This window comes from Castanea sativa, chromosome 12, assembly GCF_040712315.1.
Source record: "Castanea sativa cultivar Marrone di Chiusa Pesio chromosome 12, ASM4071231v1".
Lineage (NCBI taxonomy): Eukaryota > Viridiplantae > Streptophyta > Magnoliopsida > Fagales > Fagaceae > Castanea > Castanea sativa.
The window spans coordinates 38,903,974-38,975,093 of record NC_134024.1 but is presented as its reverse complement, the minus strand read 5'-3'; the positions used below and the strand labels follow the sequence as shown (position 1 = coordinate 38,975,093).

General features: G+C 35.1%; 4 protein-coding genes across 14 annotated transcripts in view; 3 read left to right on the top strand and 1 right to left on the bottom strand.

Annotated features, from left to right (window-relative positions):
* Window positions 1-6,373, top strand: part of LOC142618864 (uncharacterized) — a 9,600-nt gene extending 3,227 nt beyond the window's left edge. The window contains exons 4-8 of one of the 4 annotated variants that reach the window (XR_012841363.1): window positions 2,237-2,360; window positions 2,563-2,639; window positions 5,453-5,479; window positions 5,585-5,610; window positions 6,129-6,373. Coding sequence is in view for 3 of the 4 variants with exons in the window: in XM_075791899.1 (XP_075648014.1) it covers window positions 2,237-2,360; window positions 2,563-2,634 (196 nt within the window). In the remaining variant the exon portion in view is untranslated. Of the gene's footprint in view, window positions 1-2,236; window positions 2,361-2,562; window positions 2,640-5,452; window positions 5,480-5,513; window positions 5,525-5,584; window positions 5,611-6,128 lie in introns of those variants that run through there. The other 3 variants (XM_075791899.1, XM_075791898.1, XM_075791901.1) reach the window with 3 other exon arrangements.
* A 7,091-nt stretch (window positions 6,374-13,464) lies between these two features.
* Window positions 13,465-19,673, top strand: LOC142619280 (calcium-transporting ATPase 12, plasma membrane-type-like). 2 transcript variants are annotated; one of them, XM_075792338.1, is made up of 2 exons: window positions 13,465-13,600; window positions 16,605-19,673. In XM_075792338.1, the coding sequence occupies exon 2, from the start codon at window positions 16,647-16,649 to the stop codon at window positions 19,671-19,673; it is 3,027 nt and encodes a 1,008-aa protein (XP_075648453.1). In that variant the 5' UTR covers window positions 13,465-13,600; window positions 16,605-16,646. The 2 variants fall into 2 exon arrangements, with proteins under 2 accessions (XP_075648453.1, XP_075648454.1); XM_075792339.1 differs by lacking the exon at window positions 13,465-13,600 and having other exon boundaries at window positions 16,382-18,078; window positions 18,157-19,673.
* On the bottom strand, window positions 19,519-42,150 carry LOC142619281 (uncharacterized). Of its 7 annotated transcripts, none has more exons than XM_075792343.1 (5): window positions 41,969-42,150; window positions 40,364-40,427; window positions 38,843-38,988; window positions 25,538-26,859; window positions 19,519-19,779 (listed from the first exon to the last, which is right to left on the bottom strand). In XM_075792343.1, the coding sequence occupies exons 4-5, from the start codon at window positions 26,647-26,649 to the stop codon at window positions 19,773-19,775; spliced, it is 1,119 nt and encodes a 372-aa protein (XP_075648458.1). In that variant the 5' UTR covers window positions 26,650-26,859; window positions 38,843-38,988; window positions 40,364-40,427; window positions 41,969-42,150; the 3' UTR covers window positions 19,519-19,772. The 7 variants fall into 7 exon arrangements, 3 of the variants coding, with proteins under 3 accessions (XP_075648458.1, XP_075648455.1, XP_075648457.1); XM_075792340.1 differs by lacking the exon at window positions 19,519-19,779 and adding an exon at window positions 20,082-21,297; XM_075792342.1 differs by lacking the exon at window positions 19,519-19,779 and adding an exon at window positions 20,082-20,312.
* A 16,152-nt stretch (window positions 42,151-58,302) lies between these two features.
* LOC142620646 (paired amphipathic helix protein Sin3-like 3) lies at window positions 58,303-59,604 on the top strand. The gene has a single exon (XM_075793983.1). It carries the CDS (start codon window positions 58,303-58,305, stop codon window positions 59,602-59,604), a length of 1,302 nt encoding a protein of 433 aa, XP_075650098.1.
* Window positions 59,605-71,120: the final 11,516 nt, after the last annotated feature.

Below are 71,120 nucleotides of genomic sequence, written 5' to 3'. Positions count from 1 at the left end.
AAAAGATATATATAATATATAGAATTAAGAAGAAATCACTACTAAGTTATGTTTAGTTTACTTCTTGTTGGTGTTATGAAAATAATGTAATCAATATAGCATTCTCCCATCCGGATACCCTTTTGAAGCCACTAGTTAACCTGATTAGGAATTTTGCTAACTTCAAAGATTTGATGAAGCTAAAATCCTAAACTTTGTCCGGAAGCCTTTATGTCATATTCTTGTTCATTCAATTATTGAAACTTTTGTTTGGGAAGGGGCTCTACATTATCATCAGGTAATTTTCATCTGACATCAATCTAAACTTCATGTGAGGACACCATCAAAATGTAACTTCAAGGTTGGAATGTTTATGGTGTATTCTTGTTAAGTAAATGTCCAAACTTACTTGAACTCTAGTCGAATTAAGGAATTTTAGTTTCTTAACAGGTCTAGGTAAAGTCATAGGCTATTTATCTTAGTAACTGAAGATGGTTCTTTCAGACTGGGTATTTTAGAGACTTTACCTATTTTGTTGCTTTACTTGAGTAATTGTGTTTGTCTTTTGCATAAATTTTGCAAAATTTGGAAACATTATTTAATAAGAGGTTCACTAATATTATTGATTATCTGATAAACAATCTTCTTTTTTTTTTTTTTGGGGTTGCATTTAGAGCAGCGTCAGATTTCCATTTACAGTTGCAATTCCTGACTCTAAGCATAAATATTGTAGTTTATATATGACTAAATGGACCTTATGCATTATATTAGTGGTTAGGAATCTCAATCTTCCTAGTGAGATCTAGCCTTGATGAGCGAAGACATACTTCTTCTTTTCCTGACTTGTCATGCATTTGCATATTCAGTTTCTTGTTGAATATGCATAACAGTATATGAAGTAGAAGGAGAGAGAGTATTGCCTTCAACAAGTAGCTCTTGTACAGCATTTCCAACTTCTGTACTTTCATGTTGCCAAACTTCCACCAAATGAACTTTAGTAAAAAGGAAATGTTTGATAACATATATCTTAAACTAAAAAGAAAAGAAGACAATAAATTAATTCATGATAATAAGGTGACAGACTTTTCTGGCTTTTCTAGTTTCAATTACCATACGCTTGCTCCAAAGGAGATTATTCTCATGCTTGTCTTTATTATGGTGTCTTGTGCATAGTGATTAATATGTGCAAGCAACTGTGAGCCAATGTCCTGCAGGTAAATTTGTATGCTAAGGAACCCATATAGATATATGATCCATGCTAGTTGGCTGACTTTGCAAAAAATGATGGTTCAACGATGTAGTGTTAGTTTTTGGCAATGTAGTGTCAAATTGCCTGATCACATGGATTTTTGGCCTACTCGATGTTCTTTATGATAGCAGTCAACTCATATTTTAATCAATTGTTGTCAATATGTCATACATCCTAGTAAGTGATTGATAAGCTTTTAAAAAATCATGGTGCCTGAGCTCCCTAAGCATCCATAACATCTTTGCTCATGCTTTCACTCTATTACTTACTCTCTAGTACAAGTAATAGTGATTTGGGTTGACAAGGATAGTCATCTGCTACACTTGGCTTAATTACTGATATGTATACCTGCAGCCACAGTAGGGAAGACATATGAATAAATTACATTATGTGTCTTTGACACAAAGTAGTCTATAAGAAACTGTGGTACATTGTTGCTGTAGTTAGTCTATGTGATACATAGTCTTAGAAGGAAAATATCTTCTTTGAATATGCTAATCTAATGGTAATTAGTATTAGGGATTCTTCATTGCACATAAACCATTGGATTCATGACTTCTTGTTTATATGTTTCTAATTTGATGGATATATTGTCTCATTTAGTCATTTTATAACATGTGTATCTTTTCGTTATTATTGATAGATAAGCTTTCAAAATGCTGCTAAAATGCTGCTAAAATTTCTAGATATCACAAACTACTGATGCATAACATGCTAACGAATCTTTACCCTTAATTTCCAACATTTTCAATTGTGAAAATATTTCAAATGAACATAATGTTAGGTTCAGGGAAAATATGAAAAATGCCCTCTGTATACTTTTGGTTAATTGAAATATCAATTTTTGGGAACTCTTGAATAGGTGATTGTCATAATTATAATTGATCCCTACATTGCATGCAGTTTTTCAATTCAATACTCAAAATCTGATTCCCTTGTTCTTGTCCTTTATTCTTTTTTTAGTTTATGTATTTGTTTACCTGCTGATTTGCAAGCACCTATGTGCAGCTTCACCATATTTCAGTTTGCTCAAACAATAACACCTAACATCATTATGTTCTTACCTCGGAATGTGGACTTGCTACAAGTGGAAGAACTTTCTTGGTTGTCTTCTCCTCCTCTAGAAGTTGAGGTACGAAATCCTTTACATACTAGACTTGTGTGAGATGGTAAATATCTATAGTAAATATTACACTGTCTTCTTGCAACTCTTATTGTCATTTCCTTTATTTATGTGCGAGTGAGAGAGAGTGCACTTCTACTTATAAAATTTTCAGTCCAATCGAAATGACATTGAGATTCTTCACATGTTACAATCAATTCCACATCTGCAGATTGAAGAAAATTATTTGCAAAACAATGTAAAGGGTGTAACCGTGTACTTTGGAGGTGCAGCATGCCATTAACTTGGGTAGAGTATTCTTTCTCTCTCACAGCCTTCTATAATTTAAAAGAAAATCCACTGGTTTTGTTTTATCTATGTTGATTTGTAATGTTTTATTAAAAACTTAAACTTTTCCATTATATCCACCTTTTGTCTTTTTCATTTTTGTCTAATTGGTCTAGTGACAAACTGAAGGTCTTATGTACCAAGAGGGGGAGGGGGTTGGGGAGATATGATTTAACTCTTTTTTGGGGGTTAAATTACACTATTAACACTTTGGAATCTTGTCTTATCTTCCAATTGCATTAGATCTCTCTCTCTCTCTCACTCACACACACACACACTTTTTTTTTTTGGATAAGTAATAAGAATAGTATTAATCAAGAAGAAAAAACGAATAAAGCAAATACAAGGTGTTCATTATGGTGAACACAAGAAAAAGCAACAAACAACAACAAAGATAGAAAAAGCAACTTAAGGGACAATTCTAAGGGAAGAAAGAAACCTATGAAGCATGGGTGCGTTTCCGGATTCGGGTGTGAGACTCGGCAATTTTTGAAAAAGTAGAGTGTAGGTGCGGCGATTAAAAAATTATTAAAAATATTTTTATATAGTGAATTTAATATTTTTTATATAAAAAAATTCAAATAAAGGGGTAGAGTTTATTATTAAAAAACAATTATTTATGATTTGTTTTTAATAAAGTCAATATTTTTGGTAATGGTAAACAAAAAACCACATTTCAAGGTCTTTTTCCTCCTTTTTCAATTCCCAAGCCTACCCACTTGAAATAATGACTTTCTCACCTACTTAATTTATATTCTTTTGTATATAACTTTATTCTTCTTCCTCACCTCTTCTAAGTTCTAACCATTTCTTTGTGTCTTCTCATCTTTTTTTTTTTTTTTTTTTTTCCTCTAACAAGACCACATTAAGTAGAAGAATGGCGGCTAGCGGCCATTTCGGTGGCCATTTCGGCTGGAATCAGGCCGAATCGGCCGGTTTCGGCGTGAATTGAAAAAAGAAGAAGAGGAGAATCGGCGCGTCAGACGCCGGACGCCGCATCGGGACGAGGCCGGTGCAGGTGCGGTGGCTCTGGAGCCGCACCCGTGCTTTTTTGAAAGAAACTCAATGATGGAAGAACGATTCGAAGAACCCCAGCACCTAGACTAATCAAATAGAGTTCTCTAGCATAGAGCTTGTAACTGAACAAGCGATTTCTCTTTGGCCCCAAAAAAGCGCCGATTTCTTTCCATCCAAACAACCCACATCAAACAGTTAGGAGCCATATTCCATATGTTTGAATTAAATTTCCCTAGCCAATAACTCCAACAAAACACCAAACTCTCCACAGAACCTGGTATGACCCATTGGATCCCGAATACTTGTAACATTTGCACCCACAACTAGTGAGCTAAAGGACTATGTAAGAGAAGATGGTCCATAGATTTCTCATTACAACAACAAATACAACACCAATTTGCCAAAGAGAGACCCCGGAGCATCAAATTATCCAAGGTAAGTATCCGACCATGAGCTGCTGTCCACATGAAGAAAGCCACCCTTTTAACAACCTTAACTTTCCAAATACCCTTCTAAGGGAAACTAGGGATAGAAACATCCCGAATCTTATTGTAATAGGACCGCATATCAAACTTATCATTTCCATTAAGACACTAATGGGAACTATCACACCCAACACCCCTAAGAATCCAAGATTGAATGAAATCAAGGAAAGAGAAGGAAGCTTCTAATTCCCTATCGTAAAAGTCCCTATAAAATCTCAAATTCCAAATTCTATCATTTCCACCCTCCTAATGACACAATACATCAGAATTGCAAGCGTCCTTGTCATTTGAACACGCATATAACTGAGGATAGAGCATTTTAAGTGAGATATCCCTAACCCACCTATCATGCCAAAAAAGAATACGAGAGCCATCACCCACCACTAGGGCCAAATGTTTGGAGAATCTCTCCCAACATTCATTAATACCACGCCAAAGACCGCACCCTTGGGCCCTTCTGCAAACTTTAGTATTCCACCCCCCTTGACCCTCTCCATCTTTAGTGGCAACAACCCTCCGCTAGATGGGTTCCTTCTTGTCCAAACCTCCATAACCATTTTACTAATAGGGCTTGATTGAACACACCTAATCCCTAAACCACTCATCTCTAAAGGTGAACACACCTTCTCCCAAGCCACCAAAGAATATTTGAAACACTCCATTTATGTAGGACTTTTCTAAGGTTTTTCTAGCAGGGATACAGACTCACCAAGTGTGTTGGGTCAATTTTTTGAAAATCATACCTTGGTTTTTCTAGAAGTAGGAAACAAACTCCCCAACCCATTCAGTATTATTCATTTATTGATCTTTTCTCAAATTTAGTCTTAGTGTGTGTTTGGCATCAATGTGTTTAGCTTTTTGCTGAAAATGTGCTAAAATATACTTGTATAGTTGTACCTTGGAATCTAAAGAGCCTAAACTAGTTTAAAATTGAGTTGAATTGTGTTAAGTTGCCTACTCATGGAGAATGCATTTGATTGAAAATATGTGAAGTCTTGGAAAACTCTTGAGATCCTTTTGCTGCTAGACATGCTTTTGGCCTTGATTTTAATTTTGTATAGTATGATATGACAAGTATCTTCCACTCAAAGTGACAAGTCGCAGGTTTGAATTCTGTAATTAGCTTCTCCAATAGATTGAGAGTAAGGCTACCTAGCATGATCTCTCCCAAACCCCCCAACTCCGCAAAAGTGGGAGTTATGTAGGCTGACTTTTTTTTTTTTTAAACTTAGTTTTTATTTATAGCTTAATTGCTTTATTTTTATGATGTAGGACGGAATATGGAGGATAATTTTTAAGGTCCGTTAATTTTTGAATTTTCATGTAATTTTAGGCTCATGGTTATTATTTTGTGCATTGGGTATGTCTTTTTCTATGGCTTAATTGCTTGATATTATGTTGTAGGACTGAATTGGGGGATAATTTTTAAGGTATGTTAATTTTTTAGTTCTAATGTAATTTTCATAATTTTAGGTTTATGGTTATTATTTCCTTGATTTTTGGTGTATTTAATGGTTTTCTAGTCAAATTAGGGTCCAATTATAGTAGGGTATCAATTAGAATCTTTTTTAGAATATTTTTACTTGAGAAATAAGTTTTCTATTTCCTTGAAATAGGCCTACAATATGTAAAATGAAAATTAAAACTTGAATATTAATAATATTTTCCAAAGAGTTTTTTCTATTTTCTGGTGGATTTTAGGCTTTTTCTTGTGGATTCAATGAACCCATAATGAATTTAAGGGTTTCGTTAAGTTAGAACGAGGTCTAGCTCTCATATCATGCTTTTAGTTTTGTGACAATTGGTATTAGAACTTGTTAGCATCTTGATACCTATCCTATTGCGTTTCCGTTCTGCTTCAATTGGTATCAAAGTTTGTTAGCATCTTGTTATGGCAAAAGGCAATGACAAAAGCAACCACCCTATTAACAATAATCATGGGGTGCAGGCCTTCAAGGCAGCAATTCAAGCTCATGATGAGAGGATGGCTCGTGGATTTCAGGAGGTTTGCAACATGCTCTTCGATTTGGGTTTGAATACCAGGTTTGAATACCAAAAAAGATTGTGTTAACAATTAGATTTCATGAAAGAATTACAAAATTTAATGGATATTTTTATAAGGAAGATTTTGTTGATTGGATACTTGATTTGGAGGATTTCTTTGATTATATGGATGTTCTTGACGAGAGAAAGGTTAAACTTGCTTTGTATAAACTTAGTTAGTATGCCTTAGATCAGTGGGAACAAAAATAATTTCATAGAATCCAACGAGGTAAAGACAAAATTCTTTCCTGGCTAAGGATGAAAAAGATGCTTGCAATTGAAGATTTCTCTTGAATTATGATGTAATTTTTTCATATACATAGAAAGATTATTTATGGAAAAATTAAGACTTAGAATTATATAGATTAACTTTGCATTCAACCATCAAGAAGAGAACATTGGAAATCAACAATATAAAACCGATTTTTGAGGAAAATCTTGAAGTACCTGAAAAATATCAAGTCTTACAACAGATTTGACGAATTGAAGCATGAAGATAATACTTTCTCAAGAAATTGATGAAGAGGCAAAGAGAAGAAAATTCAGTTAATTGAGGAGAATGTCAAAAATTATAAGATGTGGAAGATCCAATTGAAGTCAAATGTGATGGTGAGCCCATAACCCAAAATTCCCAAGATCCAATTGATTTTCTAAAGACCACTACAACTCAATATATTTATTTTTTAGTAGTAGAAAATTTTGATTTTGTCTTCAATTCATTTTTAATTGAAGTTGTAAATAAATTGAAGGCCAATGAGAAGAAATTTTATGCTACAATATCTCAAGGATATGAGTTTCAAAGTTGGATCAAGTAATCGAAGTATTTGAAATATATCTTTATTTGAAGAGGAAGGTTTCAATTTTCAAACGAAAACTCAAGGGCAAGTTTCATTCAAATGAAGGGGTCTAATGTAGGACAAAATATGATGAATAATATTTATGGTCTATTTTTTTTTTAAATTTTAATGTAATTTTAGTAATTTTAGATATATGATTATTATTTCCTTGATTTTAGGTGTATTGAATACTTTTCTTGTCAAATTAGGATTTTATTATGGTAAGGTATCAATAATATTTTTAAGAGAGGTTTTTCTCTTTTTCTAGTGGATTCTATACATTTCCTTGGAGATTCAAGGAATTCCTTTTGGATTTAAGGGTTTTATTAAGTTAGAACTAGCCCCTATCATGCTTTCCATTCTGCGTCATTTTATCGTATTTCACAAGATCCTAAACATCTACACATTCCACAACAAGAAATTCCAGCTCCCCTCGAGACATCAGTGGCAGCTTCCCTCATTAAATTAGCTCAAAGTGGCCACAGATGCAGCCTTTGATTCTACAAGAAAAGATTGGTGCTATTTCATATGTGATTAAAGATCATAATGGAAAAAAATGGTGGCTGTCAAGGACTTCTATAATATGGCTAATTCAGTGTTAGTGTCGAAAGCATTGGCAATGGATGAACCTGTTTTTTCTACAACGTACGCTTCATATGCTCGTCATGCACTCCTTAAAGCAGACCAAGAAAATCATAATAAAGCTTCTTATAATGCTCATTGTTCAAGGGAAATCAGAACTTTTATGGCCTGTTTGGATGTAGGGGGGAATGAGAGGAAGTGGAGGAGAGTAGAGAAGAGTTGGCTAAAAATATGCTAATTTTGGGCTAAATTTACTCTACTCTACTCCCCCTCCCTCCCTCTCAATCCAAACAGACCATTAAGTAATGGCATTATGCAGCTCACTAACAATATCATGCCCATCAAATCAAGTAACTCATAGGATTGCTCCTACACCAAGGAAAGGCTTATGCTATGTTTGGAAATTTTGAGAGAGAGGAGAGTAGAGGGGAGTAGAGGAAAAGAGAGTAGTGGAGAGGAGAGTAGAGGGGAATGGTTATTCTCTACCTTGTTTGAATATTTTTAAAATTAAGTAAGGGGGTAGGGAATAATTAGTTTTTTCATTTGTAATTTTGTTAATATGATAAAGGTAAATTTGATAATTCATTTAATCAAATATTTTTATGTTCTACTCTCCCTCCAAATTTCTCAAATTTGGGGGAATTAAAAATGAGGGATTAGAAGTAGTTCAAATCCCTCCCCCTCCTTCCTTATAAAACATCTAAATAAGGTACTAAAATTACTCTTCCTCCCTCTACTCTACTCCCTCTCCTTCCCCCAACATCCAAACATAGCATTAATGCCTATAAGGTGGATTTCCATCCATCCAGAGGGCCCAAAGTCATGTCTCTCAAAGGTTTCTCTTGTCAAACTGGTTTTTTTTTTTTTCCTCTCTCGTTCTTGATCATGTACATGTGAGCGTTGAGTCCCAGGTAAGGTAAAATGAAGAAAGTGATAAGTTCAAATTCATAGACTCAAGTTCATTTGGTCTAATCTTTTGGGTTGGAGACTTGGAGGGTGTCCCAGCATGTAAATGGGTGGGCATGATTGTTAAAATCGCGATCCAGTTTGTAGGATCGTATGATTTTATGATCTCACTGGACCAAAACGATTAAATTATACCAAAATTTACTGATCTCACTAAAAACTAAAATTTGTTTAATTTTATCATCATTTTGAGTGTTCTATATGAATTTTGATCATTGTAGGCATGAATATATATTGCGAACATAAGGGATTTGAACTTTGATAATCTTAAAGCTTCAATTTCCTGTATTAGTTGGTCATATTGACAAAAGCTAATTGTTTCAGAGTTGTTGGTGTTAGATATTAGTTTTTGTCGTTTGTATATAGAGGGGAAAAAATGGGAATTAACTTATGTATAAAATACAAATTGCTTCACATTGATGCAAATCTTTGTTTTTTTTTTTTTTTTTTTTATAATTTTTTTAATGAATTTATTCATAATTTATGTAATTATTTAACTTATAAAGTCACTACCCATGTATTTTTTTTCTTTAAATAAAAAAATAGTGGGACCACGATTCCGCCTATTTCTTTTACATTCTACATAGAATCCTGACTTTGACAACAGCTTTTTGGTAGAATTCGTAGTCACATCTCTCTTTGGCTCCTTTGTTTCTTCTATAACCGAAAGAGAAGAAAAATTGCAAAGCTTAAGTAAGAAGCTTTACAGAGAGGAAAGGTCTTCTTCCTTCTTTATTCTTTTATGGCATGTTTGGATGTTTAAAAAAGGAAGGGGAGTAGAGTAGAGGGAAGGGGAGTAATTCAATTACATTGTTTGGGAGTTTTTTAAGGAAGGAGGGGGAGGGATTTGGAGGGGTTTGGAGGGGTTTCAACTACCTCCAACCCCCTCATTTTTAATTCCCCCAAATTGGAGAGATTTGGAGGGAGAGTAGAGCACATAAAATTATTTATAAAGTAAATTACCTAATTTACCCTTATTATATTTATAAAATTACAATGTTAAAAACAAGAGGAAGGGCTAATTACTCCCTTCCCCCTTACTAATTATAAAAACATCCAAACAAAATGGAGGGTAATCATTCTCCTCTACTCTCCTCCCCACTACTCCCCTCCCCTCTACTCTCCTCCCTCTCTAAACTCCCAAACAGGCCATTAAAATGATACGTTGGATGCAAGCGGAGTGCCTTACGGATCAAGTTACTTACCGATCAAGTTAAATCTATGCAAGCCATTGACTGATTGACGTTCGTGCTTCTTGGAGCTCAAGTTGAATTGCGATATGGACTGGACATTGCCTTTCAATGTCACCATTATTAATGGATTGGCTGATGGGGCTTAGTTAATTACTCTGGATTGATTAATTAATTACCTATATGCTGGAAGATAAATTAATGCTAAATATTTTGATTGACAGTGTGATAACACAACGAAGAAGCATCAATGAAAGAAGAGTATGTTGGATTTAACTTATAGAAAAGATTTTTCAAAAAAGTTTGTAGAAAACATAATTTAAAAAAAAAAAAAAATTTCAATTTATAGCGTTTGCTTTTAATAATAGTTTTTTATTATCAGTTCAAGATATCAATCGGTCTTTAGTGTAAGCGAAAATTGAACCCCAAATCTCTTATTCAACCATAAAAAACTTTACTAGTTGAACAAATTAGAACCTACAGAAAATAGGAAATTGTAATTGTAGTATAAAAGAGTGCATAAATCCCACTGTGACCTTTCGCGATGAGCAAGAGATTTTAATTAAGAATGCTTTACTATATAATTTGACTTTAAAGAATATTCCCCCCCCCCCCTCCCCTCCCCGCCCCGCCCTGCCCTGCCCTGTGCCTACTGGGCAAACTCATATAATAATAATTATTATTATTTTAAAATGAAAAAAAAGTACTTCTAGTCTAAGCTCTGAAAACCCCAAGCGCAAGATAAAGATAAAGTAATCCACTTAAAAAAAAAATCATATAATTTTTTTTTTCCTCAGAAACATACATAACCTAAGCTAGTGATTGCTATTTCAACAACTTATATTTCAAGAGTGAAAGTCGTTCACTTTAAACTTAGTAGTTTGCACTTATTGTTGAATCAATTATATATTCTTTCAGGCTTAACCTTTTAGCCAATAGGTAATAGCCTAAGACCTAAAATGGAAGAATGCCCCTTTTATATAAGTAAATATTATGTTTATCTGTATAATTAGTAATTACAATGTAACAAATAATAATAATAATAATAATAATAATAATAATAATAATAATAATAATAAGATCCCTCAATTGAATTTTTTTAAGGTCTCCTTTATTAGCCAATAGAATGCATTATTTGTCTATCTTATACTGTAAAAAGTTGAATTAGGGCTGAAAATTTTAACTCAACAAAAATTTCTTTAAAGAAATTATCCCCTCTTCTAATGTTGTGCGCTTTAATAATGCGTTTTACTCTATCTGTCATAGTTTAAAAGCAAAAAATTTCAATCTTCCAAATACATGAAAGGTGAACAAACTTTTCTTTTTTTTCTTTATCAAGAAAAAATAAGAATCAATAGTTCTTTTCCGTACAAATTCGTTAATTTCAATGTTCATAATTAAAAGTTAATTTTTTTTATTTAATTAATCTTTAAATATAAAAAAGTCTACTTTAAAGTTTTTGCCTTAGGTTCCAAAATGCATTCGGCCCTACATTGTTTCCCAAACAAGTCTAAACTAGCAATCACCAAGCAAAAAAAAAAATCTAAAAATGTGGTTGACATTTGCCCTCTGTAAGAGCATTCGCAATTGAAAATTGTATCTTATTTTATTTTACCATATCAAAAAGCTACTTTATCAATTATATCATATTATTTTACAACACACTCAACATCCCAATTTTTATTTTCCTATTCTACTTATTAAAATAATATATATTACCCACTAAAATAATATAATATATTCCAATACAACTCTCTCTCCCTCTTCTCCCCTATCTCTCTTCCACTCTATCAATTAAAATATATTATAATTTTTACAATTGTAGGATGGCACTGTAGCACAATTGAAAAAAAAAAAAAAAAGCAACTCTAGCATTTTACAACTCCAGTTGCCAACACCATTTTGTGCCTTGATTGTACTTTTCCCCTACATTTCCCATTGCAATTGCCAATGGGAATGCTCTAAGTAAATGATTCCAAAAGGCTGCTTCGAAGCAACTTTCCTTAAATCATATTGTAGTGTGAGCGGTGGAATATAAGAGAAAGCATACTAGGGAATATTAACAACATGTTAAGGAATTTGTCTTACTTTTGAACAAAACAAAATAGACATTTTTCCTTGCTTATAAGTTATAACTAAGAATAACTTGCCAGGAACTGTGTACCTCAACTAATTGACACTTTCTAATATTTTTAATAAAGATATTTAATTGACACTTATGTATAATATACAAATTACTTCACAATGATGCAAATCTTTGTTTTATTTTTATTTATATTTTTTATGTATGAATTCATAATTTATGTAACTATTCAATTTATAAAGTCACTATCCATGTATCTTTTCTTTGCTTTAAATCAGAAAATAGTAGGAACACGATTCCACCTATTTCTTTTACATTCTACATAGGATCTCGACTTTGACAATGGCTTTTTGGTGGATTTGTAGTCACATCTCTCTTTTGCTCCATTGTTACTTCTGTAACCGAAAGAGGAGAAATTGCAAAGCTTAAGTAAAAAGCCTTACAGAGTGGAAAGGTCTTTAACCTTCTCTAATCTTTATAAATATACACTGGATTCACATCTCTTTTTCGCTCCATTGTTTCTTCTGTAACCGAAAGAGAAGAGAAATTGCAAAGCTTAAGTAAAAAGCTTTACAGAGTGGAAAGGTCTTTTTCGTTCTCTATTCTTTATAAAGATACACTGGATTCAAGCGGAGTGCCTTGAAGTCTTTTTTTTTTTTAATGGGAAATCTGCATTTCATTCACTGAGAAAAAGAAGTACAAAAGGGAGCAAAAAAGGGGAAAGAGAGACTTAAATACATTCCTGTCTGAGCAGATTTTGAATACACGGAGGATTCATCCCTTTCCAAATCTGAGTTACCCCACTAGCTCTAGCCAGCTGAGCAAGCTCATGAGCTGCCCTATTTGACTCCCTTTTCAAGTGCTGAATTTTCCAAGAGCCAAAGTCAGAAAGAGCAGAAAGAAGTTACTTACGGATCAAGTTAAAGACAACACAACAGGTCCCTTTCAATGTTGTCATTATTAATGGAATGGCTGATGGGGCTTAATAATTAATTACTCTGGAGTCTGAATTGATTAATTAATTACCTATATGCTGGAATATAAATGCATGCTAAACATTTTGATCTACAGTGTGATAACACAATGATGAAATATCAAAGAAGTTTATCATGTTGGATTTAATTTCTTATTTATCAAAATATACGAAAATCTACTCATGCAGTTTTATATTATAACATATCTCCTCTTTTGAAAATTTATTATATAAAGTGAAGGAATTTATGCCCTACAATGTGAAACTGGAGATTAATTTTTTATAGAAAAGTTTTTTCAAAAAAGAAATAATATGTCCACAACATTTTCATAATAAATCTTATGTGATAGGTTGTTATTTGCAGTTACTCGTGCATAAAAAAGTAATTTCAGTAGTGGATTTAAATTAAAAATTTGCAACAATCTGTCAACTGGATTTGTTGTGAACCTTTTAAAAAAAAAGATTTATTGTAAAAATATTGTAAGAATAACTTTTCTTCTATTAAAAAAAAAAGTCAAAGAAAACAGGAAATTGTGGAATAAAAGAATGCACGAATCCGCTGTGACTTTTGTCAAAAGAAGTTACTTTCGGACCAAGTTAAATCCATGTAAGTCTCCTTAAATCTTACAGAACAAGTGATAGAAATCCAATTTTATTTATTTATGTGAGCGTGTTTCTTGGAGAATTCAAGTAATGTCAACACAACAAACAGTTCCTAAAACAGTTCACTTTGCTGCTTCATTATAGGTATGATCTCTCTCTTGCTTAAACTTTAAAGTACTTTTAGATAATTTTCTTTTCTGGGTTTATTTTTTTAGTGAATGATATAGACATATAGTATATTGCTCAATACTTGGTTTCGTTCAAGGAAAAAAATAAAAGAAAAGAAAAGTTCACAGATTAAAAACTGATAAAAATATTAATCTACTGATGTGATTACAATACTCTTGCAAGGAATTGTTAGAGTAGTTTTGTGTTTTTTTTTTTTGGCTGAGTGCAAGAGTAGTTTTGTGTTTTTTTTTTTGGCTGAGTGCAAGAGTAGTTTGGTGTAATTTGTACTACTATGTATTATATATATAAAACCCTCATATGATCCTGAAAAACCACTCTATAAAAAAAAATTGTCATCAATAACAAGAATATGAGCTTATTCCTGACCATCAAAATCACAAATTTCCAATCATCAATAATCAATTTTATATTAATGTTGTGATATAGTCCATAGGTTTTATTTATTTTTATTTAAAAAAAGGAGAAGTATAGTCCATATGGGAATGGTTTAGATGTTTCCTACTTGATTTTGAAATCTCAATCTTAGTAGAATAATATGGAGTGAGAATGTGCATTATTCATATTAAAAGCGGCAATTCACATTGATAAGAAACTAAACAAGGGCGTGTAATAACCTTTATACATATGGTGGTGGTGTAGCATTGGTGCATGTGAGAGTTAGAAGACAAAATTTTGTCTTTTTTATTTATTTAAAATATACATCCTACTTTGTTGATACCTATGGGAAACTATTCAAATTTTACAACAATTTATTTGTTCATATACTATCAAATTCTTTTTCTTTTTTGGATAAATAATAAAACAAAATCAGTCACTGCCCACTATTACGGTCTTTTATTTATTTATTTAAAATATGCATCCTACTTGATTGATACCTATACAATACCTTTGGGAAACTATTTTAAATTATAAAATAATTTTTTTATTAAATTTTAATTAATAGTTTTTTCATACAAGACTCTATTTTTAAAAAAAATATATGTAATTTTAAATTTAACTATCCCGTGCATTGCACGGGTTAGCGACTAGTTACCTATATGCGGGAATATAAATGCATGCTAAACATTTTGATTTACAGTGTGATAACACAATGATGAAGTATCAAAGAAGATTGTCATGTTGGATTTAACTTTCTTATTTATCAAAATATACTAAAATATACTCATGCAGTTTTATATTATAGCATATCTTCTTTTGAAAATGTATGATATAGTGAAGGATTTTATGCCTTACAATGTGAAACTGGAGATTAATTTTTTCTTTTTTTTTTATAGAAAAGTTTTTTCAAAAAGAGAAATGATATGTCTACAATATTTTCATAACAAATTTTATGTAAGATTGTTATTTACAGTTACTAGTGCATAAGAAAGTAGTTTCAATGGTGAATTTAAATTAAAAATCTGCAACAATTTGTCAATTGGATTTGTTGTGAACCTTCCAAAAAAAAAAAGATTTGTTGTGGAAATGTTGTGGGCGTAGCATTTCTCTTAAAAAAAAATTAATAGAAAACAGGAAATGGTGACATAAAAGAATGCACGACTGTGACTTTTGTGATTAGCAAGAGATTTTAATTAAGAATGCTTACCATATAATTTGACATTAAAGTATATTTTCCCCACCTACTGGGCGAACTCATATAATAATAATAATAAGAATTTTTTAAATGAGAAAAAAGTATTATAGTCCAAGCTCTAAAAACCTAGTGATTGCTATTTCAACAACTTATATTTCAATAGTGAAAGTCGTTCCCTTTCCAAAAAAAAAAAAAAAAAATAGTGAAAGTCGTTCTTCAAATTAAACATAGTAGTTTGCGCTTATTGCTGTATCAATTATATATTCTCTCAGGCTTAACCTTTTAGCCAGCCAATAAACCTCAAATGGAAGAATGCCCCTTTTATATAATAGTAAATATTATGTTTGTCTGTCTAATTACAATATAGCAAATAATAAGGCTGAAAATTTTAACTCAACAAAAATACTTTAAAGAAATTATCCCCTCTTCGAATGTTTTGCACTGTAATAATGTGTTTTACACTATTTGTCGTAGATTAAAAGCAAAAAATTTCAATCTTCCAAATACATGAAAAGTGAACAAACTCTTTCCTTCTCTCTTTATCTCAAAGAAATAAGAATCAATAGTTTTTTTTTCCATACAAATTTGTTAATTTCAATGCTCATAATAAAAAGTTAAATAAATTTTTATTTAATTAATATTTAAATACAAGAAAAAGCCTACTTAAAATTTTTTGCCTGCTCCAAAATGCATTGGGTCGGCCCTACATTGTTTTCCCAAACAAGTCTAAACTACCGATCACAAAGCAAGAAAATCTAAAAATATGGCTGACATTTGCGCTCTGTAAGTGAATGATTCCAAGAGGCGGCCTTTTGCTTTGAAGCAACTTTCCTTAAATCATGTTGTATTGAGATTGGTGGGAATATAAGAGAAAGCATGCTAAGGAATATTAATGCGTTAAGGAATTTATCTCTTACTTTTGAACAAAACAAAATAGGAATTTTTCCTTGGTTCTAAGTTATAACTAAGAATAACTTGCCAAGAACTGCGTACTTCAACTAATTGACACTTCTTGGTATTTTTAATAGAAACATTTAATGTTCAAATCTCTCTCTCTCTCTCTATATATATATATATATATATATATATATATATATATATATTCTATGGAAGTCTTGTACTCTAAGTCGATGTGCTTTAATTTCGTTCCTTTTCCTCTTTGACAAGTTATTCTCAAACTTGGACCATATATAGTAGCATTAGTAGACATTTCTTATATCATTAATCATAAGTTCTTCAGACCTAATAACAACCACACATACTAATGAAATTGTTATAAGCATTACTCGTGATTTTTTATACATCCCAAAACACATTGCTTCTCTCTTTGCACTTTGATAATTATTTTTTCAATAAACGGCTAAATACTCTTTTTGTGCTTTTTAGCCTCTGTCTGCGCTCTCCTTCTCTCTCTACTTACTAGAGTCCATGGCCATGTCTACTTTGAGGTTTCAAAAATCTGACGAGATAGCCATATGTGATGAAGAAGACTGGTCAGTCTCCAAGACCCACAAGCGGAGATGGCGGTTGGCTTTCACTGTCATATACATCACCAGAGTTCTTGCTTCTTTGAACAAGAAAGCTTTTGACAAAGATGGCCCTCTCTTGCGCACCCTCTCTTACGTTGCCATTGACATGCATTGTAAATCCATTTCTTCGTTGCTCACTGTTGATACAAAAAAGCTTAGTGACACTGTAAGGGACAAAAACTTTGAGTCTTTGAGTCAGTTTGGTGGGGTCAAAGAAGTTACTTTAATTCTTGAAACTAATGTAAAAAGTGGCATCCATGGTGATGAGGCTGATCTTATTCATAGACAGAATGTTTTTGGTGCCAATAAATACCAAAAACCACCAGCAAAAAAGTTTCTCAGATTTGTGTATGAGGCACTGAAAGATACAACTATTTTAATACTTTTGGCATGTGCTGTAGTCTCTCTTGCCTTTGGCATCAAGCAACATGGGTGGAAAGATGGTTGGTATGATGGCGGGAGTATCATTGTTGCTGTGTTTTTGGTCGTTGCTGTTTCAGCAGTGAGTGACTTCAAGCAATCTAGGCAATTTCAGAAGCTCTCAACAAAGAGCAGTGATGTAAAAGTGGAAGTTGTGAGAGATGGGAGGCGCCAACCTATATCAATATTTGATGTTGTTGTGGGCGATATTGTGTGCTTAAAGATTGGTGATCAGATTCCCGCAGACGGGTTATTCTTGGAAGGGCATTCCTTGAAGCTGGATGAGTCTAGCATGACTGGTGAAAGTGATCACATTCAGATTGATGAAGGGAATCCCTTTATGTTATCAGGCACAAAGGTCACAGATGGCTTTGGTTTCATGCTTGTTACTTCTGTGGGCATGAACACACTGTGGGGCAAGATGATGAGTTCAATAAACCGTGACTCAAATGAGGAGACGCCACTGCAAGCACGCCTCAACAAGTTAGCTTCTTATATTGGGAAAGTTGGGCTGGTGGCGGCTGCACTTGTTCTTGTAGTTATGCTCATTCGGTATTTCACAGGAAACACTAGAGATGACAAGGGAAACAAGGAATTCAATGGCAGTAAGACCAAGTTTGATGATGTGATGAATGCTGTAGTGAGCATTGTGTCAGCGGCTGTCACTATTATTGTAGTGGCTATTCCTGAAGGTTTGCCTCTGGCTGTTACTCTAACTCTAGCTTATTCTATGAAGTGCATGATGGCTGATCATGCTATGGTCAGAAAACTATCCTCTTGTGAGACAATGGGCTCAGCCACAACAATTTGCACAGACAAAACAGGCACCCTTACACTAAACGAAATGAAAGTTACAAAATTTTGGCTTGGAAAGGAGGCCGTAGAAGATGACAATTATTCGAATTTGATAGGTAATATACTCAAACTACTGCAACAAGCTGTTGGCTTAAACACAACTGGTACAGTTTACAAACTAAATTCTACATCAGTGCCTGAGATTTCAGGTAGCCCAACTGAGAAAGCAATTCTTTCTTGGGCTGTATTTAATTTGGGTATGAGTATTGAAGATGTAAAGCAAGATCATCACATAATCCATGTAGAGGCATTCAATTCGGCGAAAAAGAGAAGCGGGGTTTTAGTGAAGAGAAATAATGAAAAGACCATTCATACTCATTGGAAGGGAGCTGCTGAAATGATATTGGCAACGTGTTCAACTTATTATGATAGAGCAGGGGTGCTAAATGTAATGGATGAGGAAGAAAGGTTGCAATTTGGGACTATTATTAAGAATATGGCACAAAATAGTCTACGATGCATTGCCTTTGCCCACAAAGTAGCAGCAGAAGAAAGTGGACAAGTTCTTGAGAAGCTTGAAGAAAATGGCCTGACATTATTAGGCTTAGTTGGTTTGAAGGATCCATGTCGACCAGGAGTCAGTACTGCTGTGGAGTCTTGTAGAGCTGCTGGGGTGAATATCAAAATGATAACTGGTGACAATGTGTACACAGCAAAGGCTATAGCTTTTGAATGCAAGATTCTCAATGCTGATGAAGATTTGGATGATGATGTTGTAATTGAAGGGGTACAATTCAGGAATTACTCACCTGAAGAGAGAATGGAAAAGGTTGATAAAATCCATGTAATGGCGAGGTCATCCCCTTTTGACAAGCTTTTGATGGTTCAATGCTTGAAGCAAAAAGGTCATGTTGTTGCAGTCACAGGTGACGGAACCAATGATGCACCTGCTCTAAAGGAAGCAGACATTGGACTTTCAATGGGAATCCAGGGAACTGAAGTGGCAAAAGAAAGTTCAGATATAGTCATCTTGGATGATAATTTCACTTCGGTGGTGACAGTATTGAGGTGGGGAAGGGCTGTATATACCAACATTCAAAAGTTTCTTCAATTTCAGCTCACAGTGAACGTTGCTGCCCTTGTCATCAACCTTGTTGCAGCAATTTCTTCTGGTAAGGTCCCACTAACTGCAGTTCAATTATTATGGGTGAATTTAATAATGGACACATTGGGAGCTTTAGCATTAGCTACAGAGAAACCCACTAATGATCTTATGTCAAAGCCACCGGTTGGTCGATCAGAGCCACTTATAACCAAAATTATGTGGAGAAATCTCATGGCACAAGCCATGTATCAGGTAACCACCTTATTGGTTTTACAGTTTAAGGGAAAATTCATATTTGGTGTAAATGAGAACGTTAAGAACACTCTCATTTTCAATACTTTTGTCCTTTGCCAAGTTTTCAATGAATTTAATGCAAGAAAATTGGAAAAGAAGAATATATTCAAAGGGATACTTAAAAATAAGTTGTTTTTAGCCATTATTGGGATCACCATAGTTCTTCAACTGGTGATGGTGGAGTTTCTGAAGAAGTTTGCCAATACTGAGAGACTTAATTGGGGCCAATGGGGTGCTTGCATTGGGCTTGCAGCTTTGTCATGGCCAATTGGTTGTCTTGTAAAGTGCATCCCAGTTTCAGGCAAGAAGTAGGCAAACAAAAGTGCTTCTCCATTCGGAAAGACTAGCCTTTGCCCCTCGCCAAGACAATCTTCATATTTTCCTTTCTTTGGTGTTTGTGCCATGAAAGTATTACGCACTTTTTTCCATTTTGATAAGTAATGAAAAATTGTATTAGAAATTTAAAATACAATCAAGTTAAAATACAATTATATACCTTAAAGATGTGTATGGTGTTTTGCTATTGTTTTCATTTCAGTAGTCATGGTTTTAAACTTGAGATAAAGTCATTGTTATTAAGAAGTAAGCAGCTGCTTTTAATGAAGTTTATTACTTATCAATTTTTTTTTTTTTAAAAGATGTAAGCAGCTACTACCTTTTGGAATATTTATATTTTTCTTTCTTTTCTTCTATACATGCAAAATAGTAAAAAATTACAAATGATGAAAAGAGAGAGAGAGTATACATATCTATAATAGGAGTCAGGAAAGATGCAGGGTCAACACTTAGAAGATGAGAGCACCTATGTAAAATTATGACAAACTATTTTGTAATTACTTCCTCTAGAGAAATGTTCTATGCCTTTGTTCAAATTCGTAGATGTACTTAAGTTCTGGTTAAAGATGCTAGAAAGAAGAACTCGTGGCCTGCCCTGATCGCGACATAGACAAGCTGCAGATAAAAGAGGAATCTTTTTTATTGTGCAAATCATGACTTACTTGCAACTAGCTCAGAGAAAGAATTCTAGCACATTAATTTTTATCTTGGCCAACTCAGTCATATAATCCAAGACTCGTACATTTTGGAAGTAGGATGTGGGAAACAGAGCAAGGAGGGTTCATTCTTCCTTTTCTTTTCCTCTTACCATTGACGTATCCTAGAAAGGAATCCTTACCAACCTACAGTTGAATCCTTACCCCAATACCCAATTGGACTTGTTCTGTAGTGACAATTTCTTCTTTCAATGCACGGCTCCCAAGTACGTGACTAACCAATTGCGCGGATCCCAGTACGCGACTTCAATCACCAACTAGAGAAGATTGTTGGCTGCAAAGTTCTTCAATTCATTCACACGATGAAGATCAAGAAGATGCTTGGTTACAAAACCTTACGGTGCAAAGACACAGCAACTTTTTCACAAGAGATATGAACTAGGGCAAGAACTTCATCTTAAGTCACAATTTGTTTGAACAAGGATTTCTCAATACTTGTGCAACTTTGCCACACTTTAACGGCCCATAAAATAATCCTTTTATATGTCTAAGGTTAGGAGAAAAGAAGGCCCGAAGACACATCCACAGATTAGAATCAAAACAAAACTCAGAATCTTTTTTTCTTAAACCTCGACAGATAGAGGTATCGAGATGTTATCGAGCAACTGTCGAGCCATGAGACTGGAACAGCTCTTTAAACCTCGATACATGCTAGCTATCGAGCTTTAATGAACTTGCACTATTTAGCTTGTTTCTTGGACAGACTTGATGACTTCAACACTTGATCTTGAAACACAGTTTCTTGAAGTATAAAATTCATCCTAATTCTACCAAATTACAAGTAAAGTGCGTTTTTTCAAAGGATTAACCAATTACATAAATGAACGACATATGTTCTAAACAAGTGAAACACATATGTCCTAACAATCTCCCCCTTTGGCAATCTGTGATAAAACCACAATCAACAAATGAACATATGAGAGAAGTCATAAATCACTCAAGTCATAAATCACTCAACTCATATTCACTTGTTGAATACAACAAAATCTATCTTAACACAAACTCTTGAAAAATTTTGCAAGAAGAGAGTTTATGACAAGTAGATTTTGACAACTTGTATTTCTAAAACACTTTAAACAAAACTCATCAAGGCATCTTAATGTGAAACAGAAATAATAGATTGCAAACAAATAAAGAATCATGTGTATAAAGAAAGAAAAGAAAACAACACATGTAGAGATAGTTAAAAGAAACATACATCATCACATATATAACAAAGATGAGCACAATGTATGTAATAATGGTCACAAGACCTAGGTACAAGAAGAAAAAGTATCTAAAGTGGAGAAAAGAAAACGATACAAGTAATCCTCACTACACCCTTTAACACTAACACTCCGCTTGTAAAAAAAAATCCCTATACAAGCTCTCCCCCTAAGTATGACTACTCTCATAACCCAAAACTACTCTTTTTTTTTTGTCATGAGTGACAAAGGATAGAGTGTCAAGTAGACATCTCATCGGTAGAGCTAGCATCTCCATCATCATCATCCGTAGAGCTAGCATCTCCATCATCATCATCCAAAGCATCATCGTCATCACCATCATCATCCCTAGACGCGAAAGCCACAAGAGGTGGTGGAGGAGAAACCTCCGGAGCAAAACCACCTATGGTTGCCTGTCGCCTAGCAATGTGACCAACACGAACATTCACCTGATTCAACTCTATAGAGAGCGCATCTAAGCGAGCATCCATGCGCTTAAGCTGCGCTATGATGTTTCCTAGTGACACATCGCTCGTAAAAGAGGAGGGAACAGATGAGACACAAATAGATCTAGATGGAGCGGAACGGAAGGAATGAGCTGTTGAACTTGTCTGTCGTGACCTAAGCTGTGCCTCACTACGTTTTACGGTAGCGGCGTCTATGGCAACCATGACATGAAAAGAGTCGGAGACAGGAAAAGGGATGAAAAAATGGCGTAAAATTCTCGTGATAGCGGAAGGAAAGATGAGCTTATCATGGGTAGCCGTATCCTTATACACATCTATGATAGAAAAGATGAAATGTGAAGGAAAGTCAATGGTAAGATTCTCAATAAGAGACAACAGAAAACGAGCACGAGGCTCTGTGATAGAGTTGTAGTGAGATAGAGGATGTAAGACAAAAGTCATCACCATGTTTAAGAAACGAGGACCTTTAGCAAAAGGTTGATATGACGTAAACTGGTACTCACCCCAAACAGAAGGGCGCTCACAAAAAGCAGAAATCATCTCATCTTTGGACACAGTCCGCAGATGCTCACAACTAGGGTAGTTAGGATGCACAACCCTCAGAACATGGAGCACATCGGATTCCAACTCCAGTGTGACAACTTTGCGCGTACCTCGAACGCGAGTGAGAAAGAGAGGTACTAAAGAATCGAATCCATGCATGTTGGAGTAAAACTCCTGGATCAACACGGAAGGACAAGTGACTGGGACGTCACACAGTGACTCCCATTCCCGTTTGTGAAAGACATCGGGAAGATCAGTGTCGGCGAAGTTCGCCAGAACAACTTGGCGTTTCGAATGAACACCTCGTTTAGAGAAGTTCTCCGAGAAGTCCTGATGGGCTTTCTCATCACGGAACAGAACAAAAAGAGGAGTGAAATCAGAAGATGAAGAGGCTTTAGAACGAAGAGGGTTCTGGGTCGAAATAGATTTACGTTTTGGTGCCATAGACACTACTAACGCAAACACAATGAAAAGGGGGAAGAAAGAAACACTCAGAAAAGTTCCAACACAATTCAAATATAACAAGTATATTCGAAAGAGAGAACGTATGCATGAGGAATGCATGAACATGTAACATGTAATATGAAAAACATCATGGGTGCAACCCAATCCAATCCTACCAGCACACAAACATTTTGCACACATCTAAATGCATGAGAAGATTGTTAGAATGCAAATGTGATGCAATGCATGGAATTTTTAGATCAAATCTACAAAACTCATCCCAAAAATTTCAACAATAACTCATTAATTTGAATAAAAAAAAACAAAATTTTCAAAAAAAAACCAAAACCTAGGTTTCAAAACATGAAATTGCATGAGAATGAGGGATAAGAAGCTTACCAAGTGAATAAAAACTTGAAGAAGCTTTAAGAAACCTTGAGAAAAGGATTTGGAGTGAGAGAGAGAGGTTTGGAAGGTGAAAAAACAAATCTATCGAGAGAGAGATCGAGAGAAATGAGAAACGAGAAACAGATTACACAGAACATTTAAATAGAAGATCAGTAAATCCCGATAGATACAGGTATCGAGAGGTGTCGAGCCATCTGTCGAGGTAAGTGTCGAGAAATACAATGTCGATAGATACAACTATCGAGAAGGTGTCGAGGAACAAGACAGGACATGAGAACAGATGCTCGATCGACCCACCAGGTGTCGAGAAGCTATCGAGAGAACAGGAGGTTTCTCGATCGATCCAGAAGGTGTCGAGAAGCTATCGAAATTGCGATAAGCAAAAGCTGTGAAGCTCAACAGACAGCCAGGTGTCGAGGAGGTATCGAGGAGGTGTCGAGCCAACTTTTCAAAATAGTTTTTCGAGAAGGGAAAAACACAAACATAAATGAAATCACACATGCAACTCAACTAATGATCCAATCAACATATTAGACTCTCAAAATCATCTTTCAACAACAATATTAAGCCCATGGATCAAAAAAAAAACACACACACTAAACAAGTCTAACCGATTTTATATTTCAAAAACAAGTCAAGACAGTTTAGTGAGTATACATCAACACATGTAAACCTTGTGATGGCCAAATCACATTGTACTTGCACATGTATCAAAAGTAGTAAAGAATATTGCGTGTTGTATGTGAAAACATCATAAGATTGCATAAGTGTCTCTATGTTATGACGATTTGAGATATGAGAAAATCACTTTAACTCACACACAATCATAACTGTTTGATGAGGACTATCACCTTTGAGGTACATTCTATAACTCCCACATCTCCTAGAAAACACGCTTGCAATCATATTTAAAGCATTTTTGTTCTTTTTGCTTTTATTTTTTTTGCATATTTTCTTTTTATTAAAAAAATCATGCATGCGTATACAAAAGAAAGAAAAGAAATACCCAATTATGTTAAGCTTTTGACATTGCACGTTTGCTATGCCGAAACATATAGATGTCATTAATATTGCACTTTTGCTATGCCGAAACATATATGTCATATCATGATTGACGGGTAACAGTAGTGAAATGGTTATTTATGTCTTTCTCTTAGGATTTTCTAGTCCTACCCGTTAAAAAGAGTGATACGAGTGTTAAGTTCAAGAGATCACTTAACCTTACTCATCACAAACAAAAAGGCACAAAGCTCACTTGCTTAGTTGTGCATAGGAATGCTCATCTAAGTTACAAGAGATATAAAGTTTAGAAAACTCTGTTTCAAAGGATATTTTAAGGTTCACAAGAATCGATTTACACAAACACACACTGTTTTTGTATTTTTCTGATTTTTCAATTTTTTTTTTATCTGAAAAGCAAAATACATCAAAAATTGAAAGTAAGCAAACAAAAACATGTAAATAAAGAAAAAAAATGCATAAAACTAGACTGACTCAAAAACAGTAAAGCAAAACACACAAGTAATGCAAAAACAAAAACAAGAAGGGGAGAGAAAAAGTGAATAAATCACTTAGAATTCTTTTCTTTCCACACCTTTGAAAAACATTTTCTTTTCACAAACCCTTGAACCGGTGAAGAGGGGGAAGGATTGAAACCGTTCAAGTTTGAAAGAAACATGAGAGCTTTGAGAATATCTCCAAGAGGAGCAAGAGAGGTTTGAAGCTGATTCTGGTTCCCAGATGCTATCATGCTATTGCTCTGTTGAGTGGCTAACCACTTACAGCAATTTGGTCGAGTATGATCGGCAATACCACAATGATGACAGAGATGCTACTTCTTCTATTTAGGTTTTTGAAAGTTAGCCTTCTTAGTCCTATGGTTTTTAGTTTCCTTCTTCTCAAGCTTAGGGGGTGCTTCTAAGATGAATTTACCCTTGTCTCGGTTCTCACTTGCTAATTCAGTTTTAACATCATTGTTCTCAATTTTAATTTTATTAGCAGGAGGAACAAAAACAATAGTGCTAGCAAAAGCAATATTAGAAGAAGAGAATTCATACCCCAATCCAGTTCGATCCGAAGCAGATTTCTGAATGCTGAGCATCTCATTCAGCTTTGCACTTGATGGCCTCTCCAGTTGAGCTCTAACTTGAAACAGCTCTGCTTCAAGCTTCTTGGTCTTCTCAACCAAAAAATTGTTCTCGAATCTCAGTGCCCCAATAGTTTGATTAGCTTCATCAAACTTGGTGAAAATCTCTTCACGGTCAAGTTCCACATCACTGAGCTTCTTGGTGGCCAGCCTATAGAGTTTCTCATGCTTCTTAGAAAGCTTGTACAGTTTCTCATAAGCTGTATGAATATAATCTTGATCATCCATTTTTTCAAATTTGGATTCCACCAATTCCTCTTCTTCATCCACTTCTTCAACAATCCCTTCAGCAGGATTAATAGTAGCAATGAAGGCATTCAAAATTTCGTCATCCTCATTGTCGAAATCATCCCCAGGCTCAGTGTCGCTCAAAGTAGCAGCTAGTGCCTTGCTCTTCCCAATGCTCTTGAGATATGTGAGACACTCCTGTTTCATGTGACTAAAGCCTTGACATCTGAAGCACTTAGGTCCTACTGGAACAGTGTACTGACCGCCATCCCTAGCATCCTTCTTCCCTTTATCTTGGCTCTTGAACTGAGAAGAATTGGATTGCCTACGGTCCTTGTCGAAGCCTTTTCCCTTGGCATTTTTCATGAATTTCTTGAATTGCCTAGTAATGTAGGACTTTATTTTAGAGTCTTCATCGTCTGATGACTCATCTGTCTCACTGCTCTTGGCCTTCAGTACCATGCTCTTGCCTTTACCCGACTTGCCAATTCTTGTCAACCCTAGCTCGTAGGTTTGTAAATTGCCAACCAACTCAGTTAAAAGAATCTTGTCAATATCCTTTGATTCCTCTATTGCTGTGATCTTGGCATGGAATCTCTCGAGCAGAGATCTGAGCACTTTTCTCACAATCTTGAGTTCAGGAATGGTTTCCCCAAGATTGAAAGTTAAGTTCACTATGTCCTTGAGCTTGGCATAGAACTCATCAAATGACTCATCCTTCTTCATCTTAATTTCTTCGAAGCTTTGTAGTGAGTCTCTGTAGCTTCGAATCTTTGACAGCCTTTGTTCCCTCATAGGTTGTCTGGAGGATGGTCCATGCTTCCTTAGCAGTTTCAGTGGAGATATCTTCTTGAACTCCTCATTAGTGACCGCATTGAATAAGGCATTCAATGCTTTGCTGTTGAAATTTGCCACCTTAATCTTAGCTTCATCCCAATCGGCCGGTGCTTCTTTAGGCTTGGTTCAGCCTATCTCCACAGCTTGCCACACCTTCTCATCTAGAGACTGCAAGAAAACTCTCATGTGTACTTTTCAGTATGCATAGTTAGTACCATCAAACAATAGAGGCATAATAAGAGACTAACCTCTATCCATGACAAACAGGGGTCAATGGATCACACACAAAGATTAAACCCTAATCAGAGTGTGCCTGCTCTGATGCCACTTGATAGGCCAAAAACGTATTAACCCCTTGTGATGAATTAAGTTGATTAATTAGCCAAGTTATTAATTAATCAAATTAACATGCAAACGCGTGGTAGCATAAACAAATCACCAATAATCTAAAGTATGCAACGGAAAATAAATAATATGGTGATTTGTTTACTAATGGAGAAACCCTACACGGCAAAAACCTCACCGGGTGATTTTAAGGTCACCACTCCCGAAACTCCACTATTACAGAAAGAAATTGGCAAAAGAGCTTTAAAAATGAATTTGAAAGAAGCTTTGAAAGGAAAGATTTATTTTCAAAATATTATTTCAAGACAAAATGACATGGTAACCAATCCTTTTACCAAAAGCCAATTACAAACTAATATGAATAAAAGACCCTCCAAGACAGACATGAAAGGAAAGGGCAAAAGGCTTTACCGAAGATTTCAGATAAGCATGAAGGCATCTCGATAAAGACAATATCCCTTCCGGATACATTGCTAGCAGAGGCAATGTATTCATGTGCTGGAAAAAGTGAAATTCTATAAGAAGTGCTCTGCACTGATCTCATTTTTCAAGACGGAGAATTTACAAACCTTCTTTTTCATATTAAATTACTTCTTGATAATTTTCAAGCAGCCTTTACCCTTAGACAGAAACCCCTATTCCAGAAGACCCTTAAGGCTTTGGAATTACATCTTGTTAGCACCAGTGCATTTATTGAAGCACTTAGTAGTCAACTCCCTGGCAAGGCGGATGGAGATTCAAGCTCCATAAAGATAGAACCACAGTCTCTAAAAAGCTATCTTATGGGAACAAGCTTTTCAAAGCTCCACCCTAAGATTCAGCAAAAAACGAGACTTGTCATTAAAACTTTACCCTCTGAAATCCAACAGAATATACTAACTCATAAAGCCATAACCAGTTCTTATGATAGATGGATATCTTATTTTAAATGTTTAGTTTCTACAGCATTTATCAGAACAGAAGACATGGCAGACGACATATGACTATCTCATAAAGTCACATGGTATGGAAACTTTGGAAAAACAGAAAGAGTTTATGATGGACAGCATCCCTATCAGGGACTGCTTATCAATACTGAGATAAAGGATCTAGTGATTTGTTATCCTTCATGGTTATCTAAAATGCTGGAAGCAGGGTTTATCAGCTAGTTAATCCTAACTTTTGGAGCTCAGATTAGTTTATTTCCTAAAGTCATCTAAGAAGCAACCACACAGATTGGAGGACTTGATTATATGAAGTTTATTATTTGGAGCACTCTGCCAGCTTGGGACAGTAGTTACTATATGGAAGCCCAACCAGCACACATTTTGGTCCTCATAAGTGATTTCAACTGTAGTCTTGACTACTATTGGTATACAGGGGAGACTTATCTATCACTTGATGATCCATATGCTCTGGCACAAGAATAGTCTAATTTCATGAGCAATAAGATTTATAAAGTCCAAAAAGAGTTAGATCGTGACTTCCACTTATATGGCTATACCAATAGGATAGTTATATATTGACCGAGACCTTCAGTAAGGAGACTCATTAGGAAAAAAAAGATTACTAGATATTACATAACAATGACAAAGAATCGTGCTCCAACCTTTCTTCCTTTTTCATACTGTGTTCTATATGGTAATTATGGAGTACTCTATGAGCATGAGCAGTATGAAGATAACTCTGATCCTCTAGATTATGATAACTACATTGATACAGATTGATAGATAGACAGACAAACATGCCAAGCAAGACAGAATGCTTTCCCGGACAGACAACTGTGACAAATCACTATTCACCTGCGACAAATCACTATTCACCAGCACGCATGAATAGCTTCAAGACTGATCCAAGACAGTCCAGAAAAATACAGACAGATGTTCATAAGTCACTTTATGAAAGACTATTGTTCATCAATAGTATTTTCCACAATATCGTAGAAGTTTCCACTGACAGATTAACTTGAGTTAACTTTACCTACTCAAGTTACTTTTGAAGACTTAACATGGTTTATTTCATCTATAAAAGGACAGACTCTGAAGACAGAAGATAGGTCCAAAAATTTAGAGGTTCAAATTTTAAAAGTTTAAGTTCTAGTCCTAGAAAGAATATAGCCCTCTCCCTTTCTTAGAAAGACTCTTGTAATCCTTCCTCTCTTGTAATCTTGTAACCCTTCCCTTCAGACAGAATCTTGTAACCATTCAGTTTCAAAGACAGATTTTACTTTGTAATCTTGTAACTTTTCAAACAGAGTTTAATTTTCAAGCTTGTATCAAAGACAGACGTTTTCAATTTTAATCAAAGACAGAAGTTTTTATTCAAATAAGATTTAACTAGTTTCTGTTTTCATATTCTATATTCTGTTTTATCTTATTTTGAATATATCTATTTTGTTATTCTCTTCTTTATTATCTATTTTATCATTGTCTTCTTTATTTTCTATTTTATCATTGTATATGCTTTCATATTACTACTGTGCTCTCTCCAGGGTAGTTATGGTATCAGAACCATGGATGGTAGATGTATGAGTTTTATTTCTTTGCAATTAAGAAGTTACTAGGAATAGATATTACTACTATAGCCACTATATGCTCCTTTATAGTGTTGGCCAGCCTCACTCTCATTGGCAAACCATAGTTTCACGTTGGTCAGCCCGTTTTGTTAGCCGATGGACAAGCGTTTAGGTGGTCCCGCAATGGAGTTTCTAGATGAGGTGGTCCCAATAGCAAGGATACCAGTGGTTAGTAATAGTTCCGCTAGTAATTATTAATTACTTGAAAATAGAATATATATGTTTATCAGCTCATCATCTGTTTGCTTGTTCACACTTAGACTAGGCACACACTAATTAGAAACATAGACTATGATGATATAAATTATGATGAAGGTTATAGCATAAGAGATATAGACAATAAATGGTTAAATAGTAATTTGGATTATGATGATACAGATTCTGATTTTGATAGTGATATAGATGATTATAACTATAATAATAACACAAATAATTGGAGTACAATAACAAGAGATAAAATCAACCAATAGATTAATAGACACAATAATAGTTTGTTAGACAAGATTAATAAAAAATTAGAATCTTTAGAAATTATGGAAAATCCATAATAAACATTAAAGTAGAAAGAAAACATGATAGTTTTTTGGACCTCCAAAGAATGAAAGCTTTAAATTCAAGAAAAGAAAGAGAATTTGAACCTCATCATAGATCACCTTTTGCAAAAACCATAATAGATAATTGGCATAATAGACAAAAGAATAACTTAGTAAGTCCTAACATATCTATAAACATGTCAGATATTTAAAAAAAATAGTGAAAAAGATAGCCTAATAGAGACAATTGATGAAAGAAATGAAGACACCAAAAACAACTCTAACAAATAGTAAAGAAGATAGTCACATAGTGCAAAAGAAGTAAGGAATGATAGAAGTAGAGAAAGAAAGTAGTCCTATAAAAATAATGCAAGAAGAAGATGACATAGAAAGACAAAAGAGTAATAATAAGAAAGATGGCCTAATAATGGAAAGAAGAACATGTATAGAAGACAAAGGAAAGAATTCTAGTGCTATAGAAACAATACAAAAGAAGAACCTAGAGATAATTGATGAAGACAAAGAATAATGAATGACATAGTAAAAGAGATGTTATAAAAATTGAAAGACAAAATAATATTGTAAAGATAGAAGCTATTCGTAAGGGATTAGATATAAAAATGAGATATAGAAAGAGAAAGACAAAAGAGTAGGAGTACTCTAGTAGAACTAGTCAACAACGGATGGACAAATAATAATAGCCCTAACAAAAATGATAGTTTAAAGGAAAAAATTAATGAAAGACTAAAATCAATTGAAAGATCTATATGATATATACCCAAAATAATAATTTAGCAGAATTAACTAAAAAAAAAAAAAAAATTCACCTTTAGATATAAACAAAAAAAGAGACAACAATTTTAAATACTATTGAGTCATCAGATAATGAGAAAAATAACAAACACACTGAAAATACTATTTATCATAAATGTTGTCGAACCGTGAGCTATGCTATTCCATCTCAAAACCAATTGGTGATAAGAAAGACACTCAAATCTTTTATTGCATTCGACATCATACCGTGCAGGCTTGTTTTTATAGTAGTTGTAGAAAGTCAAATTGTGATCCCCCAACAATCTTCCTCACAATGACACTCTTGTGACTCGAACTCATGACCTTGACCTTGACCTTGATACCATTTGTCGGACTGTGAGTTGTGTCATTCTACCTCAAAACCAATTGGTGATAAGGAAGACGCTTAGATTTTTTATAGCATTCAACATCACACTACGCAAGCCTTTTTTTAGAGTGGTTGTAGGGAGTCAAATTGCAGTTCCCCCAACAAATGTAAACAATATGGACATACTAAGAAACAATGTGATAGACATAATAAAATTGTTAAACAAATCAATAAATTAGAGTTTGAGAAAAATGTAATAAATGAATTAATGGAAATGTTTGACGTTAAACAGAAAGAGATAGACCAAGTAACGAAAAAACTAAAATCAACCAACCCACTCAAAGTCAATAAAAGAAAAAGGAAATAAAAAGACATAATAATGAAATTGATAGGTAATCTACTCAATCACCTAAAAGATAAAAAAGGCTATTTACTAAAATTAAAAGATTTTATAGACATACCTATTGCTTGTATTAAGTGTAGGAAATATGGACACCACGTTATAGAATGTAGAAAAGGAGAAAAAGATAAGAAAGAAAAGACAAAAATGAAACAAGATAGAACAAACATAAAACTAGTAACTCTACAAGAGTTAATGACAGAAGCAAAAATAGTAAATCAAGAAATAAAAGAAAATTCCACAGACATAGATGAACAAAATATTGCAAAATTTCACTTCCTTCCTCTCTTGTAATCCTTTATCATGGTGTCCATATTTCCTACACTTAATACAAGCAATAGGTATGTCTATAGAATCTTTCAATTTTAGTAAATAGTTTTTTTTTTTTTTAATCTTTTAAGTGATCAGGTAGATTGTTTATCAATTTCATTATTATGTCTTTTTGTTTCATTTTTCTTTTATTGACTTTGAGTGGGTTGGTTGATTTTAATTCTTCCTTTTTCTTTACTTGGTCAATCTTTTTTTGCTTAACGTCAAATATTTCCATTAATTCATTTATTATATCTTTCTCAAATTCTAATTTACTGATTTGTTTAACAATTTTATTGAGTCTATCACATTGTTTCTTAATATTTTCATATTGTTTACATTTATGACAAATAGTATTTTCAGTGTGTTATTTTTCTCATTATCTAGTGACTCAGTAGTATTTAAAATTGTTATGTCTCTTTTTCAATCTATATCCAAAGGTGAATTTAAAATTTATATCTTTTTAGTTAATTCTATTAAACTATTATTTTGGGTATCTATCATAGATCTTTCAATTGATTTTAGCCTTTCATCAATTTTGTCCTTTAAACTTTCATTTTTCTTAAGACCATTATTTGTCCATCCTTTGTTGACAAGTTCTACTAGAGTATTCCTTTGTCTTCCCCTTTCTATATCTCCTTTTATATCTAATTTCTTACATATAGCTTCTATCTTTACAATGGTATTGTTTTGTCTTTCAATTTTCTCTATCTTCTCTTTTACTAAGCCTTTTCTTATCATTCCTTTTTCTTTGTCTTTATCAATTATGTCTAGGTTCTTCTTTTGTATTATTTCTATAGCACTAGGATTCTTTCCTTTGTCTTCTATACGTGTTGTTCCTTCCATTATTAGGTCATCTTTCTAATTATTACTCTTTTGTCTTTCTATGTCATCTTCTTCTTGCATTATTTCTATAGGACTGCTTTCTTTCTCTACTTCTTTCATTCCTGACTTCTTTTGTACTATGTGACTATCTTCTTTACTATTTGTTAGAGTTGTTTTTAGTGTATTTACATCATTTCTTTCATCAATTGTCTCTATTAGGCTACGTTTTTTACTATTTTTTATTTAGGATATCTTTTTCACTATTTTTTGAAATCAGGGAACTCACTTTCTTCTACAGTGTGATCTTCTTCATTCATAATATCAGGAGGACAACCAGTCCTAGAGCTAACAGAGGAGTTGGATCTCAACATCCTATCTTATCTATAGCTATCTTAGTTATAACACTTAATTATCATGTTTTTCTCACAACCGTTGCATTTCGTAACACATACCGTAATTTACCGTATACCTCTCATGCCCTCACGCTCTCCTGGCTTCACGGGCCTTACTATTCAGTTCTCATAATTCACTTTACGACTACGGTGGCGCCAATGACGGTAAGAATGAACACAATAACGGAGTGTATCACAAGGTCAAACAGACACAGATAGGATATAAAAGATACAACAACACTATTGGCCAAGGAAAGAATGGCTCTGATACCATAAAGGGGGAAGGACTAAGGCGCAAAAGGCAGAAGCACAACACTATGATAATAATTCAAAGTAAATGATAATTGAAAGTAAGGCGGTAGAACCAGCCAAGCAGTTATATCAAAATAATTGAAAGATATTGAAAACAGAAGTGTTTATCGAAAGTAGTTCAAAACACTTACAGTAGTAGTGGCAGTAGTTACAAGATTACAGTGATCAACAAGATAAACAAGATAAACAGTACAAAGCTTGAAGGCTAGTCTTGGTTCTCGTTACAAGCTTTGTGGAAATAGTGAGATATTTTGATCTAAGGTAAGTCCTAAAGAGAATTCTAAAAGAGATCCTAAGAGGTAAATAAAGCAATAGACAAAAGTGAATAGCAACATTTTTTACTATTCATATCAGGACCCGTGAGGGGTAACAGAAGCAAAAGGAGCGCCAAATTCGGAAGCTTTTCATGGTTCGTGAGGGACAGTAAGGCGTAGAATTCAAAATCATTAGGCAAACTTTAGAGCCGAAAATAGTTTGACATGTTGTGCCAAAAGGAATCAACAGCATCAGTGAAGATATTATTAGAAAATGTGACAAGTAGGGGCCTTAGGTGAATATTGCAAAGTTTGGCATAACATGCCAAAAGTATTCAACAAGAGAATCATTATTAGTAGAAAAACAATAGTAATGCCTTTATCCATGGGTGAATATATCACCCGTGTAAGCCATGCAAGAAGAATCATCAATAGTTATCAATGGAGTATCAGAAGAGCTAAAGAAGTCAATAAAAGAAGCCTATTATCATAGTGGTCAATCAAACCATCATTCAAGGGTAAAGTAATAGTGGCAGCAGGTAATATGTTCACTCAAGGTTAAAGTTTTTACTTGATGCTTTTACTAATACTATCAATGATTCTTTTGTTAACTTCTTCAGCTCCCCTGACACTCCATTGATGACTATTGATGTTCCTCCTTGTCCGGCTAAGCACAAAAGCCAATATGTGATGATATATACCAAGTCTCTTCTGTTGACTACTTTTGGGCACACTATGCCAATCTTTACAATGTTCACCTAAAGTTAAAATATTCACCTAATTGTCTTTATTGATGCTATCTCACTGATGCTACTGATGAAATATTCCTTTGTTAACTGCTTTTGGCACAACATGCCAAACTACTTTCGGCTCCAAAACCAATCTAATTCCTTCCAGATTTGGCGTTCCTTTTGCTCCTGTTACCTCTCACATGTCCTTATATATATATATATATATATATATATATAGATCGGCGACCAACAACACTATCAACGGCCAAGGAAAGAATGGCTCTGATACCACAAAAGGGGTTGAAGGCGAAAGTACAATAATAATATGACACAAAGGGGGCGGAGCACAATGCTGAAGGTGGAAGCACGATAATAATATATTGAAAGTAAAAAGTAACACCAGCCAAGAAGCCGGTAGTGCAAGATATAATCAAAGTAATTTAAAACAATAATGAGGCGGTCGAACCAGCCAAGCAGTATATCAAAACAGTTTAAAGTACATTAAACACAAAACTGAAAGTAATTATTATTGAAAATAGAAAACAATACTTACAGCAGTAGTAGTTACAGGATTTCAATGGTTCAATAGTACAAAGCTTGAAACTAGTTCTAGTTACAAGGATTTATAGGGAAATAGTGTAATAGTGGAGATTCTCAAGAGAAAATTCTGAAGGAGATTAGTAGGCCAAAAGAAAGTTCTGGCTTTAGAGAATTTTGAGTTTAACATAAACGACATCCCCCTTTAAATAGGCAGAAAAAGCGTAATGAACAATAACAATGAACAGCGTAATGAACAGTAACTATGAACAGTAAAAAGTGAACAATAACTTTTCACTTTACCCCTAGTGAAAGTTTCAATTATTGTATTGCTTGCTCCCCTCAAATGATGTTGCTTTTAATAAAATAAATTCTTAATGATGTCACTTGGTCACTTTCGGTATAAAATGCCAAATGATAAAGACTAAAGTGAAGTTCCACTCTTCTCTTGCTCGTGCTAATTTGCGTCAAAAAAGTGAAAAGTTACTGTTCACTTTTTACTGTTCATGGCTACTATTCACTGCTAATGTTCCTTGTTCACTGTTAATGTTCATTATGCTTTTTTCTGCCCATTTAAGGAGGGATGTCCCTTACATTAAACTCAGAATTCTCTAGAGCCAGAACTTTCTTTAGGCCTGGTTCTTTCATTTAAAATTTTCTCTCTAAAATTTCCACTATATATATATATATATATATATATATATATATATATATATATATATATATACATACACACACATTTATGTATATATAAACACACACACATATATATACACATATTTATGTATATATACACACATAAATGGGTTGTGTTAACGGACACCGTAAGGTGCCCGTTAACATCACATATTGTGTCAACTTTACAGGTTGTGGAGTAACTTTTGACAACTTTTTAGTAATTTTATCTTTTTTAGTAATCTTTTTAACAACTTTTTTTTTAATTTTAAAATGAGACCCAAAAAGGAAAATGTTAACATGCACCATACAATGCTTGTTAACATTTCCCTATATAAATATGAGAAATGTTAACAAGCAACAGTCGGTGCTTGTTAAAGTTTTCTTTTTTGCATTTTACTTAAAAAAAGTTGTTAAAATAATTGCCAAAGAGGGAAAAAATTTGCCAAAAGCTAAAAAAGTTATCTAAAAAGTTACCAAAAGTGTGTTGTTAACGGATACCGTAAGATGCCCGTTAACACAACCCTATAAATATATACGCATTTATATATGTGTATAAATTTAAATTTATATTTAACCACCCAGGAGAAAGCACAGCAGTAATATAAAAGCATAAAACAAAGATAAAATAGCGAATAGAGAAGATACATCAAAATAGATATATTCAAAATAAGATTAAAACGGAGTACAGAATATCAAAACACTAGTAAAATCTTACTTGAACTAAAAAACTTCTGTCTTCGATTAAAATTGAATGATCTGTCTTTGATACAAAGCTTGAAATAAACTTCTGTCTTTGAAATATAGGATTACAAATAAAAGTCCGTCTGAAAGATTAAAATCTGTTTTTGAAAATATAAAAGATTACAAAGCTATGTTGGCAAGTTGAAATGGTGTAGCGTGAATGCTACCTTCTCTTTTTCTATCAGGATTTCAACAATGAGATTGTCTATCTGGGTTTCTATTTCATCTGTATTGCCTTATCTTACGAAGGGCTTAAAATTCTTCAGGGGACAGTTTCTAAAGAGGAATACAATACACTAATACAGTAGCAAAACATCTTTTGAAAGGAAGAAAGCGAAAAGGTATTAAGTAATAAAATCGATCCATTAGTGCTTTTGGGCAAGATCAATGGTATCACTTATATCATCTGTTCTTGGCTCAACTCTGTCAGTGCTTCCTTCTTTAAAAATGGAAATTTCTTTTAACAAGTATATGTCTTTGGGGATTGGGGGTAAGATGAACTTGAAGAAAACTTCTGTTTCACATATATTAGTACTAATCACATTATTTTTTGTGGAAAAAGGATTAAGTAAAGCCAAAGAAGATTTCTTAAAATAACTTTAGAAGATAATCTGTCAGTTAAAAGGAAAGGTGCGTAGAGAAGAAAACTTTTAGTCGTAGAGCTAAGAGCAGTAGTTTTCTTCTCTACGCAACTGAGAGCCCTCATCTCCTTCTCCTTTCTCCCTTTTCTTACACAAACCAAAAAAAAGAAAAAAAGAAAGGAGTGCACTGTTGCTAAAAGGTAAATACCTAAATTTTATTTTTATATTTATTTATATATATATATATATATATATATATATACACACACACACACATATATTTAGGTGTATATATATATATATATATATATATATATATATATATATATATACACATAAGTATTTCTCAAATTTTTAACTCTTAGTGCACAGTATCTATAGTCGTGCAGTGTAACAGCAAAAAAAAAAAAAAAAACAACAACAACAACAACAACAAAAAAAAAAAAAAAACAACAACAACAACAAAGTTTATATATTGACAATTATCCAAGATATTTGTTGTGATGAAGTGTACACGGGCTCTGTTTTCTCACGCACTCTCTCTCACAGGAGAGCTTAATGGTCGCTCTGATCAGAGGTTTTTGGGTTATTATTTTTATATTGAGCTAACTATTGCTCTGGTTTTTTGATTTAAACTATTTATTTTCTTCTAGTGGATAATTGGATTTGAATTCTAAGAGCATTTATAAATGGGGTGCTGAAAAATTATGATTTATTACCTTAAAAAAAACTATTTTATCTATTTTAAAACTTCTTTTAACAATAAACCCAATATCTCATTTCTTATTTTAATATACAACCTATTAAAATAATAAAAATAATTTCAACCAATTTAACATACAACCAATTAAAATAAATATTAAATAAAAACTCATATACCCTTCTCTCTTTCCCACATGTTGGTCTCTCTTCCTCAACCAAATGGATCAAAGCCTTTTAACCAAAATCAAACGACCCAACCACCACAGCACAACCAGCAACCACGACACCAAACCACGATGACCCCTGTCACAACCTATAGTAACCAACTATCCAACCACCATCGTAATCATGGCTCAAAGACATGATTTTTTTTTTCCAACAATTAAAACATGTTAATTTAATTTATTGAAGGAAATAAGGTTTTAAGCAAATTTAACTAGCACAAACATAATCCTATAGGAGTGAGAACGAAGATCAGAACAAAGGCTTAAAGAGAAGTGATGGCATTTCATAAACCTTGCTTTTTTTGGAATTCCCATCTCTCATTGTTGCACTAACTTCATATAGCTGTCCAGGATTATGGAACCTAATTTCCACTATTACTTGGAAAGGGAATTTGAATGTGGGGAAAAAAAAACACTAGGACTATATAGCAAAATCAAACTCTCAGGAACCAAAAAGAAATATCCAGAAACTGGGTTTGTATTTTTTTTTTTTTTTTTTTCTCTAGTATCAGCTAAGAAATGAAAGCAAATCCCCTAGTTATTGCTCAAAACAATAGGAGAAAACTCACTGATTTTCAATAGAACATAACAGAGTACTATGTTTCTTCCAGTAATGAAGAGAAGAAAACAAATAAGGGAACAGGGAAAATCCCAGTATCTTGGCATTATCTTTCCTGGGTTTCCACACAAAAAATAAAACCCAACAAAACCCATTTTATACCATCAATGCTCATTTAATACCTCTCCATTTCACAAAGACTTTATTTCTGATTACCTGATTACTACATAAAATTTTTTTTTATGACGATTGAATTTTGTAAAGTCTCAGGATATCTCTCCATTTTATTGAGATTAAAAGCTATAATTGTAGTAAAAGTTCAATTTTACTAAGTTAAAGTCAAAGAGTACTTACACTGCCAAGTCCTTCTCTGCAAAAGGCACCTGCTCACTGAGAAGAGATATGGAAGCAAGAAATAAACTAGATTGTTGCTTCCCTCCAATCTGTATTCTTTTCTCTGTAAACTGAACCTTCAAAATGTGAAGAAAGAAAGATGATGTCTGCAACAAGCACAAACAGAAAAGCATAAGCGATCTAAAAAACTTGTTAGAGCCAAAACAGAGGAAAGAAACAAAAGGTATGCATTCAACACAAAAAAGCTACAGAAAATCACATTACATGCCTTAATCAAGGCAATTAAAATTTAGTTCATAATGAGGGCTTTTTATCATCCTAAAAGATTAATGATATTTGCCTATTAAAAGAGAAAATGGAATGAAGTAGAAATAATCGTGAATTTAAAAACACTCTTTCATCAACAGCATCAACTCTTATTTCTAGATATATTGAAACTACTAATGCTACACAAAATATTAAACATCAGTAGTGGCTGATGAAAAGGTATATTCAAAGTCACTGGATCTCATTTACAAGTTATAGTAATCAATTAAAATGAATCTGCTGCCATTCTTTTTCGAAATGTGCACACACAAATAGGTGTGGCTACACATAAACAGTACAATGTAAGACAACTGACTTTGATTCCCAATTCCCTATTCCATTTGACATAGTGAGGCACTTTGTTCATTCATTTCAAAACATAATGCCCATCACTTTAGTGCTAATTTTAAACAATGTCATTGATACATCAGTAAACAAAGGCAGTTATATAAGTAAAACATAATCATAGACCACAAAAAGACTATAGTATAGCTATCAGGTTGTGTTCCATAGGTTGCCTTGGGGTTGTCATTATATGTATCTAATGAGCATGGGTTTTCCACCTTGCATTTTTTGAAGCATTATTATTCTATTGCTAGTGATTTTGCTCCAACAAAATTAAGGGTTCCTCAAACAATAAGAAAAGAGAAGCTAGGGGTGGCATCTAGAAGCATAAGAAAGATCACTCCCCCCACCCTCCCCATCATCGCAACAAAGTACATGCACTTGATCAGCTATACAGATGTATATATAGAAACTATTGAATTGTACCTCATGGCAAATTTTAATTTACTATAGCAAAAACATGGGCCTCTCTAATGCCTTTCAGCCTTTGTTAAGTTCAGCAAATTATCCACTGAGAATTACTGCTAATTTGTATGTTCCTCATTGGCAAAAAGAATTTTCAAAAACCAAAAGTGGAGCATGGATATGATGTATACACAGTTTCTGCATTCTTATCATAGAAAACACCAGCTATTGCATAGAAAGAATTCAATCAGACAATAGAGTTTGAGACATTATATAATACAATAGATAGATGATACACATACAGTTATAACCCCATCATACTAAAGTTAAAGTACACAACTTGAAAACAGAAGAATAGTTTCTGCATCTATAATAGGAACATCAGCAGATTTTTCTACATGAAAGGAAAAAGAAATTAAATAGAAGAAAAGTCATTTCAATAACAGCATTGAAGTAATATCTTACTAAGATCACTTTGAAGATTATACTTCTCAGTAATTTCGATGCCGAAGCAGAGCTACTGCAGACTCTGCAACCAAAATAAAAAGGATGAGTATGTCACATAAGATAACATGTAAAACTAGTCAAAGTTTTGAGGCATTTAATATGCAAGTGATGAGCATGACTTGCAGAAAAACTAGTGATGCTGTGAAGGCTATAATAATCATGTTATCCTGTATTGTAAATGGACTAATTTTGAGTTCCAAAAATTTCCAAGTCAGATTTAGAACATGGGCATGGATCTTCATTAGAAAAAACATTTAACTTATCCTCATCTACACCTAAGATGAAATATGGTACAATGCTGCATATCTAGTCATAAAATGGTAATTCCCTTGTCAATAACTTCATCAATCACTCAAACTACAATTCTTTTGTTAGAATTCTGTATTCTCTCATTTATAATGTCCATGTAAACAAAAGCATGGATCAAGTATTCTCAGAAAACTTCTTGATTACAGGGATTCCTGCGTAGCTACTGTTATAATGCACTCCTTTTGCCAAATTCTATTTGGTCAACACGCACCATTGGGACAACTTTTATATTCAAAGCAGAAAGCCAAAGCAATTCAACATAATACACACATACAATTCGTGCCTAATCGGAGCTGTGCAATTTGGATTTTTTTTTTTTGTGGGCTTTTTCAAGGGCTGAAATTGTCATATTTTATCAAGGGTTTTGGTTTCATTCGGTTCGGTCTTGTGGTGAAAAAATCCAACACCGCCACTGAACCGAAAACCAAAAAAATTATATATCTCAAACCAAAACCGAATCGAAGTAACAGAAAACCGACCAAAACTCGAAAATTTCGATTGGTTTCGGTCAGTACAATCGGTTGGTTGGTAATTCTTACACCCCTAATTGTTTAGGAGATGTCAATAAAACACTAGTCTCCCAACTCAAAAAACAAATCAGTCTACATTATCATGAAAGTGAGCAAGTCATTTTGGAGTTTGATTTGTGTCCTGTGCTCAAAAGTACATCAACAAGCTGGATCCCTTTTTTGTAATAAGGCAGTCTTACAAAAATAGATGATAAATCATCTTACTTTATTTTACGATGTTCAACTCTACCTAAAATTTCACTATCTTTCATGGCTTCTAATCTAAATGCCCATTCCTACGTCAATACAATATAGTGATTGATGCCACTTGTCCAAGTTTGAATTCTGTTAAGCCAACCCCAATAAATTCTAAAGTTTTAAGAGCATCTCCAACAAGCTCTCTAAACCCAAAATTTTGGAGAGCAAACCCACAAAAATGTGCTCCAGCAGACTCTCTAATTCACTGTTCATTAGCAAAAAATTGGTTGCTAATGAACAGTCACTCTCTTGGTTTGATGACCTACTGTTCATGAGCAAAACAATTAACTGTAATAAAAAATTCAAACCACCGAATAAAATCATCAATTTTACTCAAGTCCACAACCGTTTCCAGAATTTTCTTTCTCAAACACCTCTATCTAAACTCAATCACATTCAAAATACAAACTCAAATCACAATCTTAAAACTAATCAAATCAGAACAAAAAAAAAAAAAAAAAAACAACAACAACAAAGCAAATCTGACCCATCTGAGCCGTGGTGGTGAGGCGGACGAGCGGCATGCGTGAACGCCGATTTAAACTCTCTCTTGCCGGCGATCTGTGTGTGTGTGTGTGCGCGCGAGTGAGAGAGACAGAAAGAAAGAGAGAGAGAGGTAGAGGTAAGTCTAGAGAAACAAAGAAACAAATTGAAGATAGAGATAAAAAGTATACGTGTGTGGAGTAGAAAAAAAAAGAAAAGGAAAAAGAAAATAAAACAACGTATGGATGAAAAAAAAAAGGATGGAGATAAAAGGGAAATAAAATAAAGAATAATTAATTAAAATTGAGAAATGATAGGGTAATATTTTCACAATAAATTTTAAGTGGTAGATTATGATTAGTTAATATTGATGATAAAAAAATATTTTTTTTAGAAAGAGAAAAAAATAATTTTAATAGTACATTCAAATTAAAATCAGTATTAACTTATCACAAATGATTTTTTGCAAAAGTGTTGTAAAAATATTATGAAGGTAGTTTTTAGAAATGAATGAAGGAAAATTGAAAGGGGAATAAAGAAATATTAAAGAAAGAATAAAGAAAAAATATTTAAATGGAATAGAGAAATGATACAGAGTCTGTTGGAAAGTGTATTTGAAAAAGTAAGTAGGTAAAAGGTATAATGTATTATTTATTCTCCAAACAATATAAAAATTTAAAGAGGTTCTTGGTGATACTCTAAAAAACTAGTCCAAGTAATAAACTAGTTAAAGTAAAATTTCAGTTAGATCAACTGGTATAATTTCTTGTCTTGGATTTCAAATAATAAACTAGTCCAAGTAATAAATAAATAAAAACCTCATAGCCACAAAGAAATGATTTTTTCTAAATGTTTTATAAACTGATCGAAAAACTTTTTATTTTTATTTTCTTGAGAATCTAAGGGTCTATTTGGATATCGATTATTGCTAAGAATTGAAAATTAAAAATACTGTAACAAAATAATTTTTAAATGTGTGAATAGTGCTGTAAGATCCAGTTTTAAATTTATTTTTTTCCTAAAAAAGTACTTGTGGGTCCTATAAATAGTGCACATGACCCACACAAAAACGCCAAACGCTAGTCGTGAGCTGACGTAGATGTTTTCCAAACAAAGGCAAAGTGAACAACTTAATACATACTTATTTTGATTAATATGTAGGTTAGCGGGATGATACATATAGATTTGGCATGCATTTAGATAGCAGTGAATCACTGCACATTATTGACGCGATGGTCACTCAATAAGTATAAGTACTTATGAGGTGTGGGGGTAAGAGTTAAGATTCAAGTCTCTAGGAGGGAGACTCGCACACATACACTTAGATTAGACTAAAATAGAATTTCTACCTTATATAAAATAATAAAAATAAAAACTCAGTAAAGACCACTCTTCTAGTGTGTGGTGTGTGTGTGTGTGTGTTTTTTTTAACTTGCTTTACTTTTTCGTAATGCAATGGAAAACAATTGAACTAATATTGTTCATGTCCGATTTCCAAAGGATATGAAATGGTTCTGTTGACCGATTATTAAAAGTTTGCCAAATATTTTGAGGAAATATATAAAAGATTTTAACTACATTGTTGCAGTGATAAGAACACACAATAAGCTTCAAGAAAGAATGAATGAAAGTAGAGAATAGAGAGAAAATATCTTCTATTTGTGGGATATTTCTAGGGTTCCCCTAATGGATTTTGGTGGCTATTTTACTATTCAATTAGACGGAGAACTTGACAACACACCATCCCTCTAAGTTAGATGAAGGGATCTAATCATAAGAAGTCTTCCTCATGGTTGTTAGGGGTAAGGTCCCTATTGTGTTTTTTAGTAAATACAAATGGTGGTAGGTGAGTCATAATAAATGCAAATGTGAAGGATGATGGTCCTTTGCAAATTTTCTTTTCTAGGCAAGTAAGATTGGTAGCTAACCTCTGTGCATGCTTTGTAGTTTGGGCCAAAGTAGACTACCTCAAACAAGAGGTTTGACTGTTCTGGGTGTAATTTGATCACACTACACAATTTTGACCAAAGAGGCAAGCTCAGGGACTTGATTGGCTAACTGGCCTCAAGTTTAGCAAAATCTCTTCAAGTCAATGAAGAAGTCTAGTTTTGCACCATACTCATTAGGCTTGGCTACTTGGATTGAGCCCCCTAAGCCTACCAATTCCAAGCTTGTGCATCCTCTTTCTAAACTATTAGGGCTTTCAATTTCCCAAGACAATAGAGTTGAGGAAGTGGAATCTTGCAAGTTTTGTGGGTATTTCTTATTGCTTTGAAGATTGGTAGGTTCCCCTCATTGGAAATGAAGCTCTTTCTTTGAATCAATGGGGTGTGAGCCCTAATGGATAGTTACTATTTTGAATGACATTGCTTTGTTTCCTTTGAAAAAGTTGCGGCTCATTAATAATTTATTCATTTATCATGTCACACACAAATTTTAAGGGAAAATGTTAAGGACACAAAAAATCCCATAACTTTTACCATAATTACTACGTAGTGAGCTGTGAGTGGTAGGGTCAAATGGTGGGTACACATCTTCACCACTCACAACTTACCACATGGCGAGTTGTGACAAAAATTGTGATAGTTTTTGTGCCCCTAGCATTACACAATTTTAAGGCATCAACATGTAATTGCCATCTTGATTATTGGCTAGTTATATTAGTACGGATATTGGTTTGTTTCCTAATATCCGTACTAATTTATAAAAATGCACTTTCTCAATTTTTTTTTTCATAAAAATGCACACTAGTGTTTTTTTTTTTACTTGCTTGCATTTCTTAAGTCTAGCTCTATTGTTAGAGAAATAAACCCCAAAAAAATGGTCTATGTATTTTTTAAAATAATATAACAATTGTGTATCTCAAAAAGGCTATTAAATTTGGGGAAAAAAAAGTTTATATGGGATAACATAAAAAGCTTTAATTCATAAAAATGAGTATATTTATTTGTACATAGAGGATAACATTTAAAAAAAAAAAAAAGAGTATATTTATTTGTATTATTATCCTTGGTCCCACCATAAAAATGAAAACCTCCATCTTTCCTAATCTCCCTTGTTTGTGTTTATTTCTTAAAAAAAGAAAAAGATGAATAACTATCTCACATTATTTAAGAGGGTGTATTGTATGTATTATAATTTGCTCCACCCTTCCTTAAAAGTTAAACGTGAATTGTGAGGGAAGTTTGTGGTGTGCCTTTATGTTAGAAGTTAGAACTACATTCATTCTCACTTGTGTGTGTTTATCTATGAAAAAAATGTTTTGAAAAGAGAAATGTTATGCCCACAATATTTTCACAATATTGTCACAAAAAATCATAGAAGATAGATTGTTATTTGCTATTATGGGTGGACAAAAAAGTAATTTAAGTTGTAAATTCAAATTAGAACCAATAACAACTTACCACCTATGATTTGTTGCGAAAGTGTTATGAAAATATTATGGACGTAGCAATTTTCTTATCATACGCACTCCGCACGTGTAATGAGGCTCTTTTTTTATTTGAATTTAATGTAAATTTTTAATTTGAATTTATCTATTATTAGTGACATTACTGAGGAATGAATTTTTAAGAAACTAAAATTTAGGATTTGAAATGGAGTAAACTACTAGTTTAGTGTTTATTAGTTTTTAGGAAAAAATATATCAAACATAGAGTGTGCTCATTTTTAAGATAACAAATTTCTCTTTTAGTTTTTCTTTTTTAGTTTTTAAATTTTTTTGAATTACAATTTTAACCCTATTTTTTAATTTTTTAAGAATAAAAATTATCTAATTAAATTAAATGTATTTTTAATGTTTTCTTGAAACCATAACTAACCTGAATCTTTTTAATATATAAATAAATATTATAATAATTAAAATACTTAAAAATTTGTTTATATAAAAATAACTTCAAAATTAAACTCGTCAAATTCATAACCATAGTTTATTGCGTCTTATTTAAAATCATTAAATTCACGCACGTGCTTAAGTTAAGGCGGTTAACGTTAAATAGTGTCTTATCTTAAACAACCCTAGTTATCTCTTTCTTTCTAACTCTACTCCGGTTCTCACTCTCTTTCCTTGTGCAATCTTTCTTTCACTTTTTGAGATTCTCTCTCTTACCCTGTGCTCTAAGACTTCCATTTTTTTTTTCTTTCTTTTTTGTGATTATAACTGACATGTTGGCAATGTATATTGAAGAGGATAAAAACAGGAGACAGATCTTTCCTCCGTCTTAGATGGACGAAGCGGAAGTAGACGGATTGATACCGTAGGAAATGCATATAGGACGGTGTCGGTCATTGAGTATCCGTCCTATATGGATTGGTTATAAATTCTTAGTTGTGTGTCACACGATATGTTTGACTCGGCTTTGCTTTATCTTTACACAAGCGTGTACACTTGAAGTTCTTGCGTTACACGTTTGACCATAATAAGAAAACTCCTACATGGAAAAGAGTTCAAGAAGGAAGTTGTATCCTAAAAGGAAAGGCAATTCTACGCCAATATAAATACCCCAGAAATCCTAGTATCAAGGTACGCATTATTGACTCAACTCTGGCACTCTAGGGTTGTGAAAGAAGAGATTCTAACTTGACCTTCGGAGGGTTTTTGGCCGACACCACACCGGTGCTCTCTTTTAGGTCTTTTATTTCTTTTTGCAGGTATCGCATCGATTAGGGGAAGTGCTAGCAGCTTACTGGTGATTTTTCGGCATCATCAGTTGGCGCTGTCTGTGGGAACGAAGGGCATCATTAGCAAGCCTTTGCTCTATTCTTGAGACAAAAATTTGCATGGTACTCACTCGATCGATGACAACAACTAACAATCAAGGCGACGAACCGCACGCCACAGCTTTAGAAAGGCAAGTCCAAACGCTGGCAACGGTGGTTGAGTGCTTCACCAAGCAGAATCATGATTTAGAGGACCAACTAAAGAACGCATACCAAAATGCGCCTGAAGAAGACTAGGAAGGTGCTAGTCCGGAAGGAAGGAACGCGGAAGGGCCTGAGGGTAGCAACACCCCGACTAGACCAGAGCGGCAGGAGGCCAACTGACCATCTGTCTCGAACACCTTGCCTACCCACATAGCAGCCGAGATGCAAGAGATGAGGGAACGTATGGACATGATGATGAACGCCCTCAGAGGACGAGTCTCCAATGATCTGGACGACCTAGTCCATAGAACGGATTCGCCTTTCATGGCACTTGTGAATTCCTGCCCCTTCCTCCAAAGTTTTGCATGCCTCACGTAGAGAATTACGATAGATCCAAGGACCCGTTGGATCACTTGGAATCTTTTAGGACTCTAATGCATCTTCAAGGCGTACTAGACGAAGTAATGTGTAGGGCTTTTCTCACCACTTTGAAAGGACCTGCAAAGGATTGGTACAGTAGGCTGACTCCTAATTCCATCAGCACTTTTAAGGAGTTAGGCGCACAGTTCGTATCACACTTCATCGGGAGCCACCGGCATAAAAAGTCGATTGCGTGCCTGTTGAACATTAGGCAACGAGAGGACGAGACATTAAGATCGTACATAGCCCGCTTTAACAAGGAAGCCCTCTCAATAGATGAGGCAGATGACAAGATACTTATGGCAGCATTCACAAATGGGCTACGAAAGGGTAAGTTATTGTTCTCTCTAGAAAGAGAGAAAGACAAGAAGACGCGTAACCGGACAGAGGACAAAAAATGCCAAGAACCAGAGAACGACGGCAAGATCAACGACCCAAGCCATCTACGGGAAGATTTACAAGCTTCACCCTTTTCACAGCCCCGATTGACCAAGTGTTAATGCAGATCAAAGACAAAGGAACTTTGACGTTCCCAGGTAAGCTGAAGGGAGATCCGAATAAAAGGCCAAGAGATAGATACTATCGTTTTCATGGCGATCATGGTCACAATACCATGGACTATTATGACTTGAAGCAGCAGATTGAGACCCTCATCAGGCAAGGAAGGCTATAGAGATTCGTGCGGAAGGAAAGAATGGATCAACTTTCGGAGCAGAATCCCAAACGGGAAAATGAGCGTCCCAGGCCACCTGTAGGAGATATACGAATGATTGTAGGGGGCGCTAGTTATGTGGGGTCTTCCAAAAAGGCTAGAAAGACCTACTTGCGGACGGTTCAAAGCGTCCAATCAACAGGATCTTCGCCTAAAGCAACTTCGCGAAATAGCCCCAGCATCGGGTTTTCGGAAGAAGATGCGTGATGCCTTCACCACCCACACGACGACGCGCTCGTGGTCAGCATACGGGCAGGGGACTACAACATACATCGAGTTTTGGTGGACAATGGAAGCTCAGCAGATATCCTCTATTACCCCGCCTTCTAGCAGATGGGGATTGCTAAAGAGCGACTGGTCCAAACGAATGCACCCCTTGTTGGTTTCGGAGGAACAAGGGTCTACCCTTTAAGCATCGTCACATTGTCTGTGACGGTGGGAGATTACCCACGGCAGATAACTAAGGATGTTTCTTTTCTCGTGGTTGATTGCTCTTCAGCGTATAACGCCATCCTTGGACGGCCCACTCTCAATGCATGGAAGGCTGTCACCTCTACCTACCATCTGATGATCAAATTTCCTACCGAATATGGAGTGGGAGAACTACGGGAAAATCAAGTGGCTGCATGGGAATGTTATGTCGCCATGATGGAACTGGATGACCAACTACAAGCGATGAACATCGAGGAGCACAGAGCAGTGGCAAAGCCGGTGGAAGAATTGGAAGAAGTACAACTGGACGATTCCAGACCCGACCGAACAACAAGAATCAGAACTCTCACCGACCAAACAGTCCGACAAGCGTTCGTATTATTTCTCAAAGAAAACCAAGATGTTTTTGCATGGAGCCACGAGGACATGCCGGGAATAGATCCAACAGTCATAGTCCACAAGTTGAACGTGTCACCTTCTTTCTCTCCTATCCGGTAGAAAAAGTGAGTGTTCGCCTCTGAACGAGATCGAGCCATAGCGGAAGAAGTGCGGAAGCTACAAGAAGCAGACTTCATACGCGAGGTGTACTACCCTGATTGGTTGGCGAATGTAGTCATGGTCAGGAAATCCAATGGGAAGTGGAGGATGTGTGTCGACTTTACGGATTTGAATGGAGCCTGCCCTAAGGATAGTTACCCACTCCTACGCATCGACACCCTTGTAGACTCTACCGCAAAACGTGAGCTTTTGAGCTTCATGGACGCCTTCTCCGGATACAATCAAATCAAGTTGCATAAGACCGATCAAGAAAAAACCTCATTTGTAACAAGCCATGGGCTTTTTTGCTATAAGGTAATGCCTTTCGGGCTTAAAAACGCAGGAGCCACATATTAGAGATTGATGAACAAAATGTTCGAACACCAGATCGGCAAAAACGTGCAGGTTTACGTGGACGACATGTTGGTAAAAAGCGTAAAAGTGTGTGATCATCTGAGGGACCTCCAGGAGACCTTCAATACTCTTTGGACATACAAAATGAAGCTAAATTCAAACAAATGCGTGTTCGGGGTAACTGCGGGAAAGTTCTTAGGATTTATGGTGTCATAGAGGGGCATCAAAGTCAACCCGGAGAAAGTAAAGGCGATTATGGAGCTTTCTCCTCCAAGGATGGTAAAGGAAGTACAAAGCTTGACCGGGAAGATAGCAACTTTGAATAGGTTCGTATCCAGAGCAACGGACAAATGCCTCCCCTTCTTCCAAGCATTAAAGAGATCTTTCGAATGGATGGACCAGTTCCAAAAGGCATTTGAAGATTTGAAGATATATCTCTCCGCTCCGCCGTTGCTTAGCCCATCTACGCCGGGGGAAGAATTGTTCCTGTACCTTGCCGTTTCATCGGCAGCAGTCAATGCAGCTCTTATTAGGGAAGAAGGAAAGATACAAATACTTCATAAGCCGGGCACTAAGAGGAGCAGAAGAAAGATACTTCAGATGGAAAAACTCGCATTTGCCCTTGTGATTGCGGCTCGGAAGCTTAACCATATTTTCAAGCACACACCATAAATGTCTTGACGGATAAACCCTTACGGAGAGCAATGAGTGACCCCGAAACTGCCGGACGGATGGCTCTATGGGCAATAGAGCTAAGTGAGTACGATATCCAATATCAGCCATGGACGATAGTGAAAGGATAGATACTGGCAGACTTCGTTGCAGAATTCACTGCCGCAGAAGAGTAAGGGGCAAAAAAGACGCCCACATGGAAAATTCACACAAACGAATCTTCCAATAAGCACGTTGGGGGTGTCGGAGTCATACTCCACACCCCAGAAGGAGACAAGATTGAATGCATGATCTGTCTTGACTTCGCCACTACTAACAACGAAGCGGAGTACGAGGCCCTAATTGCGAGACTGGAGCTTGCGATAGCGGCAGGGGCTAGGAAGGCGGACGTCTACTCCGATTCTCAAATCTTGGCCAGTCAAGTTAATGGGAGCTATGATTGTAAAAATGAAAGGATGAAGAGGTACCTATGGGGAAGTGAAGGGTCGAACGAATGACCTCCATTTCACGATGATCCAAATCCCAAGAGAAGAGAACCAAGAGACGGATCGACTCGCAAAGGCAGCTTCGACTGAACCCATGGTTGTCCCCGAACATGTATTGTCCTTCGTCCAGCTTTCATCATTATTAGATGATATTAGCATGCAGGAGGTAAGCAGAGAGGACGACTGGACGACTCAAATTATGTCATATCTCAAGGAAGGCAAGATGCCCAATAACAAAGAAGATGCAAGGAAGTTGAGGGTTAAAGCTGCCCGGTTCGTCCTGATTAAAAACGTCCTGTACAAAAGAGGTTTCTCCTGACCATATCTAAGATGCCTCGGCCACGGAGAGACAGACTACGTGATGAGGGAGATCCATGAGGGAATTTGTGGAAACCATTCTAGATCAAGGTCTCTAGTGCACAAACTACTCCGAGTGGGATACTACTGGCCAACAATGCAAAAAGATGCCCATACATACGTTAGAGCTTGTGGCAAATGTCAACGATTTGGCAATCTCATTAGGCAGCCAACGGAAGAACTCACCCCAATGATGGCTCCATGGCCGTTTGCTCAATGGGGGTTTGACATCATGGGTCCATTCCCGACAGCGATAAGGCAGCTAAAGTTCTTGGTGGTAGGTATTGATTACTTCACTAAATGGGTGGAAGCAGAAGCTCTACCTACTATCACCGAGAAAAACATCCATAGCTTTGTGTGGAGAAGTATAATTTACAGATATGAGATTTCGAGGGTACTCGTTTCAAACAACGGGAAACAATTCGACAATGACGCGTTCAGAGACTTTTGTTCCCAACTTGGAATCAAAAATCACTACTCATCGCCCGCCCACCCACAGGCCAACAGACAAGTTGAAGTCACAAACCGGTCCTTGTTGAAGATAATCAAGACCTGGTTCGAGGGGGCAAAGGGCATCTAGCCGGACGAACTACCAAGTGTTTTATGGGCATACAGAACAACGGCGAGAACGCCGACAGGGGAGACCCCGTTTCGACTGGCGTATGGTACCAAGGCCCTCATACCGGCAGAAGTAGGATTAGCAAGTTACCTTGTGGAAAGCTACGATGAAAGCAAGAATGACGAAGCATTGCGTTTACAACTTGACCTTGTAGACGAGGTTAGGGCGGCAGCTGCACAAAGACTAGCACGATACCAAAGCATGATGGCAAGACATTACAACTCCAAGGTCAGACACAGGGAATTCGAGGTGGGAGATTTGGTCTTACGAAAAGTACTTGGTGCTACAAAGGATGTCTCCCAAGGGAAGCTGGGTCCAAACTGAGAAGGATCGTACAGAATTATTTCGTGGCATAGGAGAGGAATGTACTACTTGGAGACGTTAGATGGAAGAAAACTGAGCCATCCATGGAACATAGAGCACTTGAAGAAATACTACCAATAGTCAAGGGGGCACATAGGCAACGTCTATCTCTTTGCTTCCAGTTCATTCTATTTTTTTTTTTAAACAGTCGTAGTTTTTACTTATTAAAGCCAAAGTTTTTTTCTTTCTTTTATTATTTTCTGTGAACGGTTTACTGGTATGACATAATGAGAGAAGTTTTTATTTAAAACGTATGAAATGTATTGTCCAAAAAATTTATTAAGTCCACAAAGTGGATGTATATCCATTAAGTCCACAAAGTGGATGGATCGCGACTACACTCCGCTTAATGGACGAATCACCATTAAGTCCACAAAGCGGACGAGTATCTACTGAAGTCCAAGTAGTGAACGGATCTCCGTCACGTATACAAAGTGGACGAATCCATATAAAGTCCACAAACTGGACGGATCTCCGCCAAGTTCACAAAGTGAACGGGTTAAGTCCACAAAGTGGACGGGTCACAACTTAGGTCCACAAAGTGGACGGGTCGCTACTTAAGTCCACATAGTGGACAGACCCATACTAAGTCCATATAGTGGATAGGTTGTCCAAAATGGATAAAAATTTACCAAGTCCACACAATGGACGGACATCTACTAAATCCACACAATGGACGGGATTATCCAAAATGGATAAAAATCTACCAAGTCCACACAGTGGACGGACATCTACTAAACCCACACAGTGGACGGGATTATCCAAAATGGATAAAAATCTACCAAGTCTACATAGTGGACGGACATCTACTAAATCCACACAATGGACGGGATTATCCAAAATGGATAAAAATCTACCAAGTCCACATAGTGGACGAATCCCTACTAAGTCCATATAGAGTGGATGGGTTATCAAAAATGGATAAACACCTACCAAGTCCATATAGTGGACGGGTCATCCAAATGGATAAAAATTTGGTCCACATAATGGACGAATCCCTATTTTGTCAGCATAAGGGACATATATCTATCAAAGACCACATCGTGGACGGATCCCCCAAATGGATAAAAATTGTCCAAACAGTGGACAGATCAACCTAAAAAGATTGTTATCATATTAGTTCACATAGGGTACGGTCCAGAAAATGGACGGAATGACCTCTAAAGTGAGAAACATACCAATTGTGAGACGGACTGACATCATAAATGAAAGATGTCTTCATTACATTCAACTCACAATTGGACGGACCCCTGCGACATGATTAGACTTGCATGCAGCAATAAATTAAAAATACTCGACGAATAAAAAGCAAGCAATAAGCTAATAAGATTTGATAAGATGAAATGTGCACAATTACAAAACAACGGTTCGACAAAATAAATTACAACGGTTAAAGTTTTGATCGCGATTAAAAAAAAAAAACTGCTACTAATGCTTTGGGGAAGTGTTTTCAATCTTTTGACCGTCGTTTGGTTGACTTGGAGGGAGAGTTTGACCTTCGTCAGCTAGAGCAGCGACGGCAAACACATCGTCTGTGCTCTCTGAACGGATGGATTGTGCGAGTGTTTGCCCTTGAGCGTCGATGGAGACATGGGACACGTCCAGATCGGGATACGAAGACTTCACCTGATGGATGGCGTCGTCGAATCCATCAGCAAAGGAGCTCCCAAGCTTTGCCAAAAGAAGGTCGGAGTCACGATACTCCTGGACCGCAACTTCTTTTGCATTGTGGAGTTGAGTCTTAGTGTCCGCCAGCTCTTTCTCCTTGTCTTTCAAAATTTGACGTAACTGCTCATTCTCCTTCTCCAGCTCACCTCTAACCTGCTCCGAGCACTTAAGCTTCCTATCCATGTTGATCTTCTAGGTCTTTTGGTCGTGAAGCTCATCCTCCATCGTCTTATTCTTCTTCCTAAGACGGTCCATAGTTGTCTCGTGATTGAGACAACGACCCATTAGCCCTTTCATCATCAGCATGGCTTGAAAGCAAAATACAACACTATGTAAACGACGGATGAGAAGGAAGATTACAAAGCTAGAGGACGGGTTTAAAAGTACTGTGCAATATTAAAGAGGCCCGTCTCTCCCATTGCCTCCATTGCGTGGTTGCCAAGGTCCTCATAATCGTCAGCCGTCAGGATGGACGAGAGTTTTTCCAAGGCATAACTTGAGTCTTCTCGAAAGAGAATGGGTGGTTTCTCACCGGTGGGAATTGGACCCTTCATCAAACCCTTACCCTTGCCATGCTTGACGGGTGTTTTCTCGGCCTCCAATGCTACGACGGGCTCTGGGGTGGTCTTCTGCTTCTTAGGCAGACGGTCCACCTTCTCCGATTGATTCCGTTTTGACGGAAGAGATGGAACCGTCCCCTTAGCTTGACCAACCTCTTGTTTTTTCTTCGCTACTTGTTGTTTGATGAAGGCTCTTCTTTTGGCAGCATCCATCTCTGCAAATCAAAGACGGATGTGAAGAAAGGAAAGAGTAAAAAAATAATAACGATAATAAAAGACGGAGAGAGTTACGACGGACTTACGTTTGCGAACTCTGCTGTCATAACGACGGGCGGTAGATGAAGGTTCAGGACCGTCACAATACCAATGGAGAGTATCAAGAGTGACAAGTTGTGCCCACGTCCTCTCTTGAAGCTTTGACTTGTTGAAAATTCTCTCTAGGAAACTCTACTGCTTTAGGGTAACTTGTGGACGGTCCCAAGCTGCAAAAAAAGACTATTAGACTTTGAAAAAAAAAAAAACAACAAACTTTCAAAGTTCAATCAGATGGAAACTAAAGCAATAGCATACCCGACGGAGGCATTATGCCCCATGTAGTATCGACGGGCATATACGTGTCGTCCCCTGGACGACACATCCATTCATCTCCTTCCAAGAAGAAATACCTACTCTTCCAGTCCCTATTGGAGTCCGGTGTATTAGAGACGAGCCTCAACAACGGGCTCCTGGCTACGAAACTGTACATTCCTTTTGACTTAACAATCTTTGTCGGACGGTAACAGTGGAAGAATTCTTCCACTGTCAACCTTCGTGCACCGTCAGACATAGCCCCATATAAAACTTCCACGCCTATGAAAACCCTCCAAGCGTTTGCGGAGATCTGAGTGATGGATAGGCCAAGATATTGAAGCAGCTGACGGTGGAGAGAACTCAAAGGGAATCTGAGCCCTGCCTTTAGTGCTTGCTCATAGATCCTAGCACCGTCGACCCCTCTGTAGTAACATTTCTCAAACTTGTGAGGGAGACGTAGATGGATGTTATCAGGGATTTGGTACTTCACCCTAAGTGTTTGGAGATGGGATTCAGTGATTGAGGACCTAAAATCATTCACCGTCCAGAGGGGTAGCATGACGAACTCTCTCAGACCATCCGGACCGATCACAGATTGAACGGGAGGATCCACACCATCTAAGCTACTACTTAACGACTCCGAACTCTCCGTCTCCAAACCTTCATCATCTAAGGAAGGAGAGGTACTGGACAGATTCCTTTCTTCACTTTAAGCGTCAGGGTCTCTTGGATCTGACGGTAACCCATCATCGTAGCCCGCCCCATCGCGGACAAACGATTGGTTACTCGACGCACTAGACATACTTACATTTATGACGGTATAACCTAAGACACTGGTGGATCTAAAGAATATACAAAAATTGATTATGCACTTAAATTAGTCTAAATAATTAAATATTTGTGAATTCCCTCAAGTAATACATTCATAATCTAAATTATACTGCTATTAACAATTTATATTTCCTAGATTGTTAAAGTGTATGGGTGAAATAGAAAAAGGAATCACAATAAGGATTCTTAGTGAATGTGAAGATCTGGCAAACTAAATAAATCCAATTAGTGGGTGGGTCGAAGGCACTCCAATAAGCTAGTGAGTGATAAGAACACACAATAAGCTTCAAGAAAGAATGAATGAAAGTAGAGAATAGAGAGAAAATATCTTCGATTTGTGGGATATTTCTAAGGTTCCCCTAATGGATTTTGGTGGCTATTTTACCATTCAATTAGATGGAGAACTTGACAACACACCATCCCCTTAAGTCAGATGAGGGGATCTAATCATAAGAAGTCTTCCTCATGGTTGTTAGGGGTAAGGTCCCTATTGTGTTTTTTAGTAAATACAAATGGTGGTAGGTAAGTCATAATAAATGTGAATGTGAAGGATGATGGCCGTTTGCAAATTTTCGTTTCTCGGCAAGTAAGATTGGTAGCTAACCTCTGTGCATGCTTTGTAGTTTGGGCCAATGTAGACTACCTCAAACAAGAGGTTTGACTGTTCTGGGTGTAATACGATCGCACTACACAGTTTTGACCAAAGAGGCATGCTCAGGGACTTGATTGGCTAACTGGCCTCAAGTTTAGCAAAATCTTTTCAAGTCAATGAAGAAGTCTAGTTTTGCACCATAATCATTAGGCTTGGCCTACTTGGATTGAGCCCTCTAAGCCTACCAATTCTAAGCTTGTGCATCCTCTTTCTAAACTATTAGGTCTTTCAATTTCCCAAGACAATCGAGTTGAGGAAGTGGAATCTTGCAAGTTTTGTGGGTATTTCTTACTGCTTTGAATATTGGTAGGTTCCAGTCATTGGAAACAAAACTCTTTCTTTGAAGCATTGGGGTGTGAGCCCTAATGGATAGTTGCTATTTTGAATGACATTGCTTTGTTTCCTTTGAAAAAGTTGCGGCTCATTAATAATCCATTCATTTATCATTTCACATACAAATTTAAGGGAAAATATTAAGGACACAAAAAATCTCATAACTTTTGCCATAAGTCGCTACGTAGTTAGTTGTGAGTGGTGGAGGTCAAATAGTGGGTACACATCTTTATCACTCACAACTTATCACATAACGAATTATGACAAAAATTGTGAAAGTTTTTGTGTTCCTAGCATTGCTCAATTTTAAGGCATCAACATATAATTGCCATCTTGATTATTGGCTAGTTATATTACTACAAATATTGGTATGTTTCCTAATTGCCGTACTAATTTATAAAAATGCACACTAGTGTTTTTTTTTTAAAACTTGCTTGCATTTCTTAAATCTAGCTCTATTGTTAAAGAAATAAACCCCCCCCCCCCCCCAAAAATGGTCTATGTATTTTTGAAAATAATATAACAATTGTGTATCTCAAAAAGGCTATTAAATTTGGGGAAAAAAGTTTATATGTAATAACATAAAAAGCTTTAATTCATAAAAAGAGTATATTTATTTGTACATAGAGGATAACATAAAAAAAAAGAGTATATTTATTTGTATTATTATCCTTGGTTCCACCATAAAAATGAAAATCACCATCTTTCCTAATCTCCCTTGTTTGTGTTTATTTCTTAATAAAAGAAAAAGAGGAATAAGTGTCTCACATTATTTAAGAGGGTGTATTGTATGTATTATAATTTGCTCCATCATTCATTAAAAGTTAAACGTTACTTTTGAGGGAAGTTTGTGGTGTGCCTTTATGTTAAAAGTTAAAACTACATTCATTCTCACTTGTGTGTGTTTATCTATGAAAAAAAATGTTTTGAAAAGAAAAATGTTATGCTCACAACATTTTCACAATACTATCATAACAAATCATAGGTGGCAGATTGTTATTTGCTATTATGGGTGGGCAAAAAAGTAATATAAGTTGTGAATTCAAATTAAGACCAATAACAACTTACCGCCTATGATTTGTTACGAAAGTGTTGTGAATATGTTGTGGACGTAGCAACTTTCTTATCACACACACTCCGTATGTGCGATGAGACTCTTTTTCTATTTTGAGTTTAATGCAAAATTTTAATTTGAAATTTATCTATTGTTAGTGACGTTACCAAAGAATGAATTTTTAAGAAACTAAAATTTAGAATTTGAAATGGAGTAAACTACTGGTTTAGTGTTTATTAGTTTTTAGGAAAAAATGTATCAAATGTGTGTGAGATATATTTAAATAGAGAGTGTGCTCATTTTTTTAAAAACAATTCTCTTTTAGTTTTTTTAGTTTTTAAATTTTGTTAAATTACAATTTTAACCCAATTTTCTATTTTTTTAAGAATAAAGATTATCTAATTAAATTAAAAATATATTTAATATTTTTAAAATTATAACTAACTTTCCAAATCTTCTTAATATATAAATATTATAATAACTAAAATACTTAAAATTTCGTTTATATAAAAAATAACTTCAAATTAAATTCGTCAAATTCATAATCACAGCTTTTTGGGCCTTATTTAAAGGCGGTTAAAGTTAACTACTGTCTTATCTTAAGCAACCCTAGTTTTCTCTTTCTTTCTAACTCCGACTCCGACTCTCACTCTCTTTCCTTGTGCTCCAAGACTTCCAAATTTCTTCTATATATTTCACCCTTACCTCTAACCCTAATTTTCATACCCTATCATTGGCAATTTTTCTTTCACTTTCTGAAACTCTCTCTCTTTCCTTGTGCTCTTAAGACTTCCATTTTTTTTTTTCTCTTTTGCGATTATAACTGACCTGTTGGTGATATTTTTGCTAATCAAACATGAAAAACGAATTGGATTTCTGGCTTCAGAAAGCAGTTTCGTTGATTAATAAGGTTCGAAATCGGTTTGCGGATGACGATAGCATTTATGAATCGTTCTTGGTTTTGCCCACATCATTCCATAAGGGTAAGGGTAAAGGGCAACGGGATATGAGTCGGCTTTGTAAAAATATCCACGATCTTTTCAAGGACCATTCTGATCTGTTCCATGAATTCTTCAGCTTTGTTTCAAATTCGGTTCCTAATGAAACCACAACCAATAAGTCATGTTCTTTTGACTTGCAAGCTTTGTCCCAGCAAGGAAATTCTCTGTTCAAGAAGATTCAAAGCTCTTTATATGGGTCGGATTATCATTACAACTACTTTTTGGAGCGTATTCACTGCTACACTTCTGGACATATAGGGCTTGATAGTGTTCTTGGAAGCTGTCCTCTGGGTTTCGTGGATGAATTGCATAATTTTATCAAATATTGTGAGAATTTGGGTGGGTTTCCTGCTCCAGCTGCTGGTGTATTATGTGAGAGTTCATTGGGCTCGGGCCAAAAAAAGCGTAAAGGCTCTCATTTGTCTACTGATTGTGGTTTTGGTGATGAAGTGAAATCGACTCGTAAAGGCCAACAGTGGCAAAAGTATGTGGGGGATGATAATTTTTGTGGATTTCTCGCTCCTGCTCATGCTGTTCCAGTATTATGTGAGAATTCATTAGACTTGGTGCGAAAAAAGTGTAAAGGCTCTTATATGTCTGCTGGTGGTGGTGGTAGTGGTGAAAAAGCAAAACCATCACATAAAGGCCAACAGAGGCAAAAGCTTATAACTAAGGATGATGAAGGCCATGAACCTGACCTCTCTAAGTGTACAAAAGCTACACCTAGTTACTGGATTTCGAATGGCAATTTGGTGTGTGCCAATTTGGATTACTCTATAAAAAGAATAAAAAAAAGCAAGGAGCAGAAAGTTTGGGAGGATTTTGAGGACCTGAAATATGATGGGGATAGGTTCCTAACACCTATAAGATCAACAATAGAGTGTGCAGAGTGGTTAATGAATGAGATACAGGGTAAGTCATTGGAGGAGCCTATCATAGTAGAAGACTACTACTTTAATACAAAGCATATTAAATGCATTGAGACACACTGTAATGTCAAAGGTGATGAGTTACGTGAAAACCCGAGACGTGTGTTACCTGAAATTCTTCATTGCCTTCGCCAAAAGCTAGAAGAGTTTAAGAAGGAACAAGGGTTTGTTACATTCAACAATTACTGTATCTCTAAGGAACATATGAAATATAGTTTGAAGAAGTAGATTGCATATGATTGTTATGTATCTCTTTGTTTTTGTTTCAATTAGATATCTAGTAAATATTTTTTCAAGTGAATAAAATTTTTTAGATGTGAATGATCAATCTGACAATATGCAAATTTATGTATTTTAATTACTGTTAATACATTATGTTATGATTAAATGCTTATTGTTTAATGACGGATAGGAGGAATCCAGCTGGAAAAATTGCAGGTGGCTAAAAACGGAATTAGAAACTAACTATATGTCCTTTCGCCTGACGTTCTATGTGAAACGATTGCACATGAAGTTGCCATCAGTTTAATCCCTCTTTCTTATCTGCTACTTTAAGAAACAGAAGAGTTTTGATGTTAGCTCGTTTTCTTCTGTTTTTATCATCATCATAATATCTTTTGATCCCTGTGTCCTCCTTTTGGCAGCTTTAACATGATCCAAATTACTACTCTATTAATAATTGACTGTTTCCTTTTTTTTCTTTTATTTATTTATTTATTTATGATTGTTGAAATCTGAGCTGCCAATTGATATGCGTGATTACTTGTGGCCATATATGTGAGTTAAATTTTCTTCCAATATTTTGTTGGGTACCAATTTTAAATTTTGCACAAGCTTAGACAATGTTTTAGAGGTTTATATACCTAAGGTAAGTTATGATTTTGTCACAATTGCTGATTGAGTTAGTGACATTGTATGCTATTGGCTTAAATGAGTTTGACAAGGTACTCTGAGTACCGTACTCAAAACATCTATTTGTGTTAAATCTGTTGATCGTAGGCTGGTAATGAAAGAAATCACCACTCATATTCATGACCGGAATTGTTATTCATGTTATTTGCTGAGGATACAGGGTTTACTCCATGGAATTCATCATACTTAGGATCCGTTTGGATAGAACTTATTATTGAAAATTGAAAACTAAAAACACTATAGCAAAATAATTTTTAAATAGGTAAATAGCGCAATGGGATCTATTTTTAATAAAAAAAAGTTGCTGAAAAGTGAGGTTCGTGGGTCCTGTAAATAGTGCATGGGACCCACTGATATGTTAAAAGTGGCTGAAATGTCCACTATTGCGGCTATTATTTATGCACAGTGCATAAACAATGACCTTTGTCTCCTGAAACGCGTGCCAAAAAAAAAAAAAAAAAAGCAAAAGAGGAAAACGCAGATGCTGAAATAAATCTTTTTTGATTTCCTTTGAAAAGAAAACTTCTTAAGTGGAAGAAATATTGCCTTGAATGTTAAGGATGCGTAATAGTAGTGATAATAATGCATTTATGCTGCGGATGATGTCTAGTCGCTAACTGATTAATAACATGGGAAACTTTGTGAAATATCGAACATATGATTGGGGATTTTTCTGTTTGCCAAGCGAAAGTATTATGATTGGGGATAATACTCTCTCTCTTTCTCTCTCTCATGTCTATGAATTTATACTAGTGATTTCTATGTAGAAAGACCAACATTTTTGAAAGGCATGCCGATTTCTGTTTCTCAGCATGAGTATTGGAAATAGGTGACAATGACTTGGTTTTCAAATGGAACCCCCTCTCTCCATATGAACTGGGTGGAGGTTAAGGCCCAGCTTTTTTTTTTATTTGCTCAGTTTTGAACCAGATTAAAAGAAAAAAAAGATGTAAATGTTTGGATTTTTTTTATTTCTGTTGTCCTTTATATATTGCAACCTAATTCTCTTTCCAATTCATAGAACTTCTTTCCTTCATATTTAGAATGGGGTCTTCCTGTGCAGCCTGGTTATCTTTGTAAAATTTTAGCAGATTCTTTGCTGAAATGATCTTTGCAAGTTCATCTAGGCACCATATTGAAGATGCATAGTCTCTTGAGAGAATGGCAAAAGCAAATTTCGATTTTTCTATTGCTATCAAGAGTGTAGGTGAAATTGATTTTTCTCTCTCAAGTTTTTCATCATCTATAAAGGTGCAAATGCCCTTTTGATCTAAAACAGTATATAAATGGCTAATAAAACCATTGCGGGTATCCACTCCTCTAAAAATGAGGAATACTTCGTAAGTCAATCGATGTGTGGAAGAGGAAGATGAAGAGGCTCTTTCAATGTTCATTGAATCCATTGAAAATATTCATATAAATTTTCGATCACAATTTGGATAAAAAGTACACTCAATTAAAACTGAAGATCAAATTAGAAGGAAAATAAATTAGGGAACATGGAAAGAAAGATATAAAAGAGATGGATGCAGGCAAGAAAAGTGAGAAATTACAGATTTGGTAATTGCGTGAGGATTATAAAGCTCGAAAACCTCTTGAAACTACGCGACCAGATATGTGATACTAGCAAAGAAGTGTATAGTAGAAGAGATTGTGAATATGTTTCTGTGCTTAGGCAATGCTCCCACTCTGTCCACAAAGAAGAGAAGAAGAAACATCTTGGTTTCAGCAATAATGTCCTATCTATTATGCTTTTTGACCAATTTTTAAGTTCTATTCATGTTGCCTTGGTTCTATCTATTCAAAATTCAGATTCCATTATGATGTGATATGTATAAATGCTGAAGAAGGGTACAAGTATAAGCAGTGCATGCTTCCTTAAAAAAAAAAAAGAAAAAGAAAAAATAATCGGTGCATAATTTTTTTATTTTTCGGATGTGCCATTATTATAGGGTTAGCCTAGACTATGACCATTTCTATGCACGATATAAAGGGGGAAAAGTTCATCTCATTTTCAAATAAGAGTTTGGCTTACCTCTGATACTTTTTTATCTGGACTTGTTATTTTGTTTTAAATATACAATAGCAAGTAGTAGTTGGTTTTAATTTCTACATTTTATTTAGTTAGTGGATGATGTGACAATTTCTCATTAAAACAAAAGGAGATTCCGGTTAAAAAAGTAATGAAAGTAAGCCAAATCCTTCGTATAGATCTTTTTTTTTTCTTTTTTTAGATGTGACAAAATTTAAAATTATGGCTCTTAATGCAGCAATTGCTAGAATTAACTCTGAAATCCTGCAATTGTTATTTTATTTTTGAAAACATTGAAATTCTGCAATTGAAACAATTGCTTTTATAACCTGAGTGCTAAAACTTTATTTGTCTTCTTTTAGAGCGGTGGTAGTTTATAAGAAGGCAGTACTAATCTGCATCTTCTATGGTGAAATACTTGTAAGCATAGTTTGTGGCGACCCGTGTAACCCAAATGGGTTTGTGAAATTTTTTAAAATTACATCTAGGGGTTTTTATTTCCTTATTTTCTATTTAATTTGTTACAATATGGTAATTTAAATAGGAAAAAACGATAAGAATTTTTTTAAAAATGCACTTCTTTGTTTTTCTACCTACTTCCAAGACTATAGGTCACTTTATTACTTATTTACTGTTTAATGTGTTATAATATGGTAATTTAAAGTTAAGAAAACCTAAAGAATAAAAAATAAAAAATAAAAAATGTATCTCTTTTTGTCTACTTACTTCCAAGACTCCCATCCAATCAAAAGATTACTATGTAATTGTGAACATTGATTCTAAATTATAATTGCTAGTTTAATTTAGGCACATGCCTATTATTTTAATTTAAATATTTAGGTTATGATTTCTCAAACTTATATATATATATATATATATATATATATATATATTTAAAACTTTTGTATTTGACCCAAAGCTTCTAGGTGACCCAGCTCATAGATTGAGTCAGTGTCCTAACCAGGTTTCATAGCTATGCTTGTAAGTATATTGATTTTTTGTGTTGACCTTGATCCTTTTTTTGGAAATATTATATGATGGGGCAACTATGGACAAAATTTAGGTATAGTTCCTTAGGTTACTTTCTTATAATATTCAACCATGTGGCTACTTAACTAAACAATACACTTCCATCCCATGAGGAAAAATCCATATGGAAGAATCTTAAGAGAGAAACCTAAGAAACAACATCTAAGTACTATAATTAAGTATTGCCAACATATGAGAGTGAGAGTGAGACACATGCATGTGTAGACTCTAATGAATCAAAATCTTCTTGTGTTGGTGGTGGGATGAATATGCATTGTGTTTTTCCTTTTTCACATATATTAGGTAAGGGAAATAAACACAAGATTTTGATTCCTATAACACATACCAATCCTCAAACAACCCCCCCTTCAAATCCAAATCACAAAACCTACTGACCCACTCGACCCAACCCACACCATGCTAAAACCTAAAACCAACAGACTGAAGCCCACATAAACCCAGCACCAATCCTCAAGTCTTTTGTTTCAAAGGAATAAATCGTAGTATAGCTCAATAATTTTAGTACCACAATTAATATAAAAAATACATTCCATTAAAATTTTAAAACTGAAGCAAAAAATTAGAAGAAAAATAAATTAGAGAAGAGGAAAAACAATTAGTTGTGGATATTTTACTTCAAGAAGAGAAATAAAAGACATGAATGTAGGCAAGAAAAGTAATAACTTACAAATTTGGAGAATTGTAGCAATTGGTTGTTGTAATTTGTAAAGCTCTTAAAACCTCTTGAAACAATGCTTCTGGATACAATTCAAATGAATAGAACTACTTATTTTATAGTATTTGTTTCTGTGCTTAGGCATTGCACTCAAATATGATTCCAACCTTTTCTTTTATCCTTGCTACCCGGACTAGTTATATTCTTAAATGCATTTACTCTTGACTTTGCTTTTTTTGGTTTTCTTCTTTAAACGTGTCATATGGGGGATGAACTTTTTATTTATGAGAAGGATATGGGGGATGAACTTAATTAGTGCAATATAAAAGTAATTTACTCCCCCATTAACTTTTTTACTTGCTTTAGAGGAAACTTTTTCTTTTTTTTTTTTAGGATAAGTACGTTAGTGGAAATTTAATGACAATTACTCTAGACATTCTGTGTGGTTGGAAAGAAGGAAAAGAGTAACTCCCTGGTGGCTAGCTCTAAAGTCCTATTTATATTTGCTTTTTGACAAATTATAAAGTTCTATTCCCATAATATATATATATATATATATATATATATATATATATATATATATATATATATATATAAAGTTCTATTCATATTGCTTTCTTTCTATCTATTCAGAATCAGTATGTCATCATGTTGAGTCACTCATAAATGCTTTAGTGGAATCTATAAACGTTATGACTAATAATGCACCCACTAATTAATTTAGTATAAGCAGTTAGTAAAGTAGCTAAAGAAAAGGGTACAAGCATAGCTAATTATGCACTTCAAATCATTGATAAGGACATAGCCGTAACTTTGTTTGCACTTGTTTTTTGTTGTTTACTTCTTTTTGTTGTTGTTGTTGTTGTTTAAATTCATTTTCATTGTGGTTCTTAGAATGGCTGATTTTTGTTTTTTGGGTCTCTTTTCGATAAAGCAGGAATTTCTTTTTTGTCAAAAGCAGAGTGTGCAACCAAAGTGTAGAAGTATACAGATATGGATACTTAGAAATTAAGGCCTTGTTTAGTACACCCACTCAAACACATGTTTTCAGTTTTTAAACAACATTACGTGTATTTTCAGTTTTCACATACTTTTTCACCCACACGTATTTTCACACATATTTTCAAACACATGTTTTCAGTTTTTAAATGCATGTAACAAACACCCCCTGAGAAACTGAAAATGAAGAGATCAAAAAATAATAAGGAAAAAAAAAATGTAGGAGCGAGGAGCAAGTAAAGTTTGTAATAAACAACAAGATCATTGATATCAGAGCTGTTTTGACATCAACTGAAGAATGTTTACCCTTTCAAAATAATGAATTATGCCTTTTTAACGTGAATAATGGGATCACTCTGCAAACAATGTGATTGTTCTTTGAAAAACTGAACAGGCCAATTAATGCAAGGGTGTCCAATAAACCAGGCTAGTAAGTGGTAATAGCAGCTTAAATCTGTTCCATGCATGCCTTCTCATGAAGTAACTCCATTAGTTCCCATCCTTATCTTTGAATTATTTGTTGATTTTTCAATTTTTAGAACAAGACTTCTAAGATTTTTGAGGTAAAAAGTAAAAATGTTACCGGATACATAGGATTATATTAGGCTTAATTCTTTGCAGAGTATGTGTATAACGGTGTTGTTTGTTGATTCTGGATCTTTGTGAGTGATGTTGCCATTAATCTTGCCCTTTTGGGTGAGACCTTTCACCATGACAGTGTATAACACACACTGTATGATGACGATATTTTTTATCAGCTTTATGTGCAAAGCAATGTTTCTGCCCTAGCTGGAGCCATTTATAATCTCATAATTTTCGACTTTGCTAATGATATGTTGTGTTGCCGAGCCTTGTTGATTGACGTTCCAAGCCAATTCTCAGTGTCTCATGAGCACGTCAAGCCTTGTGATTATTTGTGGGTATAAAATGTCATTTAAGCTAACAGCTCATTCAAAATTTTCGTCTCTCTATTAACATGTGGTGAATATCAACTAAACATGAACAGTTATTGCTCGAAGTAACCTTATGAAGTATTAGCTCTATCGTCCAGAGTGCTAAAATTAATTCCTTGAGCTTTGCTTTTCTTTCTTTTGTGTATGCAGTTTCTTCAACAAGTATTCAGCATTGATACCACGTTGAAACCTCTTCTACCTGCCATAGCCTACAACGTTTCCTATGACTTAAACTTCTTCTTGGGCACCTTATTTCCTTGTGCTTTTTATGGCAGCGGAGAAGATGGAAAACAATTCAAATTATACAAAATATGTCAAGTCAACATACTCTTAGTTATGAGGATTCCTTTTCTTAGTCTTCCTTTCAGCTTTTGTTTTTGTCACACCACTCCCCTTCCCCACTAATCCTCCCTTCTATTTTTCTATCTGTTTCTTTCACAGAACATAGAATTGTGGAATTTCTGCATTATAATAATTTTGGTCTTAAAGCTTCTGAACTTTTTTCAGTGCATTTGGGGTTATCAATACTATAGTTCACTAACATTTTCAATGGGATTGACTCCCACATCTTGTGAAGGACTGAGCAACATGAATTTAGGGAGAATACCATATGATAAACAAATAACAGAACAGGAATAAATGTCCAATTGAGTACTTGAACTTAATGTCCATTTCTTCATTCGATTTATTACCTTGTAAAGAACTGTTTTATGCGGTTTATGATATCTAAAAATTGAAAATGAAATCTTAAAATTCAGTAGATCCCTTTGGGTTATCAAAATTTATGAATTTTGTTAACGGATTTGCATCAGGACATATGCGCAAGGTTTCACAGATCTCACTAATGAGCTTGCTTAGTACTTGCTTGAGTGTGAATGCTCTGTCACTGGTTATGTCGTAATTAATCTAGGCTGAAACCAAAAGCTCAGGTTATGCAGCAGAGCAAATATTCACTATTTTATGCTTGAAAAGATTATATGATTTTGCTCCAAACGCTTTCTTCTAGAACCTCTTAAACTGAGATTTATGCATATTGCTTCTTTTTCTTCTGTCTCTTGGTGGGCTTTTCATGTTTTACAGCAAGCATAATCATAAACAATTATTTTACTGCTGAAGTATTTCTTCTCTGAGTCTCGGTGCCATTTAGTGGTGACTTCAGAACGGAAAATACCACCGCTGAATATATTTGGTCCAAAAGGTTGGTGGTACTTCAAAGAGCTGCATCAACAGCGAGGAGGTATGGTTCAGCCTAGCAAAGTCAGTTAGTGGCCCATCAATTGCTCTGCATCCTCAAAATATGCATTTTTGTAATATTGAAAAATATAAATGTTCTGGGAAAGCATGACAATGATTCAGATGTATAAAGACTTATTTGGTGCATTGAAACAAAGGAACACACAGCACAAGAAGAAAAATATTACAATTAGGAGTTTGCTGTCTGCCATCCAAGCTATTGTTCATAAGGAACTTGGGGGCAATGGTTGCTGGAAATGAAGGATTTGCCAGGATCCCCATCCACCTGCCAAACCCAGGTGTTGTAAACGTCTGAATATGATTCACCACAACCTCCCTAGCGCAGTCTGAGACTCCCTTGCCATTATCCAACTCTGCCACCTCTTTGTTGCTTCTAAGAAAACTAACAGAGAAATCCCAAAGCTTGAAACTTCAACAATCCTTCTCAGAATGCTGCTGTCATAGAATCTTCAACAATCCTTCACCACAACCTTTCCTACCCTTGTAGCTCATCTCCAATAGGATGGGTTGCTAGTTGGATTTCTCTCTAAAGGTCTAGACTTGCTTATCCTGCTGCTGTCGAGGCTTCTTTTGTTTTTTGAATTGTTACCCCTACACATTGAAATCAAACTTTTACAATACATGATTACATTAGTAGCAGAGAAAGGCTCTTTCGTCATGGTTGCCTCACTCTTATAAGTCCAAATAGACCATTTAATAGAGAGAAAAGTCACTGATGAGGCGAGAAGTACTTTACGTTGTCTAAATTACCCCTGGTACCCTTCATCCAGGCTCTTGATCCATGCCTGAATCAAGTACGGCTAAGTGATTTCAGTTCTAATTGATAGATTGAACCAAACCAGAGATCTCTAGATGACAAAGGAAAAAAATATGGTCTAAGGATTCGGTATCTTTGACGCAAAGGAAAGGATATAAGTCCTCAAATTTCTTCTCAATTCTGACCTCACAAGAAGAAAATTTAATAAAATTTTCCAAAGAACGACAATCATTATACAAGGAAATTATAATTTACATAACAGGTTCCAATGCTTAGGGTGTTCATTTAAGGTCGTGCCAGTAAGATCAATAAGAGACCTGCCAGCTTGGTTTCTTCAATTTCTAGTATGCTATAGCCATTATCCTTTTTGAACCAAATAAGCCCCCATATTAATAATAAGGCTTAATGAGCTTGTCAGTAACACAAACAGGAATTTGTAAACTGTTCTCAGCATCATTTTAGGGTAGGCCTGTCCACGGGTCAGTCTGGGTCGGGTTTGTGCCCAACCTGGAACCGACCCGACCACGTCGGATCTTCGACATTTAGACGCCCTGCTGACTGTAAGATGAGTCGGTTCAAGTGACTCGGATATCGGGTACGATTGGTCGGTGGCGGAGAAGACGAAAAATGTCGAAATCACTCAAATCAGGCCAGAATTGGCCGAAATCAGGCCAGAACAAGCCGAAATTTGCTAGATCTGGCCGAAACATGACTGAATCGAGCAAGATTTCAGCTTGTACTTATCAAATCTTGAAGAGATCTCGCTGGATCTCAATGGATCTATCGAGATCTCGCTAGATCTCAACGAATCTGTCGAGAAATGATCGAAAATCCTCATACCTAAGAAAATCGGTGAGTGTTCTGATATGTAGGCAGTCGGATTGGTTGGAATCGTTTGAAGAGCAGACCCGCCAACTGACCCACCAGTCTCCGTTTCTAGAGGTTAAGACCCGCTGCCATCCGTCATGGGTATCAGGTTGGCCGATTTTGGGTACGGATCTGCTGGTTTGTCTCGGGTTGGTTAGGTACAGGTTCCGATGGACAGCCCTATTTTGGGGCTATAGAGTTTTCAAACTAATTCATATTTCCACCTAAAAGTATCTTTGACTAGCATATCTATGGATCTACCACAACTTTTAGTGAACCTAAGCAATTACATTGGACATCCAATAACATTGGATACATATGTATATACTTGGATGTCAATAAAGGTCTATATCAGGCTAAAATGAAAAAATGGGACAAATTAAATTCTAGACTTTAATGCATTAAAAAAAGAAAAAAAGGATAACAAGTAGAGAAGTGCTTATAATTCTAAGAAGACTACCTTTTCCATTTTTCAACCTTGTCTACACAGTTGTTTTCATGCATAATTTTTTTTTTTTTGATAAATGTTTTCATGCACAATTCTAATTACTATAAAGATGAATATGTGAAATGGGCATGGATGGTTTACCTTGGTCACGATCCGAACTGGGTCTAAAAATTTCAAAAACCTGAAGCAAAAAAGTCATATGGTAAAAACTTCTCAAATTAAAGAGCAATGCTATGCCTATGTATTAGATGAGTTTTATACTTTTAATATTATAGATCAATGAGGCAATGCATGTGAGAGGCTGATAGCAACCTTCTTATTCAAACTTATTATATTTTTATATTCTATTAAAGTCATAAATGTCTGAAAATAAGAAGAATGTGGGGAAACAAAAAGAAAAGAAAGAAAAATAAATTGTTCATAGTATTTGTTGATTTCCATTAGTGACATCACTAGCTTTTTAAACTTTGTCTTCAATCACAATCAATTTATTGCCTGCTCTTGCATCTTCACCTAATTTGTTGATTATTACTGACATTATAAACTTTCCAAACTTTGTCTTCGATCACAATCAAAAAGTTTTCCTTGCCATTATTTGTTCTTTTAAGTCAAATTGCTAGGAGTTTCATTAACAACTCTAACCAAACATATGGTGCACAATCTGTTAAAAAGAAAATGCAACAACCAACAGAACATGAATTGAGAAGAAAGATAGTAACTTACAAGTAATCAAGAGAATATAATTGATCAACCTTTGAGGTCACTTTTTCTAGGTTCCTACCAATCACTTAGCTCCTCACCACATTCCTTGTACTCACTTGAATCTTCACAACTAGCATTACCTTGGGTCATAAATTCTATGAGCCTTTCGATCCTTTTTGGGTTTGGTATATCATTAGAGCTTCCTTTGCCACTGGGTCAAGCCCCATCATAATCATCACGGCTTCTCTTGGCTTTGTTGCCTTCTGCTACCACCATTGAATTGCAAAAACTATCCTCCAGAACATTGATGCCCTCATAAGGAGTGATGCTGCCGTTGCCTCTCTAAGCCATAAATTGGTTGAAATCTTCTGTGTCTCTCTTGTTTTCTATACGAAACTTGCATTTCTTCCCCTTGAAGCCTGTTCTAATTCTAATACCAATCTGACTGAATCCATTTTCATAACATTCCTTTAAAAAATTTAGGCCCTCATTGAGCATGAGCGATTGAGATATTTATGATAAAACAACAAATGGGCCACCGTCTGGTATAAAAGATATTTCTCTTCCATTGGCTATCAACGACCAGTTAAGTGAATCCTCGTTATGGCATGGATGAGGACAAAATGCAACACAAATAGTGATCCCTATCAACTCATTACAGAAATTAGAATAAGGTTCTTTTATATTCAATTTGACTTCAGGCCCCATACTTTGATGGCTAAACCACTCGGGAATTTCACTTCTAGGAATGATAGTTTGGTATACACGAGGATCGAATCCCTGAAACAAACAAAGCATGTTGTTTAGAACATAGAGAGAGAGAGAGAGAGAGAGAGAGAGAGAGAGAGAGAGAGAGAGAGAGAGAGACCTGATAGTGCTTTTTTATCACTGCATAGAACATGTCAATCAAGCCTTGATTGTCAGCCAGCTTACTGCATTCTGAAAGCCAGAGTTGAACTTCATGAATAGAATTTGGTCTTAATAGTCATTCTTGATTGAAGCTTTGGAAATGCTTAAGGACTCGTGCAATTCTCCACAACCAACCCAACATGATAGATAGTTGAGAGATGCTTTCCGGAAGGCAAACAAAATGATTTCCACTTAATTGTAAAAAC

Bases quoted from the DNA above. Each gene is read 5' to 3' on its own strand.
- LOC142619281 (XM_075792340.1), bottom strand. From the start codon at position 26,649: ATGAGGGAACAAAGGCTGTCAAAGATTCGAAGCTACAGAGACTCACTA. The intron at 21,298-25,537 runs GTATGAATTCTC...GTTTTATCACAG, and splicing joins TCGGATCGAACTGGATTGGG to ATTGCCAAAGGGGGAGATTG.
- LOC142620646 (XM_075793983.1), top strand. From the start codon at position 58,303: ATGAAAAACGAATTGGATTTCTGGCTTCAGAAAGCAGTTTCGTTGATT.
- LOC142619280 (XM_075792338.1), top strand. From the start codon at position 16,647: ATGGCCATGTCTACTTTGAGGTTTCAAAAATCTGACGAGATAGCCATA.